Genomic DNA, 63,838 nt, shown 5'->3' on the forward strand with positions numbered 1-63,838 from the left:
ATGATTCAGCTGAAGCCCATCAGAACAGTTCCCTCCTTTCCCAGTCCCCAGTGTCCCATGAAGTCAAACCCATTTATCTCACACCAATCTTTGAGCCATGCGTTTACCAAAATCTTGTTGACACAGTGCCAATTAATTTGTGGCACAGTGTATAATTTGAAGATTATTACCTTTCTGGTTCTGCTTTCTAATTTAGCCCCTGGCTACTCATATTCCCTCAGCCAAACCTCTTTTCTCTTTCTACCTATATTGTTGGTACCTACGTGAACCATGACAACTGGATCTTTCCTCTCCCACTCCAAGATCCTCTGCATCCCAAGTGAGATATCCTGAACCTGGGCATCAGGCAGCCTTTGGAACTCTCGATCCTGGCCACAGAGAACAGTGTCTTTTCCACTGACTATTCTATCCTTAATTACAAATATATTTCTTTTTTGTCTCTGCTCTTGAATGGCTCCCTGCACCATGACAGTTCGCTCTCATCCACACAGGGCGCAAGAATTTCAAAGCTTTAGACAAGCTCAAGGACTGAGACTCCTTCAGCACTTCCTCCTGGATTCCACTATCTGCCTTGCACACCCTCCTATCCCTGACCACTGACTGAATTTGAGGTAGAAAGAGGTGTGACTGCCTCTTAAAACACAGCATCCAGGGAACTCTTGCCCTGTTTGATGTGAAACAATGTTTGAAGCTCAGACTCCAACTGATCAACCCTGAGCCAGAGTTCCTGAAGCAACCAATATTTGCTACATATGTTGTCACTGTGAACTACAATGGGGTCCATCAATACCATGTCATGCAGGTACAACACATCACCTAGCCCTGCATCTCCATTTTGTTTGCTTAGTCCTTAATTTGTTTTTTTTTTAAATTTCCTACTGTCCTTTTAGTTTTTAATCTTTAAAACATTTTTCCTGTTTACCGGTAATTTAAAAGTACCTTCTAATAGATAGTCAAATTAGCTGCTATTATCAACCAATGAACTTATGGTTTTCCTGTGATGTCACTCTTTGTTTTGCACTAGGCCTCTGATTCTGGGCTTCAATATATTCAGTTTATTGAAAACCTTACAAACTATAAACTAAAAAAAGCGAGCAATAAACACCATTTCTCCTCTGCACCAAATTCCTGTTCTTTTCCAAATATCCCAGAAATATACACTTACTTAAGCTGTGATTAACACAGGATGTGATCTCTCCTTCCTGTTCATGAAAAATTTATTCAGATGCCAGATGAAGATCTGTACCAGGAGTGTGCACGTGCCAAGTGTATCATTTGAACAGCCTGTAGCTAAATTATCACTAAGCTATACACTACCAACTCATTCCCATCTACACTTGACAGTATCAGCTTTTGATTGGGGTAATAAAATCACAGGTGAAGCTGTTGACATTGAAACATTTCCGTACCACAGCCTACAATGACATTCTGTGCACAAAAAAATATAAATTGATAAAAAAAAGAGTATAACTGGTTACCACTGTTGTGATTGCAGGAACATTTCATTCAATATCATGAAGCAAATCCACACAGACCAATTTGATTGCCTGGAGAATCTAAAGTCACTGTAAGTTCTCCCAGGACCTTTACAATGTGGATGTTTTGATATTCAGCTATATATTGTAATTAAAGTTTTTGAGAAGATTTGTGGCTCAGGTTGTGGATAAGGTTGTAGACATGCTTGCCGAGCCGGTGGGTTTGGATGCAAATGTTTCATCACCCTGCTAGATAACATGGTTAGTGTGCCTCTGGTCAAGCATCGTTGTTCTGCCCGTCTTGTTATTTATGTGCCGAGGCATATAAAGCGGGACACAACAACGACGCTTCACCGGAGGCGCACTGACAATGTTACCTAGCAGGATGACGAAACGTTTGCATCCAAACTCACTGGCTCAGCAAGTGTGTCTACAACTTCAAGTATTGCAATTTTTGATTTATTTTTTGTGCAATTTGTCCATAGCAGCTTTAGAATCCCAACAGTGTGGAAGTAAGCCTTTTGGCTCATCAAGTCCAAACCAACTCTCCAAAGAATATCCCACCCAGACTCACCCTCCTACCCTATTTCTGTAACCCTGTATTTCCCATGGCTAATCCACCTAACCTATCCCTGGACACAATGAGCAATTTAGTATGGCCAATCCACCTAACCTGCACATCTTTGGACTGTGTGAGGAAACCGGAGAACCCAGAGGAAGCATACACAGACACAGGGAGAATTTGCAAACTCCATACACGGTTGCCCGAGGCTGGAAATTGAACCTGTGTTCCTGGTGCTGTGAGGCAGCAGTACTGGCCACTGAGCTGCTGTGCCGGCCATATCTCCAGAAACTTCATGGAAATTGTGTAGCGAACTATTTACAGCCAGCATAATGGTGGGTAGCTGACAGAACGTCTGTATAATTTTAGGGCTGCAGTGCTCCATCAAAAACTCACGAGGCACTCTGTCCCACAGTGGCCATACATTCAGTCTAAAAGGCTACTTTGTATTTAATTTCTACTTCATGCAGAGCCACTTTGAAATTTTTGAACCTAGCGCCAGTTTGGGATCAATTTACAGATAAGTTTTCTGAAAAACCACAATATTGAGCGTTTTCATATCCCAATGCTGATAAGAAAAAACTTCAAATCCTATCAATACTAATTGAATAGATATGTCTTGTAAGGATATTGATATTTTCTATTGTTACAGCAGTATGGATGGAATGGATCTTCAGGCTCTACGTAACAGGATATTCCAGCCTCTTACGAATCTATCCCATATGTAAGTGTCATACATATAAATACCAGAGGGAACTTTTAAAATCATGTTCTGTTGCAGCCCATGATTTTGATAGAAGGATGCTAACAAATTGACTTTTCTTTCAGATATTTTAAGAAATTCCAATTCTGTGCTTATGCCCCACATGTTCGTAGCTGCAAACCTAACACTGATGGAATATCATCCTTTGAGAACCTGCTCGCTAATGTTGTCCTCCGAGTTTTCGTTTGGGTGGTTTCAGCTATTACGTGCTTTGGAAACATCTTCGTCGTTTGCATGAGATCTTACGTCAGATCGGAGAACAAGCTTCATGCCTTGTCTATCATGTCTCTTTGCTGTAAGTATACACTTAATGGAGCAAACTTTGATTTTCTCTAGGTATAGTATGTATTTTTAATTGCATCAATCATGGTGTATAGGCACATCCCAGTAATGACTCTGTCTTTGATGCCTTGACGGGAACAGAGTTCAGCACCATTCTACATGATATCATATGTGAAGTCAGCTGTTCAAATATGTAAGGAATCATATTGGCATAATGCACAATTTAACATCTCAACTATGATAGTGCAGCACTCCCTCAGTACCACATTGTAAAGTCAATCTAGACTTTTGTGCTGAATTTTGGAGTAGGATTATGAGCCGACAGAGACTCAGAGAAGTCTTGAGTCTTTCTGAAGAACGGTCCAGGCCTGAAACATCAGCCTTCCTGCTCCTCTGATGCTGCTTGGCCTGCTGTGTTCATCCAGCTCTACACCTTGTTATCTCAGATTCTCCAGCATCTGCAGTTCCTAGTATCTCTGAGACTCAGAGACAACTGCGTTATGGTTGTCTCTCTACTGACACTGCTTATATTGATGTGTTAATTTTTTTTGTAGACCCATCTAATAGGTGTTTGCTTTGTTCTTCCTAGGTGCAGACTGCCTGATGGGAATATACCTTTTACTAATTGGATCATATGACCTTAGATACCGTGGCGAATACAATAGACACGCTCAAATATGGATGAACAGTGTGCAGTGTCGGATAACTGGATCTTTAGCAATGCTTTCAACAGAGGTGTCTGTATTACTTTTGTCTTTCCTGACTTTGGAAAAGTACCTCTGCATTGTTTATCCATTCAGTAATCTGAAGCCAGGAAAATGCAGGACAGTTTCTATTTTGATTTTCATTTGGTTCGTGGGATTTGTCATTGCATTCACTCCTTTGATGAATAACGACTTCTTTAAGAATTACTATGGCAGAAATGGAGTGTGCTTCCCACTGCATTCAGAACACTTGGAGACTTATGGAGCACAGACATATTCAACTGTCATTTTCCTTGGTAAGCTTGATTATTTGTTGTACCTAAATCTATGATATTCAAATAAAGTTCATTTGCAACTTTTTTAATATATTAAACTGAAGCTATAGCTCCACTCATAGCCCAGCAGGTGAAGGCATACCAGCAGAAAGTACCAGCTATTTGTTGAGTTATCTAATCTCTGGAGGGGAGAAGAGAAAGGAAAGTTGGTAGGAATGATGCAGTTGATCTTTGTGATACTTGCCTGTGAAGAAAAAAAACAACTAAGACTTCCAATCTTGATTACTATTGGTTTCTCTGAACCGATGAACCAGGATGTGAGAAGATGATAAGCTTAATTATTATCCCCCACTCCTTAGTCAAGTATCATAATAATATTCAATGTCCAAGTTTACACTAATTAATTGGCCACTTTAGTGAGATATCAAGAGCTTCAAAAATCCACGTAACTGGACCCTAGCAGCAATCAATACTTTCAAGATAGGAGTAAAGAAAAATGGAAAATACAATGATGAAACTGCACCAAAATGTTGTAAATCCCCCAAATTCAAGATTTATTTTGATAACAGCAAAGGTGTTTTACTTACATAGCTTTATGCTTATTTTAATGTTTGCCCCTCCCCATTTTATTTGTTTCTATTCTTTCCATCTTCAGCCCATGTCTTCCTCCTGATCCAAACACCTGGCTAAGGGAACATCAAGTACCCTGTTCCCATTCCATTGCTAATCCTCAACCAGCCATTAGATGTACAAGAACAGAATGGATTGCTTCATCCTCCAGTTTTACCCCCATGATAATGAACTCTGCTTTACCAACAGCGCAGCTGAGAATTGAGATCCTACCATATGGGGAAATCAGATGGTTAAATCCTTATTGCAACCCATATGGTGCGTCATTATTTCTCTTGTATGTCACATAATTTAAGCCACCTGGAGTCCATTTCTCCACAAATGTGAAACTAAAATATAATTATCATGCATTGGTATGTTGACTTGACAAATTTCACAAAGAATTGTGTGATGTTCCGTATGATTCCTCCATTGACGTTTAACATCGGCAGCAGCAAAGAATCACCTCTGCAGGGTATATATGACAGATAACACAGATATGTTCTGAAAATACAAAGGCTATTTGATGATCGGAACATTCAGTTTATTTTTGATAATGACAGACCATTATAATAATTCACCAGATCATTGGCAGATGGAAGTAGCACAACATTTAGTGCAATGTTGTCTCTAGGTAGAAGTTACTGAATAACACATCTCATTTACTTCTTTGTGCTGCAGTTGAGACTTTTCAAGTATTTTTGTTATATAAATAACCCAACAGATTTTACCAATTAATATGAGAAACACAAGTTTTAATGTATTAATAAACACAGGAAAACTCACATTTTTATGTCAATTTATGGGAGCTGACTATCATTTTGGTCTTGTACAAGATTTCATCACACTGCTTGAAGGAAAACAGGCAAGTTCTCAATTTATCCTGGCCACTAGATATCACGCAAACAGGAAAAGATAGCTAGTAATTTATTTAAATAATGTTTAAGAAATGTGTGTACAAGTGGGATGCTGTGATTGCCTGCACATCAGCAATGAGTACACCTCAAAAGCAAAGCAGCGGCTGTAAAGCGTATCTGAAAGGCATTATATTAATGCACATTCTCAATCTTTTTCTAGACTTTTTGGAAAAAGTGATCAATACCATCTGGAATCAATTACCAATCCATTGTAAAATTCTGGGACATTTGTAAAGTTATCAGAGAAACTTCATCCTGCTCTCAGCAGGCATGAATTTCCCAAGGCCTTAGTCGGGATGAAATAGACAATATTCTCTGTCTTGTCCTTAAACTCCTGCAGATATGCTGTTTTCAAAGTGTGAATCTCTTGTTTAATTGGATGACACCCAAGTACTGAATCCGTGTTTAGAAAAGGCATTGCAGAGCTTTTGGAGGACATACAAGGTTCTGTGTGTGCCTTTAAGGTTCCAGTTTGACTTCTAGAGCTCATGTGTGTTCTTCTGTTGCAAAGAGCACTAGGGCTATTTGGTTTAGAAATTAGCACACATGTAGTTAACACACAGTGGAGGTATATGTTCCAGGATTTGTCTTGCTTCTAGCCAAGCTGTTTAGTGCAGGTGCTCCAACACTGACATCACCCTGACAATGCAGATAATTGACAGATGTGTTCTGTACACAAAAGCAGGATAAATCCAACACAGCCATTTACCACTCCATCAGTCCACTCTCAATCAACAATAAAGTGATGGTAGGGGTCACCTACTGGGAACAGCTACTTGAGGGTAAATCCACAGCAGAACAGTGGGTGGTGTTCAACAAAGTACTGGGACCCAATATGTTCCCTTTAGGTTGAAATGTAGAAGCGGCAAACCCGGAGAATCATGGATTCTAGGAATATTCAGGACTGGCTAAAAAGGAAAAAGACAAATATCAAGTACAACAGGAACAAAACAACAGAGGCCGTAAAGGAGTATAGAAAGTGCGGGGGAGGGGGGAGCTCGACAAAACAATTAAGAGAGCAAAGAGGGGGCATGAGAAAAATGCTGGCCAGCAAGATTAGGGAGAATTCCATTATATTCTATAAGTATGTCAAAGAGAAGGGAAAGAGTAGAGCCCATTTGAGCCCAAGAGGAAGTCTGTGCGTGAAGGCAGAGGACATTGGTGGAGTGTTAAATGAGTCTTTACTTGGGAGGAGAAGGATGCAAATACAGAATCAGGGAAGATGGAGTGTAAAATTTTTGAGCAGGTTGACACAAGAAGCGAGGAAATATGAAGGTTTCGGTGGATTTAAAAGTGGAAAAACTCATTTTGCTCACCCATAAAGAATACAGATAGTAGGACCAGTGGCAAGTTGAAACCCTTAGATTGTTGTTAATTGAGCACTTAAGGGACTTAATTGGTGATGGTTGGGAAGATCAACCATGGATCTTTCACCCAGAAATTAATTGCTGAGATGACGGGTGTCAGATTTCCTGATTCCAATCTATTCAGTTATTTGCCCTGCCCTCCATCTTCCCCATCACTGCTAAAGATGGAAAATTCCACCTAATCTGTGAGGTATAGGTTCTTTATTATGAACATGCTCATTAAAGTGTGAGAAAATTCTGCAGCTATAATTCCATTGCCAAGGCAGAGCAAGGACCACATTTGTACGTTTAGCTCCTTCCAGGCTTGTTCTGGTGAGTATCAGAATGTATAGTTAAAATTTGAAGCTTGAAAAGGCAATTATGAAACAACTTAAATGGCAGCAATTAACATATTATTAAATTATATACACGTTTATGTAATGTTTGTTTTCACAGGTGTAAACCTTGTCGCTTTTATAGTAATAGTATTTTCCTATGGAAGTATGTTCTACAATATTCATCAAACCAGTACAATGGCAACAAAAATCAGCAAACACATTAAAAAGGAAGTGACCATTGCCAAACGCTTCTTCTTCATCGTCCTCACAGATGCACTTTGCTGGATCCCTATTTTTATACTAAAAATTCTGTCTGTACATAAAGTAAAAATACCAGGTAGGTCATCTAATATTCCCTACTTAAACACCAAGTTTGTTTTTCAGTTGCCTGTAGGCTTTATAAGTGCCTGCAAAATGTTGTGTCTTGGGTCTTGTGTTAGCCAGTAAAAGGAAGAAGATAATTTACCGTAAAGTTTGGCACTAATGTTGATCAAATAGAATAAGCAACAAATTCACAGCATTGCCTTCTTTTTTCAAAAGTTATAAAATTCCATAATAACAAAAAAATCTTCCTTCCAGTCACGTACAATAAACGTCAAAATATCTCTTCATTTTCTCCTAAACATTTCTGCTTGAACAAAATACACCATTATTCAATTTTTTCTTAATATTTCTATTGCATTGAATTTCTAGTGCGTAATTTTAAAATTGTCTGAAACAAAACAGAGTTCTAAAACTTTCAATTTCTTGTCTAACTCCTACAGGAATGACTCTGAGGTTTTAAATTGTCTCTTAAATTCAAAGTGAAATGAGGTTATGAAGAAGCTCATGTGACTCGGTACTAATCTTACCCAATGACAAGCCTACATGACCCCCTTGGCCTAGCTCACCTGTAGATGGGAGTGGGGGAAGCAGGTTGAGTGCTGTTGAAATGCCATGTGCCAGGCTTAAGACCTGAACACACAGGGAGAGGTAGACGTTTCAGCTAGTGCAGATTTATTTTTTCAGAGTCTCTGGGGTCAGGTGATTAGTGTCCAACAGCTACAGCCTTTTTCTTTCAGTGAGTTTTTACTTGCATCAGCTAAGAATCTTCCTCTGATTCCCATTGACTTCTCTTTTAATAGAGTTTCTTAATTTCAAATTCAGTCAAATGCTACTTTGGTGTCAAGGGCAATTATTCTCACCTAATCTCCCAATTTCAGTTCCATTGTTCAGTGCTTGGACCAAGACTGTTAGCAAGTCAGGAGCTGAGTGGTTCAGGTGGATTTCCTTCCCTAGAGGATATTATTGAATCAGATGTTTCTGAAAACAATCCAATAGTTTTATGGTCAACTTTACTGGGACTACAGTAAGGATTCAGATTGTATCACAACTTAGCTTTAAAAATGTTATTGCATAGTCTGCCATTACACAATACGTATTGTTAGCCATTAACAGTCTCCATTAACAGCTAATCACTCTCCCAGCCAATCATTACCCATTCCTTTGTCTGTCTAGCAGGCCAGGCAGCATCACAGGAGCAGGAAAGTTGACGTTTTGAGTCGGGACCATTTAGAAATGGGGAGGGGGAAGGGAGCTCAGAAATAATTAGAGGAGGGTTGGTGCTGGGGAAAGTAGTGGGATGGTGATAGGTGAATGCAGGTAGGGAGTGGTGGGGATTGGTCAGTGAGGTGGGAGGGCGGATAGATGGGAGAGAAGATGGACAGATTGTGTCAGGTCAAGGAGACGGGAATGAGAGGGATGAGGCCGAGGGTGGGGAGATTTTGAAACTGGCAAAATCCACATATAGGCCATTGGGCTGTAGACTCCCAAGACGGAATATGAGTTGCTGCTCCTCCAGTTTGCGGGTGGCGTCATTGTGACACTGGAGGAGGCCCAGGATGGACATGTCATCCAGGGAGTGGGAGGGGGAGTTGAAATGGTTTGTGATGGGAAGGTGTTGACATTTGTCGCAAACAGAGCGCAGGTGTATTACCACACAGTCTCCAAGCCTCTGCTTGGTCTCCACGATGTAGAGGAGGCCACATCGGGAGAAGCAGATGCAGTAGACCACATTGACGGATGTGCAGGTGAACCCCTGTCTGATGTGGAAGGTTTGTTTTGTGCTTTGAGTGGAGGTGAGGGGAGAGGTGTAGGGGGAGGTGTAGCACTTCCTGCGGTTGCAGGGAAAGGTGCCGGGAGTTAGTGGGGTTAGTGGGGATTGTGGAGCGGTCAAGGGAGTCGTGGAGAGAGGGGCAGGAGCAGGCAGAGACAATGTCGGCTGGGACAGTCAGGTTTGTGGATTTTGGGAAGGAGATCGAAATGGGCGCTGCAGGGTTGGGGAACAATGAGGTTGGAGCCTGCAGGTGGGCGGTCACCTGAGGTAATGAGGTTGTGAATGGTTTGAGGGATGATGTTTTGGTGGTCGGGGTGGAGTCATGATCAAGGGGGCGGCAGGAGGAGGAGTCAGAGAATTGGCACATGGCCTTGGCGATGTAAAGGTCAGTGCACCATACCACGATTGCATCTCCCTTATCTGTGGGTTGGAGCGGAGGGCTACACGTTCCGTGGGGGAGAGGTTGGAATGAGTGAAATGGGTGGAAAGGTTGAGGCAATCGCTGTCACGAGGGCAGTTGGAGATGAAGAGGTCAGGGAGGGTAGGAGGACTTGGGGTGGTGTCCAGGAGGATGGGGTGTGTTGGAGGCAGGAGAAGGGGTCTGTAGAGGGTGGGTTAGATTCGTGATTAAAGAAATAGGCACAGACGCGGAGGCAGCGGAAGAAGTGCTCGACATTCAAATGTGGCAGAAAAAGTGTTCGTCATCCAAGCATGACCAACCTTCCCTCTTATCCCCGCCTCCTTGACCTGTCAAAACCTGTCCATCTTCTCTTCCACCTATCTGGCCGTCCCACTTCACTGACCAATCCCCACCACTCCCGACCTGCACTCATCTATCACCATCCCACCTACCTTCCCCAGCCCCACCTCTCCTCTCTGCATTTATTTCTGAGCTCCCTTCCCCTCCCCATTTCTGAAGAAGAGTGCCGACCGGAAATGTCAACTTTCCTACTCCTCTGATGCTGTCTTGCCTGCTGTGTTCCCCCAGCTCCACACTGTGTTATCTCTGACTCCAGCTTCTGCAGTTCTGACTATCTCTTTGTCTGTCCAACTGTCTTCTCTCTCTTTGGGCTGTATCCTCACCTATCATTTACTCCTTACACCCTTCCCCCACCCTATCTTCTGCATATAAACCAACATTTTCCTAGCTACTGTCAGTTCAGAGGAAAGGTCACAGGACCCGAAACATTGACTCTGATTTCTCTTCACAGATGCTGCCAGACCCTGCTGAGCTTTTCCAGCAACTTCTGTTTTTGTTTCTGATTTACAGCATCCGCAGTTCTTTCAGTTTTTAAAAATGTCATTTTTTGGCTGACTTTATTAGGCAGTCATTTTTATTGCATTATATTTATAGGATTAAAGTCAAATCAGTTTAGCAAGCAAACAAACATGCCAATTATATATCTATTAGCATTCAGGTGATGTGATATCTAATCAGCAATGCAAGTTTTGAGCATGGGTTTTCATGTGATTGAGCAGAACAATTCTTGACACAGAGATCTTTAAGGGCATGGGGCAGGAAGAAGTGGCATCCAGACTGCATGATTTATTTCCTTTCCATTGTTTCTCTCCACTGTCTGCCATATCATTAAGACATCAAGATGCAACTTGTTGAGAAAATTATCACTATTTTGAGTGCTGGTAACCAGCTCCTCCCAATGATTAATGTCAATGCTGCTATACTTCAAGGAGAACTAGGACATTTCATGATTTACAAAGGGCTTTGTTGTCAAATAGTTGCTGCCATAGTTTATAGAAGGCTGAGTTGGCACAGTTGATTCTATGGGATCTTCTCTTCAATGGTGGTTTGTTGAAAGAGGTGGCTGCCAAGGTATTGGAAGTGTTCAATGTATTCTAGAATCTCTCCTTCAATATAAGTGGGAGGTGAAATATCAGGGTAACCAAGTATGGGTTGATTTTTTTTTTATTTGATCACATTCAAGGACAAGCTAAGTTTCTTTTGTACAGAATTCAAGTCATCAAAAATGCTTACCCATCTGATGCAAAATGGGCAGCAACATTGCAGTCTTCTGCAGATTATAGAATATCACTGATCAGGTTACTGCTGTTTAAGTGCCAACTGATGACATAGAGAATGACTTCTTCCATCATTTTACTGATGATTGAGAGAAGACTAATGAAGCAGTAATTGGCCAAGTTTGATTTATACTGCTTTTGTAGACAGAACATATCTGGGAAATTTACACATTGCCAGGCAGATGCCTGTGTTGTAGCTGTATTGGAACAGCTTGGCTAGGGTGCTGCAATTCCTGGAGCACAAGTCTTCAATATTATTGCAGAATGTTGTCAGGGTGTATAACCTCTGCAGTAGCCAGTGCCTTCAACCTTGATATTACATGGGGTGAATTCAGTTGGATGAAAACTGGTATCTGTAATGTTGGGGGAACCTTAGGAAGAGGCTAAGATAAATCATCCACTCAGTTGAAGTTGGTTGTGCATACTTCAATCTTGGCTTCCCCAGCACCACAGGTGGGGATATTCGTGGGGCACCTCCTCCTGCGGTTAGTTGTTTGTTCACCACCATTAACAACTGAATGTGGCGGAACTGCAGAGTTTACATCCAATCTGTTGGTTAGAGGATCACTTGGGTCTGTCTATTGCATGCTACTTTTGCTATGTGATATCTCATAGAATCTCAACAGTGTGGAAACAGGCCCTTTGGCCCAACAAGTCCATGCTGACGCTGGGAGGAACATCCCACCCAGACCCATCCCCCTATAACCCACCTAATCTACACATCCCTGAACAGTATGAGCAACTTAGCATGCACATCTTTGGACTGCGAGAGGAAACCAGAGCACCCAGAGGAAACCCATGCAGACAATGTGCAAACTCCACACAGACAGTTGCCCAGGGGTGGAATCGAACCCAGGTCCCTGGCGCTGTGAGGCAGCACTGCTAACCACTGAGCCACCGTGTCATTTGTTGTAGCTTCACCGGGCTGACACATTATTTTTTAGGTATGTCTGGTGCCATTAGTGGCACGTTCTTCTTCATCATTGAGCTAGGTTTTTGCCCTGGCTCAATGGTAATGTTAGAGGTGGGGGAAATGTCAAACAATGAGGTTACAGTTTGTGGTTGAATATAATTCTACTGCTGCTGATGGTCTACAGCACTTCATGGCTTTGGAGCTTAGAATTTTTGCATCTTTTCAAATTCTGTCATATTTAGTATAGTGGCAGAGACACATAACACAATGGAGAGTAACCTCAATGTGCAGTTGGGACTTTGTCTCCACAAATACTGTGCAGTGGTCATTTCTACCAGTATGATCATGGGAAGTTGTATTTGCATGGTAGTTTGGTAGCAACATTGTCAAGTAGACTATTCCCTCGTATGGATCCCTCATCCCCATCACCTGCCAAAGACATTCTATGAGGATCCAGCCATCTTGATCAGTGGTCATGCCTCTGAGTCACTCTTGGTGATGCACATTGACGTCCACTGCCCAAGTGTATGCTTGACTTTGACACATTTAGTGCTTCTTCTAATTGTTATTAAACAAGGGGAATCAGTGATTAATCAACTTATGAAGCAGGAGGCCATGAGAATTCATGCTAATTGATAAAGGCAATGAGCTAGAGACAGAGCCAAGCCATTCCAAAAAGAAAGGCAACAGTTCTACAGAAAGTGGCATGTCCTGTTATGACAGGTAGTGGATAATTGAACACCTAGCAGAGGCTCCATAAAATCCTCAAAACTAAACAATGTCACAGTAAAGCAGTGAAAGCAAAAAACAAAGTTGAAGTATTCACAATCATCTTCAGCTAGACATGTCATGTGGATGATCCTTCTCTGTCACCTTCTGATTTTCAGACCATATAGATAGCAGTCTTTGTATAATTCAATTCACAGTATACCATTTCATGAAAGAGCAAGATGTAGCAAATACTTTGATCTTATCAACAACCTGGCTGTAAACAACTGTTGGAGGAGGTGGTTCCTTGAACATTCCCAACCTCAGTAATGGCACAGAGTCCAAAAAAGCTGAAGCATTTACAACTATCTTCTTTCAGAAATGCCAAGTGGATGATTTATATCCGTCTCCACCTGAGGTCCTCAGCAACACAGAAGCCAGTCTTCAGCTATTTCCATCACTCCAAATAACAATAATTCACTGGATACGGTAGCTATGCCCTGAACCAAGCTGTATAGTCTTTAAAGACTAGAAATATGCGTCAATCCAACTTTTCAATCAGCTGCTTCGTTTATGCAAAAGAAACCAAATAACTCTTCCCTTCCATGCTTCACTGCTTGATGATTCATGTGTACAGCACAGGACTGCAATAGTTCAAGGCAATAGCTCACCTCCTTAAGGTCAGTTAAAGTTAGGCAATAAATGCTGACCTAGTCCAGCTACAAACAAGAGCTTATTAAAACATTGCGCTGGTTTTAAAGGCCAAATGGCTTACTCTGCTTCTATTTTGTATGTTTGTATCCCAGGAATAAATTTTAAAAACTTTTGTTAATCTTAACCACCTTCAAGATTAGTGCACAAACACTGGCTTTAGAATTATACCATAGAGGAGGAATAAAGTTAATTTATTTTATATTGATTGATGGGATATGCATGTCCCTGGCTTATTGCCCATTCTAGAACTGAATTGCTTGTTAGGTCATTTCAAAGCACAGTTGAGAGTCAACCACATTCTGTTTGGACTGACATGTAGGCCACACCAGGTAAAGACAGCAGATGTTATTCCTTAAAAGGACACTAATAAACTAAATGAGGTTTTATCACAATCAACTGGTTACATGGTCACCAATAGGCTCACTTTTAATGAGATAGTAGGAACTACAGATGCTGGAGAATCTGAGATAACAAGGTGTAGAGCTGAATGAACACAGCAGGCCAAGCAACATCAGAGGAGCAGGAAAGCTGACGTTTTGGGCCTAGACCATTCTTCAGAAATTCTTCAGATTTCTGAAGAAGAGTCTAGGCCCGAAACATCAGCTTTCCTGCTCCTCTGATGCTGCTTGGCCTGCTGGGCTCACTTTGAATACCATTTTTGTTTGCTAAATTCAAATTTGACCATCTGCCATGGTGTGATTTGGACCCATGTTCCCAGAACATTAGAGCTTGGGGTTCTGGGTAACCAGTTCAGGCACATTACCATGATGTTACCACTTGGCTTCAGATGAGTTAGGTGTGACAGGGTTTAAATTCACATGCACATGAAGGTGAAGGAAAGGATTTATACTATCAGGCCTACAAAGATTGTATTCAGTGGATCTGGGATAATTGAACTGAATGTAATTTCATGATTTGTTTTTTAAAAATGGATTGTTCTTTTGTTTTCCAAACAGGTACCATAAGTTCCTGGGTGGTTATATTCATATTGCCCATTAATAGTGCATTGAATCCAATCCTCTACACTCTAACAACTCGAACTTTCAAGGAAATGATACTACAGTATTGGTACAACTATAAAAGAAGAGGATTTGTAAACAAACGAAGTCAGAAAATCTATGCACCATCATTCATCCTCCTAGAAATGTGGCCATTGCAGGACAGCATACCAACAGTAGGGAAAAATGAACTTTTACAAAATCCTTCGGAAATCTCTCTGACTCGTGAATCACCATGAAACTGAACTCTTACATAGAAGCTGCTGTTAGAAAATTTTGTATCAAAAATTTAGCACAAGGTGGGTGCTGTCATATCACAAAGTGATTGCATTTAGCTGAAGATCTGGGCTAAAAACATTGCCAAGATTTTAAGCAAAAATAAAATTTCATCTTATTTATTTATTTACAGGCAAGCTTAAATTTCGATTGTATTTTGCCTTTTAGTATTTTTGACAGACATCTTTATTTTGATGTATCTTCTTCATTAGATGTATAAATGAACACAGCTGTTTTGATGTGTTGTCATGCATCTTGTTTACTGAACTATTATCTCAGAATGATATATAAATGACTTGAACCATGTTTTAATGTATTGTTTTAGTGGCTTTATGCAATATGTTAATGCATGTATACAGATTATTTACTATTTAAGTAAATTCTCTATTTGTATAAAGTATATATTTAATGTGCCTTATTGTGAATCATGGCAGAAGAGGCCACAGTGACAGCACAGTAGCTTTATTATGGTCTTCATTGATCAGTTTGAATTATTACTGTACATACTCTATTTGTAGATACTAATCAGCTTACATAATCCATATTTCTTTGCATAAAGCTCATGTTTTGGAAGTCAGTTATCACTCATTACTGCAGCATGTGGACATTGTTGGGATAACCTCCACAATGATGTAGCAGCTTCCAAAAGTCAAGCTGTGGCAGTATTCGCTAGGAATAATTAACCTACTTGGTTTAAAAATAAATGTGATCTTAAAATTGTACCTCTATTCCTTAGCTTAATCAAATACAGTGTTCTGTAAATAATGTTGTAAATATCCAACAGAAGTAATGTTAATGATTTCTGTTGTTACACGATTATGAATGCTTCAATGTTGCATAAATTTAACAGTTTGAGGGTTAAATGGGGTAGAAATATTGACCTCATGAACCCATGTTCACAATTTTAAGTGGATTCTACTTAATAACTGAACTTTGTATTTAATTTAAGGCAATATTGCAGGACCTGCCATTTTTATGATCCAATACTACAGCCCTGGCATCAGGCTGCTGTTATTTTGACCATAAGTAGATTCAGTCAGTGTGCTTTAATCCTGGATCCTCACAAATTGCCACATCTGTGCCAACTATGCTTCTCATTGAGGCACTCCTCAACTCATCAGAGAATTAGACTGGCTAGTGAGAGAGGTTGTATGTACAGTGTAAATATTAACCTAAAATTTGCTGGGTTACCCAAAATTAAATTAGATTGAAATGAACAGAAAACATATGAAACCTGGTGATGGCCTAATGATTAGAAAGGTTTTTAAAGTGTTTGTGTTCTGCTGAAGGAATGTGTAGCTGTGAGTGTGTGTGTGTGTGTTTTTAGATTAAAGGGGTGTAACTCAGCAGTAATAGACTGAATTGGTGCAGTAACTCTGGAAAAGTTTTGTTTAAAACAAACAGTGAATCAGATGCGTTAATATTGTGACCATTTATAAGCTGAGTTTGTGATTGTCATGGAATTGTGCTGTGTAAATATCATACAGTTGATTGGATGACATTGAGATGGTGAACACTGAGCAGAAGCTAAGTTTTATGCTAAAGTTCATTAAGGGTAAGAGATAAGTGTCTTTCCAAGGAGACAGAAGCAAGTCTTAATGAGTTACTTGATCAAACCAACATGGAAAACATGAAACATTTGTGATGTTTAGTCAAAATGATCATTTGCTAGAGACTGGATAGTGTCAAGACTTGGATGCATAGTTTCTTTGTATGGGAACAGTATCAAACAGTTTGCTTCACAATAAAAATTTAGCCAACTTGGGAAAGTTAATTGATGAATGACTGGAAATTGGAACAGAGCAGTCTGACCTGATCTTCAGACAAGTCTACATAAATGGGTTCACTTGTGATTGTAAGCATTGTATGGGTAAAATTTTTGCAGCATTTTTTGTAATGTACTTTGGTCTTTGATATCCAAAGTAAACCTGACAGACCAGGGAAAGTGAGAATAAAAGCCTCCAACAGATTTCAGAAAGTATTGCAAAGACTGGAATTCAAAAGACTTGATGATGGCCAAGTGATGAAAAGTGTAATTGGAGGATGTTGTTTATGAGTAACTAATTGACAAAGCTGCCTATAGACAGTTCAGGTATAATGTTCTTTGGATATTCATCCTGGAGCTTTTGTTGTTCATATCTTCCACGATAAAAAACAGTCCTTTTCACTATCTGTGTGGTTGTCCAAGTGCAGAGGGAAGAAAAGGATATCTAATGATCTGTTGCTCTGTGTTATCTGATAGTATGCTGCAGCTAACTGACCACCTAAGCACATGCTCAAATGATGACAATGGTGCTCACTAAACCTTATGTTCTGGGATGTTTGCACTCACTAGATGACATAATGGTATCAACAGATTCATTTCTGTACTTGGCAGAAAATTTGCCAATTATGATAACAACATAATTATTTACCCGATTCCCTTAGTTCAAGGCGGTATGTGCTGTGTATATTTTTTGTTGTATCAATGACCTGGAGGAAAATTATGACCCTTCCAGCAAAGGTTTCATTACCTAACTGGAATAATCAATAAAGCCACAAACCATATGAAATGGCATTGACAGGCTGATGATTATTCACATACCCTTTAGTCTATATCCTATGCCACCATTAGTGCTTGTACACCAACATGACTGAACACCTCAGTGACAACAAAGATTTGAAAATTAAATCAACACCATGAAAAGACAAACTAGTAAGCCCTCAGATTTCAATGCTTGGATCAATCTTGACAGAAGATAATTGAGTGATATGGGATGGCAGCAAAACCTCATGGCACTTCCCTTCTGGTCATGTGTTTGCAACACCAGCTTCTGAATACCAATGCAATGATTCAACAAGACACATCTTGCTCTGGCCACTGTCACCTGTTTTATTATGTGCTTGTGCAACATCCAAAATGTTATGATGATGTGTAATGTGCAGTGCTAGTCTCTGGCCTGCCCTTATTGCAAGATTGGTCATTCGTTCTAGGTCACACCAATATCACCAATCACCTTTTTATCACACCACTCAATATCCAATACACTTGACAACTACCACATTCACTCGTATCGAGCTGAATAGTAAGCTTTATTAAGTCATGTATTCATATGATACAACCAAATAAATTGGTCATATATTTTGAAACCTATGATCAAATAGCTTAATTATGTTAAATACAAATCACCCTAGAAGCACTTAGCCTTGTTAAAAGTAAAAATCACGGTTTGATGACGACAATGAAGAAATAAGACTGTGTCTGACCTTCATATACACTGCTTGCCTCCCTTAGATTAACAATAAAGGCTGCTTTGGTGAAGACGACTGATCACCAGCAAATACAGCGTGAGCATAATCTAACCTTTGACCTCTAAAGGAAAAACAATAGAAGATAAAAGCTGCAGTAGTGTAGTCAAATGCTAAAAGGACATCAAATGTTTCTTCAATGAGCTGCATATTGTGATGATACTATAGCTTTTAGAGTGTATTTTGTACTGGATTTTTTTTTGAAGAGAGGTTTCAAGACAGAGGTACCAAGCTGTCCAATGAAATCTCGCAAAGTAAATAGCGTTTGAGGCCTTGGGTTTTGTTTAAAAGTAGGAACAACAGAAGCAACCTGAATGGCTCCCACAGAATCAGGACTTTTAATTTTCATTTTTCAGTAGCAGCTGCCAGGTCTTGAAGCTAGATGTGGAAGCTTCTTTTTTCCTCTTTCAGTTACAACTAAAAGCTGGGGGTTCACTTCCTGCTGCTAGAATTGCATGTGAGGCAATCTGTCCTACTGAATTTGCCCTTGTCAAGGGTGTGTTTAAGGGATGTTACTATATTGGAATAGTTATTGTTTAGTAGTTAAATAATCTATTATTCTGTTAAGATTTCCAATAGAAGGGGGCAATTCTAAAGGGGGCGCAGGAGTAAAATGACTTGAGTGTACATGTTCAAATCATTAGAAATGGCAGGTCAAGTGGAGAAAGCTGTTAATAAAGCTACATTATCCTAGGCATTATTAACAGGAGCAAAGCCTACAAGAACAAGGAGTGATGCTGATCATATATAAAAAAATTCTCAGCTGGAGTATTGTGCATAGTTCTGGGTGCTGCACTACAGGAATGATATGAATGCATTGGAGAGAGTGCAGAAGAGATTTACAAGAACGGTTCGAGGTCTGAGAAGTTTCAGTTGTGAGGATAGATCGGAGAGGTTAGAACTGTTCTCCAAGGAGAAAAGGCAAAGAGGAGATATTTTCAAAATTATGAGTGGGCTGGACAGAGTTGATAGGGAGAAAATGTTACCACTCTTAGAAGTATCAAGAATGAGAAAGTGCAGATTTAATGAAACAAAAGAAGCAAATGTGATGTGAGGAAAAAAACTTATTCATACAAGAATTTCAGATCTGGAATGCACTGCCTGAAAGTGAGATCAAGGCAGGTTCAACTGAAACATTTAAAAGTTCATTTAATTATCTAAATAGCAACAATGTATGTATGAGGAAAAGGCAGGAGAGTGGCACTACGTTATGATGTTTATTTGGAGAGCTTGTGCAGACATGATGAGTTGAACAGCCTCCTTCTGGACTCTAACACTTCTGTGATTTCAAGGGTACCCAACACTGTTGTTCTTAAGTGCTCCAATATGACTAGAATTGAAGCTATAATTATAAAGAGTTCAGTTGCATGAGTCTGGACAATTCATTCACATAATTGATTATAGATTTTCCAAAGCCATTCTTTTACAGGATTGTGGTCTGGATCTTACAGGAAATGGGTAGTCGAAACATAGACTCACAAAGAGTCAACCTCAAAACATTAACCCTAACACCTGAAATAACATTCACTAGCTATAATTGCAACCTGGTCACTGCAGATTTTGCTCTAAAATTTGCTGAGTTAGCCAAAACGAAATGGAAAGGGAAAAAAATGCCTGGTTATGACACAATTATTAGAAAGGTCATTGGCATTAATATGTTTCACATTAATGTGTTTTGCTGAAGGAATGTGTGTGCTTACATTAAGTGTTGTAAGTCATCAGCATTGGACTCACAATTACTCTGAAAGACTGGAGTCTTAATTAAAAACAGAGTGAATTAGATGTGAAATTATGGTTTCTATTTATCAGCTAAACTTGGTTGGCACAGACTTGTGCTATGTAAATATCATACGGTTGATTGGATGACAGAAGGGTGATAACACTATGAACAACTTAAGCCTAATGTCAAAGTTAAGACCGAGAGATAAAGCTGTTCCCAAGGAGAAATGAGCAAGTCTAACTGAATTACTAGCTGTGGTAGACAACAGATATAACACAGTGTGGAGCTGGATGAACACAGCAGGCCAGGTAACAGCAGAGGAGCATGAAAGTAGATGTTTCAGTTTGGGACCCTTCTTCAGAAATGGGGAGGGGGAAGGGAGCTCAGAAATAAATAGAGAGAGGAGGGGTGGACTGGGGAAGGTAGGTGGGATGGTAATAGGTGAGTGCACGTAGGGAGTGTTTGGGATTGTCATTGAGGTGGGAGGAGCAGATAGGTGGGAGAGATTGTGTCAGGTCAAGGAGGCGGGGATGAGAGGGAGGGTTGGTCATGGGATGATGCCGGGGGTGGGGAGATTTTGAAACTGGTAAAATCCACATATAGGCCATTAGGCTGTAGGCTCCCAAGGCGGAATATGAGGTGCTGCTCCTTCAGTTTCCGGGTGGAATCATTGTGACACTGGAGGAGGCCCAGGATGGACATGTCACCCAGCGAGTGGGAGGGGGAGTTGAAATGGTTTGCAACCAGAAGATGTTGCTGTTTGTTGTGAACAGAGTGCAGGTGCTCTACAAAGTCTCCAAGCCTCTACTTGGTGTCACCCATGCTCTCGACCGCATCTCTTGCATTTCCCATACCTGTGCCCTCACATCCCCTCCCCCAACAAAAACAAAGACAGAATCCCCCTTGTCCTCACATATCACCCCACTAGCTCAGAGTCAGCAACTTTGCTGTGGGTCTGGAGTCACATGTAGGCCAGACCAAGTAAGGATGGCAGTTTCCTTCCCTAAAGGAGGTTCATGAACCAGTTGAGTTTTTCCCCAACAATCGGCAATGGATTCACGGTCATCATTAGACTCTTAATTCCAGATAATTTTATTGAATTCAAATGCCACCATCTGTCGTGGCAGGATTTGAACCTGGGTCCCCAGAATATTACCTGGTTAACTGGATTAACAGTCCAGCGACAATACCACTAATACCACATCACCTCCCCAGCAGTTCTGGGTGCCTTGTGTAAAGAGTAATGTTAAACCCCTGAAAAGTACAAAGCAGATTTACAAGAATTATACCAGGAATGAGGGATTTTAGGAAAGATTGGTCTTATTCTCCTCGGAACAGAGAAGATTACGAGGTGTTGAGATGTTCAAAATTATGAACAATTTTGACAGGGTAAAGGATATTCTGTTTCAATTAGCTGGTATACCAGTGACTAGGGGTCAAAATTTCACAACTGTCAGAAAGAGAACTAGAAGTGAGATGAGGAGAAACTTCTTTACTTAGAGTTGTAAGGAATTGGAATGCACTGCCTGGGAATGCTGAAAGCAGATTCTATATGAGGTTTCAAGAGAGCTGGATACATACTTGTGATGCATTTAGAGGGCTATGGAGATAAGGCTAGAGAACAGGACTAGGTGGGTAGCTGTTTCGGGAGCCAGTAGACACTGGCCGAATGACCTCCTTTTGTATCATTAAATTAATTCTGAAATTATCAAGAAATCTTGGGAAACATACATCTAGATTCTCACAATATGTACCTCAATTTAGCCTGATTTTGTGTGAAAGAACAGTCTTTTGTTATTTAATGTTTGGCAAGGCAGACGGATGTCAGTGTCTGCTGAGTTAGCAATTCTCATATGCTGTGGCAAATGCAACATTTGGTGCCAGGGACCCAGTGGAAACTGTGATATGCTCCTGGGATCTCTGCCTTTGAGTTTAAAGAGTATTTTATTGTAAATGTCTTACTGAATTACATCAACATAAATAATGTGTTAGGAGGTCAACAAATACAAAGGAAAGAAACAAATTCCACAGGAACCCCTGCAGCTCCTCAAGGGAAATCAAATATAAAAATTTATGACATTAAAAATACCAAACTAGTTCTTGGTTATAGCCTAATTGTTAAAATTGCAGAGATCAAATTTAAATTTAGCAAATTGAAAGCATGCATCAAAATCTGCATTCTTAAAAACCCCATCCCCAAAAAATCTGAAAGTGTAAGAGCAATAATTCTTCACATCTCAATGCTGAACTAGATAAAGTTGAAAATGTTAATTTTATTCATTTACAACATAGTAATGCTGACAACACAAATATTTCAACTACTTTTTGAAAAAAAATTGTGAAATGCTGAACAGGCATACGGATCAAAACACAAGACAGCGTCTAAACATGAACAATGAATTTACAATTGGTGACTAAAGTACAGAATTAGAGGAACAGAATTGCACTACATTCTTAGACAGTAGAACCACATTCCCTAAACCTTATTACGCAACCAGCAATATCAATAAAATCCATTCCAAGTCACATTCACTATACATGAAGGAATTGAAATGGAAAATCTACAAAAATACCATTCATAATTACAAAAGGAACAAGTTAATGGTATAACAAACAATATTCTGCAATTTTACTGTAAATAATTTTAAATAAATCTTTTTTATACATGCATACTAGTAAACTGTTCAGTTTGCTCAGAAGATTTGAGTTTTATAGGCAACCTTTAAGCAAAACTTTGTGACATTTGGTCTGTCGAAATAACTCATGGTTTTCATACTAAAAAGCCCAAAGTATGATTCTCACTGGAATCATGTATTAGCAAGTACTTCTATCTTTACATATAGTGGATCACTATTTTAGAAAAGTCATATTTTTTTCCAAGATAACATCATTGTGTTTGAATATTTTAGTGTATTGTAAAAATACATGGTTTAGCAGAGACGGATTCATACAATTCAAGGTGCTGCAAGGCGACTCTTAGTCTGCACAAATTTACATGACCACCATGAACTGGAAATGGTAATGAAATAAAAATAAATCAAAATATATCAACAAATGTTTGTGATCATTGCGAACACCTACCAGAGGTGTGTGCATATAGATGATAAATGAGTACAAGGGTGAGTCTGGCCAATGCTTCAGTTTGAATGGTCCACTAAAATGCACCATCCATATTTCTGCATGAAGAAGAAAAGTCATTTGACTGGGATCTTAGTGTGATCTTTCACTTTCAAAATAAGAGAAAAATCAGAATAGTGTTGTCACCAGTGGTCACTGGACTCAAAAGATTAACTCTGCTTTCTCTCCACATATACTGCTAGACTTGCTGAGTTTCGCCAGCAATTTCTGTTTTTGTCTCAATTCCCCAACATGCTCAAATGGTTACAGAGAGTGAAGATATTTAAAAATTCTAGATGTTATTATTTTATTAAAATTTTATTCCATTAAACTTTAATTTTTCAGCAAGGCGTACAAATATACAAATCTTTAGCTTGCCCAAAATCATGGAACAAGCAATGATGATATCAATTTTGTCACTTTAACAGCAGCCTAACCACTGATCTATTAGCATTAATCCAACTCATTGTATTCTTCCTTTCCAAATTTATGCACACATAACGTTCACAACTTTTCCTCAGGGAAGCAAAAAGCTTGTGCATTATATTGTACAACGCGCATTCCAAATTCATACCTTTCAAGCATACTATAGTAGATTAGCATACCTTAATATTAAAAAATATCAGCAGCATTGATCACTTCAAGCCAACAGTCAATTTTCCAGTTTCTCAGAAAACTGCCTTTTTGTCTAAAACACCATTTATAGCACATTGCAAGTAAACGGTGAGTCAGATTTACTATGAAAAATTTAGAAGGTATACTGTGAAATTTATGAAAATGAATATTCCTCCTTTAGAAACGCACAACTCCTCATGTCCAAGCTCAACTTTCAAAATAGTGGCACAGCAATTATTATGATAGGCTTAAATAATCATTCCCACTCCCTCTATATTTTTAATTTCAATAACAAACATTTCTTACCATATGATTGAGCTAAAGCCATGAATTGCTGCTTTACCTGGGGAGAAAATATACTGAATTTTGCCACCCAGTTTCAAAAGTATAAAAATCTTAGATAAAAAAGGTATGTTACAACATCACTGCATCCAAGACTAGATCTTCAACACTCTCCACTCAACACATGACTCTAAATAGATATTTATGCATCTCTGATTTGGTTTCATCCTCTTGTGATTGTTTGCTTTGCTTCAAGCAGATTCTTCATGGTTTCCACATTAAACATTTTGTCTTTAAGTTCTTCTTCCATAAAACTCGGTATTAACATCTCTTTTGTGTATGCAGTTAGTTGTTTGGTTTCAGGGATTCATATCCCTCTTGGAGTAGATCCCTCCATACTTTCAAGAACTGAGCATTTTCTGAGCATTTTGCAGTTAAGTCATCCACTTGAGCTGAAAGAGCTGATGTGACTTCCCAGACTTTTGTTAAATATATGGCAGTCTGAAATGAAAAAAAAATCAGCAAAAATGAAAACCAAGAAGCAGAATAAAAGGGCATCAACCAAATCAAATGCTTCTTGTGATGCAGGATAAACTCAGACCACAACTTATTCTCCATGACCCAATTTTTTTTAAAATCAACTTTCACAAAATATTATTGTTTTATTCATTTAATAAAATGACCTTATAATGTTCATACAGGTATAGTGTCACAAATCTGACAGTCCAAAAATCAAATTTATTTGAAAACCAGACATTTTCAACAAAATAGGCAGATTACCTTAAAGGTTTTCATCTATGAATTGTGCATGCCAGTAACTGTCACAACAGCAAATTGAAAGAGAGTAATCAGTCCAAGACAAAACTATTGTGAAGGGAAACACTATGTTTTAATATCATAAACATTGTTTCTGCAAGAGGTTAACTGTGGACTAAATTTATAACTCAGGTGATGTTGTTCTAGAAAACAGTTCTCCCAATCAACTCCAAATACTAGGCACAGAGAGTAATTCGGAAATACTCCCTTGCGTTTGATGTAAAGGACCTCCTATGAAAACAGGTCAGTGCAGAGAAAGCAAATGTAAGTACTCCAACACATATGGCATTGGTAGAACTATGTGACCTAAATAGGAAGATCCAAAACGTGGTACAATCTTGGTCCCATGGGGGTGAAATTTTGGACATTGCACCTGTATAGAAAGCGATATAAACTTTGAAAACAAATCGCAACGTTTTGTTGGCCTAAGGTGCAAGATCAATTGAAGACAGTAAAATCTAATGTATCATTTTGAAATAACCACTGTCACATCTGGTGCCATCTCCAATTACCCTCAAGAAGGTGGTTCTGAGCCACCTGCTTGAACCACTGTAATCCATGTGGTGTAAATGCATTCCCAGTGCTGCTGAGAAGAGTTACTGATCAGTGACAGTCAAGAAACAATATAATTCTAATGTAGAAAGGTGTGTAGCTTGGAGGGGAACTTGCAAGTGGTAGTGAGGTTTGACTACGACTCCACACATGATGTTGAAACACAGCCTGCAGGAGTGCGAGGACGAAAGCAAATCAGAGGAGGAGGAAAAAAAGTAATGCAAACATGAATGCTAGCAAACTACATCTGTGGCTTTAGTTACTTTATGTAACAGCTTTACTCTGAAAGGTCATAATTCTGTTGCATTCTCCACAGATGTTGCCAGACTTGATGAGTTTTTCCAGAATCTTCAGTTTTCATTTCAGATTTTCTGCACCGTTTTACTTGTATTTCAGTAAGTTTTGGATTTCCTTTGTGAAGTGTGCTGCGAAGAGGGGCCGTGGGTGCAGGAACAGTTTGCTGTGGGATGGAGGGAGGGAGAATGGGCGATGGAAGGATCCTACACGAGTGGTGGGAAGACAGGGTCCCGCAACCGGGGTGCGAAACGCGAAGAGGAGATGCCGGACGTTGGTGGGGAAGACGGGGTCACGTACTAGGGGAAGAAGCCCCAAGGAGGTTATTTTTTAGAAAAGTCCGGCACGTTGGGCGGGAGGCAGCAGCCACCGGTTTTCTGTTACCTCTCCCTCACTGACCTGGTCGATCTGCAGCTCGAGCTCCTGCAGCTGGCGCTCGCTCTTGACTCTTTCCATCTTCACCTTGAAGTGAGCCTGAAGCGCGAGCTCAACCGTCAAACTGCGCGCCCAAACCAACTGTCAAACCGCGCAGTCTCTGCCCAAACATGTGCCTGTACTTAATATAACGGGCCTTTCATTCGTTTAGTAATCTATATCGCTATTGTCACAAATTATTTATGTTCAGTAAAAAAAATGTAAAGTCTACATCAAATTAATTACAACCATTCGCAAATTCCTCCGGTGCTTGGTTCAAATGTTATCGTTTACGAACAGCTTTTTATGTTTATAGCAAATTTAATTCTTACTGTATTTGTAAACCATTTGTTATTAACCATCGGGGAGGTGAACAAACATAAACGAGGATGAGGTCGGACTGGCCGTACAAGACACCACTCCAAATGCGGCATTCTGGGATTTGTAGTTCTTGAAACTTCTTCAAACTCTCTTCGTTCCGTCTCCCGATCTCCTCTCTCTACATCTGTTTCGTAGAATCCCTACAGCGTGGAAGCAGGCCATTCTGGCCATCGATTCCACACTGACCCTCCGAAGTGCATCCCACCCCCGACCCTATCCCTGCATTTCCCACCCTAGACACTACAGGCAATTTAGCATGGCCAACCCACCTAACTTGCACATCTTCGAACTGTGGAAGGAAACCGGAGCACCCGGAGGAAACCCACGTAGACTCGAGGAGAATGTTCAAACTCCACACACACAATCGCCCAAGGCTGGAATTGAACCCAGGGTGTAGGATTAGATTTGCATTTGGTTACGGACATTGAGTTCTTCTAAATGCGATTAGGAGAGTCTTGGAAACATCATTGCTTTAGAGGTAGTTAAGATAACCTGAATAAACATATTGAACAGCCAGCGATACAGGTGGCATTGGCCGATATTACTGAGTTAAGAATGGGTGAGACACTCAGATATTGGTCATTATAAAAGTGAAAATAAAATGCTATTAGAAAGTCGCAATCTCCAAATGAATCTGCATAAATTTGAAAGGAATGGTGAAGATTGTGTTTCTCTTCCTCTACTTTCCCCTTTGCTAAAGAGCAACCATAATAATGTTGATGTCATCACAAGCGAATTGTCAACGGGGATGACGCTATACACATGTAGCCTGATACCAGTGAGCATGCGCAGTGCTCTTAGCACAGGCAGGACAAGTTTCCCTACAGGGCTCAACAACGAACGGTCTGACGAAAAATTGGCTCTGTTTTTTCACTACACAGGCTGCCGGACCTGCTGTGGTTTTCCTGCACTCTTCTTTCAGATTTCCGGTTCTTTAATGCTTATTTCCCACAGGGCCGTATGCGTTCCAGCGCAGGCGCAAGAGGCGGGTATTGTGACTCTTCAATCAGTTAACGCAGATGGGGCGGAGCGAGGCTTCACTAAGGGCTTTGGTTTGACACGGGAACGGTGACCTGAGCTTGAAGGGTTTTACATTGCAGTTTCAAAGACCCCGTGTCATATTGTTTTGAGTGGGTGACGGGTTGTTGTGGAATGTGGTCGACGGCTAACCGGTTTACAGCACGAGGTAAGAGACCCTGCCTGGCAAACTAAAGATCGGCCTCTGACTGCTAAGGCCGATTGACATTTAAATCGTAGCAGTTAGGCACATTGTTTTAAAAAGTAATTTAAACACGTTGAGTTAAAAGTCAAAACGACACAGAAGGTTGCCAACCACTGATCGAAACCAGACTGGCTTTCTTTACAACAGTCCAATCAGTTCAATTGCCCCCACCGTGGACCTGGATGTTTCTTCCTTCAAGTGTGCATTCATTCACCTTTGAGATAATTGATCATCTCTGCATCATCTCATCACTTTTAACAGTCAGGTCTCATTCATTACCGTACACTGTGAAAAAATATTCTTCATCAAACTGTCTTCCATCTCCCTTACTTTATATCAGTTCCATGTACGTTCATTGGCAAACCCTCACAGGCGAGGATGACTCTTCCACTCTCAGGATGAAACTGTAGATGGCTATACAGACCAATGTGGCAGCTGTAGGGTCTGTTACATTTGGGGCAGGTGGTGGTCATGGGAAGGGGTGGGTGGGGCATTGGTGTGGCAGTGCACTCCTTTGGCTGTTTTCGTCTGGCTTACACTATTTCCTGGTGACAAGTTTTGAGGTGCTTGATACCTTCCTGGATGCTCCTCCTCTACTTTGGTCTTGGGGCCCAGCAATTCCCAGGTGTCTGTGAGAATGCTGCACTTTGCCATCGAGGCCTTGAGAGTATCCCTGAAGTGCTTCCTCTGTCCACCTGGGGTTTGCCTGCCATTTCAAAGTTTGGAGTAGAGCACCTGCCTCGAGAGTCTTGTGTCGGTCGTGCAGATGACATGCCCAGCCCATTGTAGCTGATCAAGGGTGATCAGTGCTTCGATGCTGGGGATGTTAGCCTGATTGATGATGCTGGGGTTGGTGTGTCTTTTTTTCCCAGCAGATTCACAGGATCTTGCGTAGGCAGTGTTGGTGGTACTGCTCCAGTGCCAAATGGACAGTGCTTTTCTCCATCTACTTTTACTAAACCTTTCATAAACCAGTACATCTATCAGATCTCCCCTCATTCTCCTTTGTTCTAAGGAGAACAGCTTCAGTTTCTCCAACCTAAACTTAGAGTTAAATTCCCTTCTTGGAACTATCCACTAAATCTCTTCTGCACCCGCTGAAAGCTTCACATCCTTCTTAAGTGTGGTGACCAGAACTAGGTGCAGTGTAATACTTAGGACCTAACTAATGCTTTATTCAGATTCAGCCTAACTTCCAAGTTTCTTTGTACTCAATATTTCTGTTTCTGAGATTATAGAAACATAGAAAATAGGTGCAGGAGTAGGCCATTTGGCCCTTCGTACCTGCATAACCTTCAATATGACCATGGTTAATCATGCAATTTTAGTGTTCCATTCCTGTCCATACCCCTTGATCCCTTTAGCTGCAAGGGCTGTGTCCAGCTCCCCCTCGAATATATCTAATGAAATGGCCCCAACAACTTCCTGTGAGAGAGATGCAACAGGTTCACGACTCTGAGTGAAGAAATTCTTCCTCATCTCAGTCCTAAATGACTTGGCCCTTATTCTTAGACAGTGACCCCTAGTCTGGACTTCCCCCAACATCAGCAACATTCCTCTCGCATCCAGCCTGTCCAGTCCCATCAGGATTTTGTATGTTTCTATGAGATCCCCCTCATTTTTCTAAATTCCAGTGAGTATAAGCCCAGTCTTTCCTCGTATGTCAGTCCTGCCATTCCAGGTATCAGTCTGCTGAACCGTCACTGGACTCGCTCAGTAGCAAGAATGTCCTTCCTAGGAGACCAAAACCACACATAATACTCAAGGTGTGGCCTCACCAAGGCCCTGTATTACTGCAGCAAAACATCCTTACTTTAATACTCAAATCCTTTTGCTATGAAGGCCAACATGCCATTAGCTTCCCATACTGCCTGCTTCAACTGCATGCCAGCTTTCAGTGACTGTTCTGCTGTGACACCCAGGTCTCGTCACATCTCACCTTTTCCTAAACTGCCACCATTCAGAGAATAGTCTGCCTTCCTGTTTTTGCAACCAAAGTGGTCCACATCATGTTGCATTTGCCAAGTGTTTGCCCACTCAGCCAATCTGTCCAAGTCACCCGATGCCTCTTAGCATCCTCCTCGCAGCAGATGCTGTCACCCAGCTTAGTGGCATCTGCAAATTTGGAGATATGGAATTCAATTCCTTTGTCCAAATCATTAATGTATTTTGTGAACAGGTGGGGTGCTAGCACGAACCCTGTGACATCCCACTTTTCACTGCCTGCCACTCTGAAAGGGACCCATTTATTCTAACTCTCTGCTTACTGTCTGCCAATCAGTACTGTGTTCATGTCAATACATTACCTCCGATACCATGAGCTTTAATTTTCCTTACTAATCTTTTGTGTGGAAAATTGTCAAAAGCCTTTTGAAAGTCCAGATACACAACATCTACTGATTCTTCCTTGTCCACTCTACTGGTCATATCCTCAAAAAATTCCAGATGATTTATCAAGCACGATTTCCTTTTAGTGAATCCATGCTGACTCGGACTGATTCTGTCACCGCTTTCCAAATGTTCAGTTATTACATCCTTAATAATTAATTCCAGCATTTTCCCCATCACTGATGTCAGGCTAACTGGCGTATAATTGCCCATTTTTTTTTTTCTTTTTTTTTTTTTTGTAAAGAATGAGGTGACATTAACTACCCTTCAGTCCACTGGAACTCTTCCAGAGTCTACAGACTGCTGGAAAATGATTACCAATGCGTCTGCTATTTCTAGGGCTACTTCCTTAAGTGCTGTGGGATGCAGAGCATCAGGTCAAGGGGACGTACATGGGTAAAACATGGGTTTTAATCCCATCAATTTCCCCAGTACGATTTATGACTGATAAGGATTTCCTTCAGTTCTTCCTTCATGCTTCATCTTCTGTCCCCTTGCGTTTCCTGAAGGTTATTTGTGTCCTCCTTAGTGAAGATAGATTCAAAATATTTCTTCAACTAATTTGCCATCTCTTTGTTGTAGAAGCGTTTGCAGTCAGTTTTTACATTTTCTGCAAGCTTGCTTTCATATTCTATTTTCCCCTTCTGAATTAAATCCTTTGTCTTTCTCTGCTGAATTTTAAATTTCTTCCAGTCCTTAGGTTTGCTGCTTTTTCTGGCCAACTTATATGCCTCCTCTTTGGCTTTAACACTATCACTGATTTCCCTTATTAGCCATGGTTGACTACCTTCCCTGTTTTACTCTTATGCCAGATAGGGACGTACAATTGTTGAAGTGCATCTATGTGTTCTTTAAATGTCTGCCATTGCGTATCCACCATAAACCCCCTTCAATATACTTGGCCAGCTTATTCTAGCCAATGCATGCCTCAATAACGTTAGATAAGATTCAATAACCCCATTATGCCCTTTAGTCCTAGACCCTTCCACAAGAGGGAAAAGAGCTCTCTGCATCTATGCTGACAAGTTTCCTACGAATCTTCTGTGTTTCAATGAGGTTGACTCTTATTCTTTGAAATTCCATTACGTACAGACCCAACCTAGTAACCCTCTTCCCCATAACAGTCCCTCTGTACAGCCTAATGAATCTTCTCTGGACTGCCTCCAACACTGTTCACAGTATTTCAGCTGTGGTCTGACTAGTGCCCTGTATAATTTTTAGCAAAACATCTGTATTTTCCTTCCCTTTGAAATAAAGGAAGTTATTCCATTTGCTTTCTCTACTACCCGCTGAACTTGGATGCTAGTTTCTTTTGGGATTTATGCATGAGTACTCCCAAATCCCTCTTTCTGTAGGTTTTTGCAGTTTTTCTTTTCAATTTTAAACAATATTCAGCTCCTATTCTTCCTGCCAAAATGATTAACCTCACATTTCCCAAACTCCACCTGCCAAGTTTTTGCCCACTGCATAAGAATGTACAAGGCATGATTAGTAAATTTGCAGATGACATTAAAGCAGGCTGATCGTGGACAGTGAGAAAGGTTACTAGAAATTGCAGCAGAATCTTGATCAGCTGGGGAAGTGTGCCAAGAAATGGCAAATAGAATTTAATATAAATAAGTGTGAGGTGTTGCATTTTGGAAAGTCAAATCAAGGTAGGAATTTCATGGTTAATGGTAGGACCTTAAGTAGTGTAGTGGAAGAGAGGGACCTTAGAGTTCAGGTGCACGGTTCTCTGAAAGTGGAGTCACAGGGAGGCAGGGCAGTGAAGAAGGCTTTTAGCACACTGGCCTTTATCAGTCAGGGCATTGAGTATAGAAGTTGGGAAGTTATGTTGCAATTGTACAGGACGTTGGTGAAGCTGCACTTGGAGTATTGTGTTTAGCTTTGGTCACCTTGCTTATGAGAAGGATGTTATTGAACTGGAAAGAGCTCAGAAGAAATTTACAAGGATGTTGCCAGGACTCGAGGAACTGAGTTATAGGGAGAGGTTGGACAATCTAGGACTTTTTCCTCAGAGCAACAGGAGACTGAGGGGGCACCTGATAGAAGTGTATAAGATCATGAGAGGCATGGATAGGGTGAATGCACTGAGTCTTTTTCCCGGGGTTGGGGAATCAAGGTCTAGAGACCATCAGTTTAAGGTAAGAGGGAAAAGAATGCATGGGAACCTGAGGGGCAACTTTTTTTTTTACACAGGGTGGTACGCATATGGAATGAGCTGCTAGTGGAAGTGGTTGAGGCAGGTACCTTAACAACATTTAAAAGGGATTTGGACGAATACAAAGATATGAAGGGTTTAGAAGGATATGGGCCAAGTGCAGGGAAACGGGGTTAGCATGGGTGGCTATATTGGTTGGCATGGAGCAGTTCGGGGATGAAGGCCTGTCTCAGTGCTGTAGGACTCTATGACTCTCCCTTAACCTTTCTGTATCTCTCTGCAGGCTCTTTGTGTCATCCTAACCACTGCCTATTTTTGTGTCCTCTGCAAACTTGGCTACAGTACATACACTTTCCTCATCAAGTCAATATGCATTATAAATAATGTTGCCCCAGCACTGATCCTTGTGGCATTCTACTTGTTATAGGTTGCCATCCTGAAAATCCCCCCCTTAACCCAATTTTCTATTAGCCAGCTAATTCTGTACCCATGCTAATATACTACATCCAGTGCTATGGGTAACTTTCTTAGAACTCCATCTGAGAGACGACAATGGAAGGTTATGGAAGCCAGACCTAATCTTCGAGAAAGACGCTGCGGTAGTGGTTGTAGATGTTACAGTGTGATTTGAGAATGAGGATGGAGTGTTGGAAAAAGTCTGGGAAGAAAAGGTGGAAAAGTATAAGCATTTGAGCACACAGATAATGAGATTGAATCAAAGAGAAGTACCAACATTTTACAGTTTTATAACGGATGCGAGAGGAAAATGGGTGGAGCAGAATAATAAACATATTCAACTTATTTAGGGTTTCAGAATTTTAAATCTCTTGCCCAATAAATATTCCATTTGACAAGCTGATTGACTCAAATTGTTGCAGAGATTTAGTGAGTGTTAAGATTATGGAATACTCAGAGGACAATTTTAATTGTTTGTTGAATTTTAGAATTTTACAATTTTTTTAGGTTTGTTTTAGTTCATTTTAGTATGTTTTGATATATCTTATAGATATTAGTATGATTTTAGATTTTAATTGTTAAGTTTAGATTTATTTTAGAATTTTATTTACTAAAATTGAATGGTTTTTAAGACAGGTATTGGGTGTTAAAATAATATTCACTAAACATATCATATGATGTTTAAGTGGATCTTTTAACTAAGCAATGGTCAACTCATGTTCAAATCCATCACTTGGTGAGATGCTAAGTCTGTTTAAATTTTCTGTCTGTGTAATATCTGGCTGCAGTCAGCTGTATAGAGGTATTCATAGTGTGTCGATGAGCAATAATAAAACTTAGCATAGACACTCCGAGATCGCAAGAACTGCAGATGCTGGAGTCAGCATTTTCTGAAGAAGGGTCCCAACCCGAAACGTCAACTTTCCCGCTCCTCTGATGCTGCCTGGCCTGCTGTGTTCCTCCAGCTCCACACTTTATCAGCATAGGCACTGCTTTGTAGTGCCTTCAAATAGCCTATCAGTCCTTAACCCCATTAGTTTCCCTAAACTTATTCTCTACGGATAGTTATTATTCTTACACCCTGTCCTCCTTTTGCCCCTTGATTAGTAAGTAATTTTGGAGTGCTCTGAATATCTTCTACTGTGAAGACTGGTCGAAAGTACCTATTCAACTTCTCTGACACTTCCTGATTTCCCATTTTATTTCCCCAGCCTTGTTCTCTCAGGGGCCAATGTTCATTTTGGCTTCTCTCTTCCTTTTTAGAAATTTCTAATACTTGCAATATTACTCTCAAAGTTTATCTTCTCGCTCTTTTTTGTTTTTGTCGTCATCTCTTGGTTTTTAAAACTTCCCCAAGCCTCTGGTTTACCACTAATCATTGTCACATCGTATGTTCTTTATTTCAATTTGATACTTTCATAACATCCCTGGTTTACATGGTTGGCTTATCCCCCTCCTAGCTGCCTATCTTTTGTTGTGAACCATAAACTATCACTTTAATTTTTTGTACTGCTGGATTAACAGTCAGATTATCAATAACATTGAGAGTGTTATTGACAGTGAAATACATTCCTGTTTCACAAACGCATCGAAAGACACCACCCCAAGGCCTCCTACCCTCCCTTGACCTCTTCATTTCTAACTGCCGTCGCGACATCGATCGCCTCAACCTGTTCACCCCGCTCCCTCACTCCGACCGCTCCCTCACTCCGACCGCTCCCTCACTCCGACCGCTCCCTCACTCCGACCCTAACCTCCCCATCAAACCTGCAGACAAGAGAGGTGCAGTTGTGGTAAGGCACACTGACCTTTTACATCGCCGAGGCCAGGCACCAACTTGCAGACACCTCATCCTACCGCCCCCTCGATCATGACACCACACTGACCACCAAAAGATCATCTTCCAGACCATCCATAATCTCATCACCTCAGGTGACCTCCCGCCCACAGCCTCCAACCTCATAGTTCCCCAACCCCGCACCACCCATTTCTATCTCCTTCCCAAAATCCACAAACCTGACTGCCCTGGCCGACCCATTTTCTCTGCCTGCTCCTGTCCCACCGAACTTATCTCCACTTACCTTGACTCTATTTTCTCCCCCCAGTCCAGGAAGTCCCCACCTATGTCCAGGACACCACCCATGCCCTCCACTCCTCCAAGACTTCCAATTCCCTGGCACCCAACTCCTCATCTTCACAATGGAAATCCAGTCCCTATACACTTGCATTCCCCATGCAGATGGCCTAAAAGCCCTCCCCTCCTTCTTCTCCCACAGGCTCAACCAGTCCCCCTCCACCGACACCCTCATCTGCTCACTCGTCCTTACCCTTAACAACTTCTCCTTCAACTCCTCCCACTTCCTACAGACTAAGGGGGTGGCCATGGGAACCCGCAAGGGCCCAACCTATGCCTCCCTCTTCGTAGGATATGTGGAACAGTCTCTCTCCTACAGCTACGCTGGCCCCATCCCCACCTCTTCCTCCCCTACATCGATGACTGTATCGGCGCCGCCTCATGCTCCCATGAGGAGCTTGAACAGTTCATCAACTTTACTAACACCTTTCACCCCAACCTCAAGTTCACCTGGACCATCTCTGATACCTCTCTCTCCTTCCTGGACCTCTCTGTCTCCATCTCTGGTGACCACCTTGAAACTGATATCTATTTCAGGCCCACCGATTCCCACAGCTACCTAGACTACACATCCTGTCACCCACCTTCCTACAAGAATACGATCTCCTACTCCCTATTCCTCCACCTCCACCGCGTCTGCTCCCAAGATGGGGCGTTCCACTCCCACAGATCCCAGATGTCCTCTTATTTCAAGGACAGCAACATTCCCCCCCCCCCCCCCGCTCAGTGATTGAAAATGCTTTTGACCGCATCTCTTGCATTTCCCGCACCTCTGCCCTCACATCCCCTCCCCGCAACAAAAACAAAGACAGAATTCCCCTTGTCCTCACGTATCACCCCACTAACCTCCAGATTCAATGTATCATTCTCCGCCACTTCTGCCACCTGCAATCTGACCCCACAACAAAGGATATATTTCCCTCCCCACCCCTATCTGCTGTCTGTAGGGACCGCTGTCTCCGCGATTTCCTCATCCGCTCCACTGTCCCCACTAGCCCCACCACCACCACCACCTCTCCCTCCCCCGGCACCTTTCCTTGCAACCGCAGGAAGTGCTACACCTGCCCCTACACCTCTGCCCTCACCTCCATCCAAGGACCCAAAAAACCTTCCACATCAGACAGATGTTCACCTGCACATCCGCTAATGTGGTCTACTGCATCCGCTGCTCCCAATGTGGCCTCCTCTACATTGGTGAGACCAAGCAGAGGCTTGGAGACTGCTTTGTAGAGCACCTGCGCTCTGTTCATGACAAACGATAACACCTTCTAGTCGAGAACCACTTCAACTCCCCCTCCCACTCCGTGGACGACAAGTCCATCCTGGGCCGCCTCCAGTGTCGTCACAACGACGCCACCCGGAAACTGGAGGAGCAGCACCTCATATTCCGCCTTGGGAGCCTACAACCCAATGGTCTCAATGTGGACTTTACTAGTTTCAAAATCTCCCCGTCCCCGGCCTCATCCCATGACCAACCCTCCCTCTCATCCCCGCCTCCTTGACCTGATACAAGCTGTCTGTCTTCTCCCACCTATCCGTTCCTCCCATCTCACTGACCAATCCCCACCACTCCCTACCTGCATTCACCTATTACCATCCCGCCTACTTTCCCCACCCCCCCCCCTACACGCTCTCTTTATTTCAGAGCTCCCTTACCCCTCCCCCATTTCTGAAGAAGGGTCCCGACCCGAAACGTCAACTTTCCTACTCTTCTGATGCTGCCTTGCCTGCTGTGTTCCCCCAGCTCCACGCTGCGTTATCTCTGACTCCAGCATTGGCAGTTCTTACTATCCCTGATTGCAATTATATCCCAGCCTTTAGATGCAGCCAACTTTGAAGAAGTCCACTCTACATGTTCAATCAGCTCTTTCACTAAGACTGAATTTTTTAAAATGTTTGAAATTTTTACAGTGAGGAAAGAAAAAGTCTAGGTTCCTCTGTTGATTTAATTTAAAGCTTCTACGACACACATTTGTTCAGCTAAGGAAGATCCACATTTCCAGCTTTTGCAAGATTGTGTTACTTCTGCAACACAGAAAAGAGACACTGTGTTATATGTCAGTAACCCAGCTGAGCTGGTTTATTTAAGTTTGACCATAAGTACACGTGTGCAGAAATGACCACATGGGTGCTATTACATATAAGCTTTGAATCTGTGCACCTGAAGCCTCAGGCCCGTTTGTCCCTACACCCTATTTAGAACTGTGCCTTTGAGCCTATGTTGCATCTCCCTATGCCACCTGCTGAAATGTATACCCCTGCTTTTCAGGAATGTAGGATTTAAAAGCTTTCTCTTAGGAGATGTCTTTACACTTCTTTAAATAATGGTGTCACATTTACCAGTCTCCCAATTCTGGCATCTCCCCCATTTTAATTGACGGTTATGGCAATTCCTTTTGCTTCTCGACCCAATTTCCTTCAGAAACCTGGGATGCAAGTCATGTGGACTGGCCAACTTTTCCACTCTCAGCATAGCCCAACCTTTCAGTGCGTCCTGCCTATCAATTTTCACCTCATCCATTACTCTAATATCTCTGCTTCTAATAAAGTTTTTTTCTTCAGCATTCTCTTTCTTGGCAAACGTAGGTACAGAATCTTCTAGCCTGTCCCTACACTTCAAACCGTATATCACCTTTGTTCCGAATAGGATCCACGTGACCTCTTTCTACCCACTTAGTTTACGTGCCACTGGGAATTTTTCCAGTTCCTTTTTATGCTTGCTGCCATTCTATTCTTATATTTTCTCTTTGGATTGTTATATTCCGTTTCACTTCCCCCTTTAAACCTGTTTCATTTGGCCTTATTCAATTCACCCCATGTATTGCTGTTTTTGTTTATCTGCTTTGTCATCTAAGGAGCTTTGGCTCCATTCTTTCTTCCTGTTAAAATGTACCCTGGCCTATACCTAATTCATCTCCTTAAGTCACTCATTGTTATAGTTTCTTGTCAGTCCTTGTTTCTGTTTTACCTGGCCAGATACCCTTGTGTCATTGTAGTTGCCCTCTTCCAGTTTTGGTGTTTTATGTTTAAATGTTCCTTGTTCTTTTCCATTACTAATCTGAATCTTGATCATAATGATCAGTCTTATCCAAATATTCTCTCAAAAACAATTGGTCCACTTGTTCCAGCGCATTCTCCAGCACTTGAACTAGCAATGCCTCCTTTCTGGTTGGACTGAGAATGTACTGTTTTGGGAAGTTCCCTTGAGCACAATGTAGATGTTCCTCAATTCCTTTCCTCTTTAACATTATCACAATCATTTCTTTTTGGTAATCAAAGTCCCCTAAAATCATATCATAACATTACATTTCTTACATACCTTTTGAGGTTTTCCTGCTAAATTAGTGCTACATCTCTCACACAATACTTGGAACTCTATAACATAGCTACAGTTGTGTGCTCGTATCTTTCTTGTTTCTCAGCGACAACGTTGCTCCCTCTAGAACATCTTTGCATTCCAACGTATCTTCCCTGATTGACTGCCTTATCTCCCCTTTTTTTCTTTCCTTTCTCTGGACATTTTGTTTCCCTGAGTATTAAGTGCCCAGTCCTTGCCATTTTAAGCTGCATTTCTAATGTTGGTATTAGACCAAATTCCCACATGACTATTTGTGCATGTCTAATTGCCTCGCATTTGTATGGCACAAATGTTACCACTTTTCAGGCCAAGCCTGGATATTGTACAAGTCTTGGTGCGTTTGGATATGGACTGCTTTGGTATCTGAGGAGTTGTGAATAGTGCTGAACATTATGCAGTTATCAGTGAATATGCCCATGTCTGATGTTATGATAGAGAGAAGCATGATAAAGGCAATCCATTAATACAGGCTATTATAATTTGACAATAGGATCAAATTCAATCTGTACTCTTTTTCTAGCTGGATCATCTCGTGTTTACTAGTTTGATGTCTTGCTACAAAAGTACAGATTTTGACAAAACTTTACATGTTGTACTGTTTCTGGGCATTGCACAGTAATGTAAATTCAAGGAGAAAGCCAACATTAATACTGTATGAGAGGACTGTGCTGATTTCAGAGGCGTTCCCATAGAGAATGCACGCATTAATGCTATTTGACAGTTAACTGCTGGACTTTGATTAAATTTTAAACCTGCCAGGTTGACTCTGGTCAGGGCATTGTCCTAAGAAATAAACCAGTAAATGGTTGTCACTAATTGACTTGAAACGGCCACAGTTCAAATAACAGAACCCTATTTATTAATACTATTTATGTAACTTCCAATACTCTGAAAGTGAGGCTGATGATCTTAAATTGGTTGTCGATGTATTCCTTTCATATTCAGGATAATGCAGGATCAACATCTAATGTTAAACACAGTACTTCTAGGTTTGCTAACACAAACTTGTTGGGTATGGCTAGTACCTCACCTGTTTCAGACAGTGAAAGGGACATGCTATTTGATACAAACCTTTAGTTTTTCGAATATATGGCAACATAACTAGCATCAGATTGGTACTGAAATTCATATATCACGTTACTGAATTGTGTGAAAAGCAGAACATCCTTTTGGCTTGAAGACAGTATCCTGTTAGTGGTGAACACGACTCATATTGCTACTGCATAATAGCAAAGTGAAATGTTGCTGAAACTTTTGGGATAAGTTATCATTGCAGGGTAATTTGAGGCGGACTGGGCACTTAGTGGTAGATAAATTTCTTTGCATACAGAAAATGAATAACACTATGCCTGTTTAAACTGAACAAAATAAGTGATAACTTTTGGTTGGTTTATTTCTCAGAGCAACACCCTGAACAACCAATGTCAATCTACCTTGTTTAAACTTTCATTATCAATCAGAATAAATGCATGGATTCACCATCACCAACACCTGTATCAATCAGAGTACACTTGACAACCAGTCAGCATTTGTCTCTCATGCAGCATAACTGTGAATTTCTCCCTGATGAGTGCAAGACAAAAACCTTCCACAAAATGTATTTTCTCAGCAATCCTCAAGATTTGTTCAACGGAATAACTGTTAATTCAAAGTCCTTGTGAACCCCATTTACACTTTCTGGGAGAATCTTACTCCTAGCCCAGCTTAGATGGAGCCCCTCTCTATAATGAAGCTCTTTGCTGCCACAGTACTGATGTCAGTGCCTCATCAAGTGAAAATGCACCATTGCTTCAACTTGATTTGATGATCTATATGACCATTTGCGCATGGCTTGGATATTCAACAGTTACAAACATTGAGGTCCTATGGCTAAATTTGGTGCATAGTTCTAGGCACTCTCCAAAAAGGATTTCTTACTCTTTCTTATGTTGTTCTTAGCAACTGGAATATCATGCTTCTACCTTTTTTAAATACACTTCCAAGTGGTTCAAAATAACCTCATCTTGACACCATTCAGGCAACAAACTATCCAGGTCTCTTGATCATGTTTACCAAGGATACCTCTGATCTAAAATAAAAACAAAGTACTGGAGAAATTCAGCAGGTCTGGGAGAATCTGTGGAGAGAAAACGAGTTAATCTTTTATTTCTGTTTTTTTTTCTCTGTACAGTTGCTGCCACCTTGTTTTTGGTTTCAGATTTCCAGAATCCACAGCTCTTTGTTTTAATGATGCTCCTGATCTAGGCTAACTGACATCTCTACTTTGAGGTCTGCCACCCTTTTAAGTAAATCTTCTTTATAAATTTTTACCCCATCCAATATCATTACTACCTCCTTCCTTGACTGCCACATTGGCAACATCTTCCTCAGTCAAGATAATGCACAGTAATCATTCTGTACCTCAGCAATGCTGTCTGCTTCCAACTGAAGATTTTTCTGGTCCCTAAATATCATCATTCCTTTGACTACTCTTAAATTTTTATTACATTGACATTGGGGTCTCTTTCCATGTAAGCCACTAATTCTCGTACTGTCTCTATAATTTTAGAGCTTTCTTATAGTTTATCTTAATTTTAGCTTGCTACAATGTTATCAATTTTACATTGTCAAAAACCTGTTTTGCTTGTTTGATCTCTAAATCAGGTAGAGTTAGTAATCTAAAGATTTTGAGCTTTTGATGACCGACCTTGTTCTCTAATGAAAGCCTGTCCACTTTACACCCAAGTTGCCCCCTGTTCCAAGCCTTCCCATTATTCATTACTATATTGTCAAATTTTACCCAGAGCCAGGTTTTTGTTTAAAGTAGTGAAGGTAGCCATCATTTAGTTAAATATTTTTATGCTTCCTTTGCTCCTTGCCCTTTTCTATAACTGTTCCAAATGCACCCCCCCCCTCGACTGAAATATGCTTTATGTGCCTTGCATACTGATGACAAAGTCTTATTTCAGGAATTCCTCACCCTTTCTTTCCCCTTACACTTTCATATCCCTCTCCCTGTTAGAATAATTGAAGTCCCCCCTGTTACCACTATGCTATTGATGTTGCCAATTAATTAGAATTTGTTTTACATCCAGCATAATTTATGAATTTGTTCTCCTCTCTTCCACTCTTAACTTCTTAATTCTGATCAAATAAATCCTCTTTGAATCCTCAACTACATCATCCCCTTCCAGTGATGTAATCAAAAATAGGAAGTTTTCAGAGGTTGTTTTCAGTGCCTCTCTTGATGCCTGAACAAATGTAGGATAAAGGTTGAGGACATCAGATATAGTCACCAAATTAGCAAAACCAATATTGGGCAATGTCTATTAATCATGATGCATGCTGTGCTGTAAAAATACATGCCTTGTGGTTTGGACATTATAATCAAATATTGTCATTTGAATCATTAGACAGGTTTTAAATGTACATAACCTAACGTGTTTGAACTTTGGAGTCCAAAAAGACTGTCGTCACATTACTTTGGAAGTAAGTCAAAGGTTAATGCTACTGCCTGATTTTAAGTTGGCTGGGTTGCAGTTCAGTTTGATGTGGAGTATGTTTCAGTCCAAGAGTAAGTTCAAGAACTTTGTTTTTTAAATATTACATTCATGTGAAATGTAAATCATAAACTTTTTCTCATCGTTTCATATGATTCTATTATTGAACTGGCAATTCTGCATTTAATTTGTACAAGAAAGGAGAATTGCTGAATTACTCAGAATGCTGATAACTTAGTTGAATTACAAGAACTACCAACCTTTTTGAGGTACAATGAAAGACAAATCAAAATGATGTGTTGCTGCAGCAAAAATGAAGTCTGTTTATAATGGCCACTCAGAGTTTGGTATACCTGCTTGTGACTTTCACCACGGCCACTTTTCCTCCCAAGAAAAATTGCATCTGTCAGAAATGTACCTGTCATTTTTGCTGGTCTGCAGAATCTCTATTCCATGCAAGAATACAGGCTAAAGTCTTAAAGAAAATACTTTTGAATGAAGAATGGCTGGAGATATTACACCCATGATGAGGAAATTTTCATTTTGTATTTGAGTAATTTTCTCAACTCTTGAGTTTTGACTAATTTAATGAGATCAGAATTTGAACTGAGAGCAAGTAACTGCATTCTTGTTACATCAGTATTTTGACTTCTGGTATGCAGACATATTTGATTTGTAACTTAAATTGATACCACACCCTGATTCATTGCTCAACTTTGTCAGCTGGTAGATGTGTCAAGGAGTACAATATTTTGGATAAAATTATAAACTTAAACTCTATGGAATATATTGATTAAAAATCTGCATTTTAAATGGTCTTCCTGTACAGTGCACAGATGTTTATATTACTTGAAAACGATACAGAATGAATCTCTTCAGTCCTCTGTTTGTACGAAAAGATGTGTTGCCTCCTCTTCATCTTCTCACATCACTACTCACTATACAATCCATCCTCGAGATAAAGATTCACGATGGGAAGGTAACTGTCATAAATACTGAATTTTTTCATTGGTCCTCAAGCTATTTTTAAAATAATATCTGAAAGTGATCTGTGTCTCTAATCTCGGGTGCTTCTTTCTCTGCCTCGTGTATACAATTGATAGAGATTATTAACGGCAAACTCTGACTTTCTATATTGGTTATAGAAGGAAATCACTGTCTGATTTATCTCCTTACAAACAGCAGGTCAAGTAAACATCCCAACAAAATATAATATGCAGCTCAATACAATGAGAATATACGTGTGTATATATAGAAAGGACTTGACTTATTATTTGTCTAAACATTGTCTAACAGAAAACTAGGGTTGGTGATCACATGGTGATTTTGTCACCAGACAATTAACCCAGAGATTCAGGTAAGTTTCTAGGGGTTTGGGTTTGAATCCCATGACAGCAGATGGTAAAATTTGAATGTTAAATGAATCTGGAACCAGAAATCTGATTAAACCATTGTTGATTGGATTTTTACAACATAACCAAATACATGTGACAATAAATAAACCAAATCAAATGAATAATTTTGTCCATTAATGTCATTTAGGGAAAGAGGATTTCTGTCCTCACCTGGTCTAGCCTACGCTTGACTCCAGACCCACAGCAATGTGATAGGCCATTTCGGAGGCAGTTAAGAGTCAAACCATTAAAAAGTTTTAAAAAGGGAGTTAAACCAGATAGACTGCTTGCCATCAAACTTAAGCAAAGGAACTGACAACTAGTAAGGAGAGCTAATGCCAAAGTTGGGAGAGTTGACTTACAAACTAGTCAAGCAACATAACTTACACGTTAGATAAAAACTGAAAGAACTGTGGATGCTGTAAATCGGGAACAAAAGCAGAATTTGCTGGAAGCTCAGCAGGCCTGGCAGCATCTGTGAAGAAAAAATCCGAGTTAACATTTTGGGATGTGGTCAAAGGTGATTCCTTGGAGGTGGAATAAGGCACTTCTACTGAATATTTTAGTGTCGAGTAAGAATATCATCTCTAGTTTAAAATACAACGCCAGGAAATGAATACACAGTCCTTCTTCGGATATTTGCCAGGGACAGCAATGAAATTGTCGGTGAGGGAGCTAAGTTTTTTGATTAAAGATAATGGCTTCTGTCTTCCCAGTATTTTGTTGGAGGAAATTTCTGCTCAGGGACAAGGATGATCAAGAGATGTGGAATTGGATTGTATTGGTGTACATATGCAATACTTATGGCAGCATCTTATATGAAAAGAAGACCTAAGATAAATATTAGTGGACACCAGAGGAGACAGCAAGAAGAGGAAGCTGCTGCAAGTAAATCCCCAATGGCAACAGGATAGAAATGAATGATATCAGGCAGGTGTAAGTCCACCCAGTTAGATGGTGGTTGAAAGGTTTGGAAGAGAATTTCGGGTTAAATCATGTTACCGGCTGCAAAACAGATGGGAAGGAATTGTTTACTTTTGTCAATCAACTAGTGTCATTGTGAACTAGTGGCAGATGGTTTAAGGTGTTTGTATAACAGTATAAAACCGGGAAGTAGTGCTTTTGGGATTAAGCATCACTTGAAGAGGAATCTAATTTGACAAAACTTGGGGTATTTATGACGGGAACGAGGAGTGGAATTTAGCATTTACCTCACTGAAATACATGCGCACACTCTGAATGAATTGTGCAGACAGGGTGGTGAAGATAATGTTTGGCATGCTTGCCTTCATTGTCTAGAGCAATGAGTATAAGAGTTATTGTACATGACATTGGTGAGGCTGCCTTTAGAATACTGCATACAATTCTGGTTGCCTTACTATTGGAAGGATGTTGTTAAACTAGAAAGGGGTACAGAAAAGATTTACAACGATGTTGCTGGGCCTGGGGAATTTGAGTTATAAGGAGAAGCTGGATAGGTTGGGACTTCTTTCCCTAGAGTGTCAGAGACTGAGGGGTGACTTTTATAAAAGTCTGTAAGAACAGGAGCAAAATAGATAAGGTGAATAGCCAAGGTCTTTTTCCAAAGGTAGTGGAGTCCAAAACTACAGGGCATAAGTTTCAGGTGAGAGGGGAAATATTTAAAAGGGACCTGAGGGGCAGCCTTTTCTTGCTGAGGGTGGTTCGTGTATAGAACATGCTGCCAGAGGAATGGTAGAGGCGGGTTCAATTACAACATTTAAATTCTTGATGTGTGGAACATGTCCCAACAAATTGACTCAAAATATATACAGTACTGAAGGAGTGCTGTACTGTCCGATGTGCTGGGGAAAGACTTAATAAAGCTGGTTAGTTGGTGCTTTAATGAAATGCGTTCATTAATGTTGATTAACACTTACCAGCCAGGCTTTGCTTAAATTTTAAATCCGGTAGGTTTGTCCATTGCTGACTGATTTGGGATTGTCATTCCGGGTCTCAGTGTGGAACACTTGCACGTACTGAAAGCTGCATATTTTAATACATAGAACCCTGTTGTTGGCAGACAAAACGTGTGTATGCACTTATTTCAACTCAACAAAGTAGGTGACAGGCATTTGCTGATTCTCTTCTCAGGGCAATACTCTGACCAATTATAGTCAATCTGCCTGGTCAACAAAATGTGACATTTTTAAGCAACACTCAAGTCCTGTACTGCTAACTGATTTTATCAGAGTCTTTGAAAAGGTTTCAAAATTCATTTGATTAATTTTGGGAGGGAAATATAAAATTATAAGATGCTCGTGGTCAGTGACTTGCAAATTGGTGAATAAGTTTAAATAGAAACAAGCACATTTTAAGTTGCATGTTCGGTTTCATCATTCAACTTGTAGCAGTCAAATTGAAATACTAATAATCACAACTTCACCTTTGAGCTGATTAAATGTTGCTTTTAATTTTAAGCATAAAAGGCACAACAGACATATCAAATATGAAACTATATTGGTTATGAGCCCCCGTGTCTTTGGCCTTGACTTTCGCTGTGCGGTCAGTTACGCAGAGAATGCTGAATTCCAGGCTCCACGAATCCAACCTTTCATAATGGTTGGTCCAACTCATCCTTTTCAGTTTGGGAGGATGAACTGGATTGAAATTGGGTCTAGGCAACCTGGAAAAACCTGGTGAATCAGCAGACAAAAAACCTGCTTTAAGGACTCTAAAGTCCATGCTCAAAATCCAAAGGAAAAGAATGAAAATAAAACATTCCTCCATTCCTCAACTCCCTCATTTTTTCCCCCCCCTCCTCTTCCCCATGCTACCTAATGCCTGGTTCCCCAACTTCCCATTGCCCTTCATATCCCCATTACCTCTGTCCATCCCTTGTGCCAACCCTTTGTTTCAAGTACCGTTATTTCTCCACTTCACCAACCATGACACAATAGCTGGTATCTACCAGTACTCGTACACACTGGAGGCAAAGTTCTATTACTTAAGCAAAAACAAAAATTGTTGGAAAAACTCAGCAGGTCCGGCAGCATCTCTGGAGAGAAATCAGAGTTAGTATTTTGGGTTGAGTGACCCTTCCTCGGAACCATTCTGAGCTTTTCCAGCAATTTCTATTTTTGGTTATGATTTACACCAGCTGCAGTTCTTTCGGGTTTTTGTTACTTAAAATTGAATATTGCAGTCTGCACTCGATTGAGAAGAGCACTCTCATTCAGAAAGATGTATTTTGATGCTTCTTTGATAGATTTCTCTGTTCCAAGAGGTTTGTGCACTTTTTAGGAACAAGCTTTTCTTTATCAACAATCCTGAGGGTACCTTCCCTCTCCAGCGAATCCTGAATACTGTGCTTAGAGGCAGAACTTGTGATCTCTGACTGCTTCTGCTGTTTCCATACAACTGAAACGCTGTCCATTTTTTGGAAAAAATTTGGACTTTCGTTTAGTTTGTTTAGCTCTTATGAGCTTTTAGAAAAAAGACAGGTGAAAATAGTTTTGAAAAATCATGTTTAAAAGTTTTTATCTCCACATCAGATGTGCTGATCTTGCACCACATCTGCCAGCTAAGGCAGGTTTTTCCCTTGGCTAATGTCATTGGCGTGTACCTATCTGTCAGTGCCAGTGTACATGTCATGACCCACCAACAATTGCTAGCTGTTCGTTCAGCTGTTCATGACAGTTTTTGACTAGCAGTGTGACAACTGCTTCATCTCCCCCTCTCACATTTGGATCTGCCATGTCCACTACTGTTGCACTTAGTTTACTGCCTCCCAATTGCTCCCTCTGCTACATTTCATACCTCACAATGCTTCAGTTTCCAGCTGTAGTCCGTTGAGCTCCACCCTGCTCCCTCTGAAACTTAGCATCTCACTCTCCAATCCAGCAGATACACTTCCTTCTCCTTTTTTGTTTCTCCTCAGTCTACACCATGTTTGTTGTAAGCAGCTGCCCAGGGCACGAATTGGCATCATGATATTTTAACTATATTTCAGCAAGACCTTTGACAAGGTCCCACAAGGGAAATTGGTTTATAAAAAAGATTAAAGCTCATGGGATTCAGGGTAACTTGGTAAATTGGCTCAGTGAGATGAGACGGAGGGTGGTGGTAGAAGACTGCTTATATGACTGGATCCTAATGTGCAGTGGCATACTGTAGCCATTGGTGCTGGCTACCTTATTGTTTGCGATATTCATAAATGATGTAAATGAAAATGCATGTGTGTATGCAAATATTTTGGGATGAGAATGTGGGTTGATGATGACAAGTAAGTCTGTGTGACATAACAATTGGCAGACTTGTTGACAGTGAGAAGGAATGTGTTAGATCACAGGATATAAACAAGTTGGGCAGATCAGTGGCAGATGGTATTTAACCCTGACAATTGTGAGATGATGCACTTTGAAAGAAGACAAGGGAGTACTCAATGTATGGCAAGAGATTAGGAAGCTCAGAAGAACAGAGGGATCTTGGGATGCTTCTCCACAGATCCCTGAAGTTGTAGGACAGGTTAATAGGGTAGTTAAGAAGGCAGTCTGGACACTTGCCTTTATCAGCTGTTGCATAGATTATAAGAACAGGGAGGTCATGCTGAAGCTGTACAGAACTTTGGTTAGGCCACAGCTGAAGTACCCCAAACAGATTAACTACCAGGAAGATTTGCAATATGTGTACACACAGCAATGGAAGTCCTTCAAGATGCCTCCTCTTGAAGGCATTGTACCCGTACGATCTACTGTTCCTTCCCAAAGAAAGTTTAACTATTTACAATTAGCCTATGAGAACTTGTGATTGTGATTTTGCCTGAAATTGCTGTTGATTTGCCTACAGGCATCAGTGATATTATCTATCATTCCTGTTGGTATTGTCAAGTTTTTCTTTCATGCCCTGTAATTCCAATTCTGCCTTAAGCGCTTCTAACTCATTTTTACATTATGGATTCCTCTAATTCTATCAATATAATTTCTCTTTCATAATCTGTTCTGTTAATTGCCTGGCGTCCTTCAGCTTTTCTTCTTTTTGACTTTTTTATGAGCCTGAACCTTTCTATTGATGCTTCATTTTTTACAGGTCTGTCATTTCTCCTGAGCTCAAGCCAATGTTTTTGCAGCTGTTCCTGCTGAGGGTGATCTGTATGTACCTGCTTCATGCTGCAGATCTTTCTGTGTACCGGCAATATTTACCTTAGATTGATGATACAGAGCTTGTAATTCACCCTTGCTGTTTTCCATCTCTTTCAATTCTTTATTCGTCTTTGTGAAACAAGCTGAATATCTCCTAAAGATGTCATTTCGGAGATGGACTCTCGAGTTTGGACTTACCCTGAGCTCGTTTCAGCTTTTCTGTCTTGACTGTTTGTTTAACTCTCCACAGTGGAGAGCTGAGAATTTAGCTCCATTAATTCAGAAGAAAGTGAAGTGTTTTAGTACTCTTTCATCTTCAGTTCTGCAAATGTTTCTTGAATAATTTGCTGCAGTTTCTGTTGTCTCTGATGTTAGACTGACTACATGGATTGTGACTAACGCAAGTTTATGGTATGTGGGTATATCTGCAATTGATGCCACATCTGGGCAGATTATTATTTCTCCAAGTAGACTTCAGCACTATTGATCCTTTATATGGAATTGGTGAACTGTTGAATGAAGTAAGGTTTACATTTGTAGGTTTGTCATTGCTTCCCACGTCAGTAGATAATGCTTTTATAGAATTTTCAAAGAGTATATTGGCACTTGCCACTGTATCAATCTTAGCCAACAATAAACAGTCAATACACAGACACGATGGATAGTGTGACGGCTTTGATGTTTTCAACAAGATTTACAGTTTGGCACACATTGTCCTGACATGTACGTTGTCAAATTCTGTCAATCACTTCATGTATATGCCTTTGGGATATTATATATCTTTATCACAAATTGGAAATGCACCATATGAGTGGTCTGTTTGAATCAGTGCGGTGTTCTTTTTAGCAGCATCAGGACAATTTATAATAGGAAATAGAATATTGGCAGAGAAGCTTAAAAAAGTACTTTGTGTCTGTCTTCAGAGAAAGAAATGAGAAGTCTCCTGAAATAATTGAGATCCAAGGATCTAGAGAGAATAAGGAAATAAAAGAAATTAATATTGGAGAAATTAATGGGATTGAAAGTTGACAAGTCATAAGACTGGATAACCTTTGTTGAAAGAGATGGCTACATAGATAGTCGATTCTTTAATCATCTTCAAAAGTTCTTTAATTCTGAAATGGTACCTGCAGTTTGAAAGGTTGGGAATGTAACCCCATCTTTTTAAGAAAGGAGGAAGAGAGAAAACAGGAAACCACAAACCCATTAGCCTAATGTCAGTAGTAGGGAAAACACTAGAATCTATTGTAAAGAATGTAATTACTGGACATTTCAAAAATAATTGTTTGATTTGGTAGAGTCAACATGGATTTATGAAGGGTTAATCAAGGAGAATTGATGTAGGGGATTCAGTGGATATGAATTTGAATTTTCAATGCCAGGTTACCATTTATTGCTCATCCCTAATTGCCCAGAGTGCAGGTAAAAGTCAATTACATTGATGTAGTTCTGGAGTCACATGTAGGCCAGACCAGATAAGGATGGCAATTTCCTTCCCTAAAGTACATTAGTGAATCAAATCAGTGTTTTTCTGACAACCGACAATGGTTTCATGGTCATCATCAGACTCTTATTTCATGGTTTCCTTTTAAAATGAATTCAAATTCCACCATCTGCCAATGGGGGGTGAGGGAGGGGGTGTGCATTCGAACCCAGGTCCACAGAACATTCCCTGGGTCTTTGGATTTACAATCCAGTGATTAATACCACTAGACCGCCCTATGTTAAATGTCAGCACACAGGTGCAACTAGCAAATCAGAATAGAAACAGATAATCTTTTATCACAAGAGGATTTGCATGCAGGAGCAAAGAAGTTTTGCTTCAGTTGTATTGAACTCTAGTTAGACTGCACCTGGTGAACTATGCATTTCTAGTCTCCTTACCTGAGGAAGCGTATCACTTGCTATACAGGAATTGCGGCATAGGCTCACCAGAATGATTGATGAGACGATGGGATTATGAGAGATTGAGAAGACTGGGCCTGTATTCCCTAAAGTTTAGAAGGATGCAAGGTGAGACTTAGAAAATTCCTAAAGGGTTAGATAGAGCGGATGAAGAAAGGATGTTTTCCCTGAATGTGGGGTCTGAACTGGGGGACTCAATCTCTGAATAAAAGACAAGCCATTTAGGACTGAAATCATTCAGAGTGGGTGATGATTCTTTTTGAACTTTTCTACCCTAGTGGAAGCTCAGTCATGAAGTAAATTCAAGGCAAAGATTGGTAACTCAAAATCTATCAATGACATCAAACGATATGGCAATAATGTAAGGATATGGTATGAGATAGATGATTAGTAATGATATAGAACAGCAGATCAGGCTTGATCGGCTGAGTGGCTTACTCCTGTTCCTATGTTACTATATTTCTTTTAAGAGCATTGCTAGCCTAGCTGGTACAAAGTTATTGCAGCAGACTTCACCCCGGAAATATGGAAGTGTTCTTGTGAAATTTTAAGATGGAAACAGTTCACATTTAGATGAGATATTCAAAGAATTTTGGAAGTGTGGGTTCTGCGTGTAGCGTGATGTTGATGGACGAGGTTTGTATCATTCTCAGTTCATCACTATGATCACAATTCATTATTTAGAATTAGCTGAACAAAGTAAGTGTATGAGATGCACATCCTCAAACTCATTAACATATTTTTTAATCAAGCTGCTGAGCAATGTATTACACATCCCTGAAGCAGGTGGGACTTGAACCTGGGCACCCTGATCCAGGGCAGAGACATTACCACTGTGCACACAAGAGCCAAGTTGAAATTTTATTGAAGGTGTCTATTCAAGTACATTCAGATGAATTGGGTTATTCAAATAATGTACCACATATTTTGTATTGTTTTGATTTCTCTCAATTTGTAGCATTCTGCATTTAATGAGGTTTCATATTGCTATAATTGTATTGAAAAAATACACATAGTGGTGAATTTTTATATTAAAAAAGTTTGCAATTTTAGTCTTGTTTGTATTTTGCCAACAGCCCAGTGTAACTTTTTCATATCTGATTGGTGTATGATTTTGGAAAATTCTTACATTCAACATGAGGAATCAGACAAGTTTTCAAATCTGCCTGAACCTTTAAAATTGACATGGTAGGTTCAAAGTTCTTATTCCATTATTGCTTCCTATTTCAAGGGGTCAACATGGAGCGGTTTGCAGATGAAGCTGATGTAGTGATAGTAGGTGGAGGACCTGCTGGTCTGTGTGCAGCAATCCGCCTTAAACAGTTGGCCGAAAGACATGACCAGGAAGTACGAGTATGTTTGGTGGAGAAAGCTGCACAGATAGGTGGACATATCCTGTCAGGGGCTTGCCTGGATCCAAAAGCTCTCATTGAGTTGTTTCCAGATTGGAAAGACAGAGGGGTAAGTAAATAGTTTTAAGTTGAATGTAAGCTTTTTTTTCTACAACAATTTAAGTGGCAAAAATAATACAATGTGGAATCCAAATAACCATATAATTTGCTTTATTAAAAATATTAAAGGTATTTTTGCAACATACCATGGGTACTGATGGGAGTGAAACAGTTCTGCTTTGGCTGTAGTAACAGTATTCTTTACTGATAAAATATAAGTCTGACGAGAGAAAGTAGTAGATTTGTGACTGTGGTATTTTAGGCTGGATACCCATGATGACAGCCCATTCTTCAAACTTTGTTAGCAATCCTATTGTAGAAACAGTCAGCACAAAATCCTGGCTGAATACTCTATTTCAGTACTGAATCTATGCTCTCTGGTGGTATAAAAGTTAGCATTATTTTCAAGATCAGGCGATTTATCCCAGTTGTCATAGTCTATATTTATTTTTCAGTATTTTAAGAAAGGTTGAACAAGTATCCCTACTATAAGTATTGATATGCAACAGTTTTTTTAAATTTACTAGCTATTCGTGTATAGTATAACATAAAAATACAATTTAACCACAGTGAACTATATATAATCTTTAATAAATATATTTAGATAATGCCTTTGTTGTACAAGGCTGGAGATTGCTGGAATACTTATCTAAAACAATTTGTAGCAGTGGAATTCCATTGCAGAATCCATGGGTATATGCAATCCAAATAGCAAGTGGCGTTTTAACATTGTGCGTTTGTAAATTAAAATCAACTTTCTGTAGCATGCTGTAGTTTCACATCATAGTTGATCAGCTGGCTCTAGGAATTAATATAGAAACAGAAATGAATTTTGTACATTTTTCTACATTAAAGTTGAGTTTAAATTTCTAGTCAACAGTCCAGCATGTTATTAAGTCAATGTAAACATATATTTTGACATTCAAGTTCAAAACATTTCAAAATCTGAATTTAATCAATTTATAAGGATATTATTTTTAGAATTGAATAAAAACTTGTTTTTATGTGATGTTTCATAATTTTGTAAATATGTACACTACAGGCTCCACTACATACACCAGTAAAGGAAGATGCATTTAGTATTTTAACAGAGAAATACAGAATTCCAGTTCCACTGTTACCAGGTATAGTGAATATGTTTTATTTGTAGGTATTTTGCTTGTCAATTCGAAGTAGGGAATTTTTAATTTGTGTAGCTTGTGCAGTGAATTGCAACAATGATTACCCCTCAGTGAAATATTCTGCAACACCTTGAAAAGATTATGTTCTGTTGACAGGGCTAATACAGTTAAAACATTGTTTCACATATTGTTTTCAATGCATTCAATTATCCAACTTTTCTCATGTAAAATTCTACTTTGTCTCCTGCTTCTGGTTTCTGTGCAGGTCTTCCCATGAGGAACCATGGAAATTACATTATTCGTTTAGGACACTTGGTTAGATGGTTAAGTGAACAGGCAGAAGAACTTGGTGTGGAATTGTACCCAGGGTACGCAGCCTCTGAGGTGAATAGTGTTTTGTTTTAAACTATATAGTTGTTATACAGAGATAACAAGGTGTAGAGCTGGATGAACACAGCAGGCCAAGTAGATGTTTTGGGCCTAGACCCTTCTTCAGAATTTATCTCAGGTTTTCCAGCATCTGCAGTTCCTACTATCTCTGATATAGTTGTTATACAGCTGTTTATAGATTTGATTTTGCTGGTCGGAATATATTAATATCCTAATATCATAAATGTGCATTCATCCCATGAAATGTTGGGGAGTTCTGTGTTGTAACTTTTCATAAAGATTGGTTTAATGGAAAGTCTTCCCAATTGACCATTCCATCTTCCCAAACGTGCTGTGAAAGTAAATAACACAGCCTACATCCACTTCCTTGATTTGTCATTTTTACATTGCTCTTCTATCATTGTCTTACCTAGTTAATATACAGAAAATCTTCATTTAACATTATCTTGCTTAACATTATTTGTTCTTTTTGAGGTCTTTTTGTTTTGCATGCCACTTTCATTTGAGCATCATTTACGATTGTTGGTATCAGTCGCAATCACAAGTCAACTTCCATTAAGGTACTACATCGCCTGTATCCCAGATACACACTCTCTCTTTTCTTCTAACCCTGGGTAAGGGTCCTTGCCTCATTCTTGACCTGGTTGCTTCCTGGCCTTCTCCCCCTACTTATTCCACCAGGCCTTGTCTGATCTTGCCTGGCCTTATGTCATTAGCTTGTTCAACCGTATTGTTGTTTTGCCCCAGTCCTGAACCTTGGTTTCCAGCTGTTGGTGTGCCCCAGTGTTGCATCCCAATCCCTGTGATTACCTTTAGGCTCCTGTCTGGTTTTCCCATTGCTTCTGGCTCCACTCTCGGATCTTCACTTCCCTCCTGAATTCCACCTGATGTTGTGGGCTCCTTCAGCATCCAGTTGCACTGACTAACATCGGACCCTAGGTGGAGCCTTGTAAAGCTAACTACTGTATAGTATTAATTATTTTTAATTTTTGAATTTATTATATTTTGTTTAACAATGTAGGCATTTAGCCATTCAAAGTGCCATTGGTACTATGTTTCAGTATAAGGTACAGGTATAATGTTTTTCGTTTATTTTGTCTGCTAAGGAAGGCAGTATGGAACTTAACTCCAGTTTTAACATGTGATTCACTCATTCTAATTTGAATCATTAGTCTTTTCTCTTAAAGTTGCAATCTTCACGAATGCAACCCAGACTTCAGGTCTCTCTCTGTAATATAATTTATTTCAAAAGTTGAAACCTTTTTTATTGGTTCTTTGTAATAGTATTGTTCAAGATTTTGTTTACCAGTATTGATTCTGGTTGGACTTGCTTTTGCTGTCGGGTGGGCTAGATTATTCAATCCATAACTGGGTATGCACAAAACACCTATAAGAGTGCACTGATAAATGAGAATAAATCAAAGCGTACAATTTGCACAAAGTCTTTTATTATTGCTGCAGGATAACCTTATAACAAATTGTATTATGAGTCATTAGGGTGGGGGAAGTCCAAAACCAGAGGGCATAGGTTTAAGGTGAGAGGGGAAAACTTCTCTTTAAAAAAAAAGACTTGAGGGGAATTGTTATCGCATAGAAAGTGGTGCATGTGTGGTACGAGCTGCCAGATGAAGTGGTGAAGACAGGTACAATTATATTAAAAAGACATCTGGACGGGTCTATGAATTTGAACGGTTTAGAGGGATATGGGCCACATACTGGCAAATGGGACTGGGTCAGATTGGGATGAGTGATTAGCGCTGATGAGTCTATTTCTATGCTGTATGACTCTGACTATTTACTGATCTGTGTAGAGTCTACATTCTATTGCGCTTGCCACACAGTGTGTTTAACCCATATATCCCACAAAGGACTGTGAGTCGACTCTTATTAACAGCATGAAATGATCTTTATTGATTATAACACAATTAATATTATAATAATGATTATGCTACAAACTAACAATTAATACAATAAAAACTGAAAGAACTGTGGATGCTGTAAATCAGGAACAAAAACAGAAGTCGCTGTAAGATCAGCAGGTCTGGCAGCATCTGTGAAGAAAAAATCAGTGTTAACGTTTTGGGTCCGGTGACTCTTCCTCGGAACCTGATAATACAATAAATCTGACAATTAACATTGTAAATCTAAGTTAGTATCTTGTGCTTTAAGTTAACTTGGAATGATCAAACGTCACTACACTAGACCTTGGCCTTCGTCCACGTGGTGATGGTCGTCTGGTCTTCCTCTCCCGGCAGTCCCAGGGGGACCTCATCCGTTGTTCTCAAGTTACCGCTCCCAAGGGTGTTGTTGCGGTGATTCTTATCCTTGGAAGCTTCCGCACCCCGTTGTAAGGATCGTTGATTCCCACCAATGGATCGATCAGGAATTGATTACCCTGATTGGGTCTGATCAATCAGGCAGTGTCATGCGGATGGAGGGGTGGTCTTTGGTCCTCCATTTCTGAAAGTGTCAGGGGCATGTAAGTCAGGTAGGCTTCCCAGATAAGAGTGTGAGGTGTCCCTTTGTTCCAGAAATAGATCAATGTTTCCTAATATCCTGGTAAATAGGCTTAGTCAATTGTATATTGTGCTGTCTGCAGCTGCAGCCTACCTGTCTGGGTCTGCAGCTTGTTTATTTCAGTATCTTTGCATAGATACTTTGGCCAATGCTTGGCTTGATTTCCCAGCATGCCTGGTGTACTATCCAATTCTGCCATGTTGAGTGGCCTGTCCGGCTACAATACTACTTGCCAAAGAAATTTAAATGCCAATGAGAGTAATTTCTAAATACTTGCCAATCTTCACACATTTGAGGTATCTCTGCTATTTTATGTTTTGCTGATTTAAAACATTTTACTAAGAAAATGCAATATTTTGTGAACAATCCAGATTTTGTTCCATGAAGATGGAAGTATTAAAGGGATTTCTACCAATGATGTTGGTATTCATAAAGATGGATCTCCAAAGGTATGGTTTTTGAATTAAATACTTTTAACGCTACTTGTCAAAAGGTGAATACAAATATATCCTTTGTTCAAAGGTTTCTATTTTACATTAGATGCAACTAATTCTTTTTAATTTGTTCTTGCAACATGCACATGTTGTAAAAGCTCTATTTTTCTTCTTGCCTGTCACTAGTTTCCCTGAGACACTTGTCATTGTGACCTGAAAAAGACACATGTTATCTAAGCATTTTATCTTGCACTCAACAGGCCAATTCGCAAGAATACGATTTTGAGGGGAAAACGTCCAGAAATTATGCTGACAGCCAATTTGGATTGTTATTTAGGTTCATAATGTGGTGCTCCTGTGCTTATTAGAGGCTATGTATATCAATACACACAAACTGTTCTATGTTTACAGACAGAACATGGTCATGCACTGCCTCTCTATCAACTCAAAAGAATAGGTGGCAGCTGTTCCATATTTTGTATCTCAATGTCTCGACCAATCCGAGTCAAGATGACTGGTTTTAAAATGTTAGCAAAGCCTGGATGTTAACTGTTGATCTATGTTTATGGGTACATTCTCAATGGCAATGTCTCTACCAATCATAGACAACTTGCCAACCAATCTGTGCTCTCTTATGCAGCCTAAATATTGGGTTTCCCTTTAATTGGTATTCTGAGTAAATTTTACTGATGAGTGCAAATTGAAAAGCTTTGATAAAATGTTTTTCTTTCAGCAATATATTATGATTTGTAACTTGCAAGTGATATTCAGTTATGAATAATGTATAGCTTGGATGTAATGGTATTTATACGAGCTCATTGTTCTTTGTCTTCTTGACGGTAAAGGTTCGTGTGGTTGAGAACAACTGTTGAAGTTAGCATGATAAATTGCGGTAGCAGATAGAACATTCAGCGATAGTGGTGAAGAGGATGAATACTGAGTTCAACTACAGAAGTGTCTATTTAGTCCTAGACTGCATTGGTTCAAGTGTGTCACTGCCACCACCTTTTCGAGGCAACTACTAACAGCAATAAGGAAGATGGTGTTTTAATACCATCTGCCATATTCCAAAAACAAATTTTAAAAAAGTTGAATTTTGCACAAAAAAAGTTGGTTTTTAAATTCATTCAATAAAGGTAGTGAGCCAAGCAGTGAATTCAGCTTCTGAGTACTAGTGCAGCAGCACGTGTCCAGACAAGTACTGAATATTCTAACCCACTCCCGATTTGAGGCTTGTAGAATATTGAGAGACTTTGAGGTGTCAGGAAGAGAACTACTCATTAGAGTGAGAAGCCAGGCTTTTGCAGCTACATTTTATTTATTATGTCTAGTCCAGATAAGGTTTCACGTAAATTATGTGACACTCAGGATATGAACAGTATGGAACTTGCTGATCATAGAACCCCTACAGTGTGGAAACAGGCCCTTCGGCCCAACAAGCCCACACTGACCCTCATAACATCCCACCCAGAGCCATCCACCTAATCTACACATCCCTGAACACTATGGGCAATTTAACATGGCCAATCCACCTAGCCTGCACATCTTTGGACTGTGGGATGAAACTGGAGCACCCGAAGGAAACCCATGCAGACACTGGGAGAATGTGCAAACTCCACACAGACTTCCACTCTTGGGTGACTTCTAACCTGGGTTCCTGGCGCTGTGAGGTAGCAGTGCTAACAAGTGTGCCACCATTTTTGTTCTTTTGAATAAAATCCACACTCAACCATGGAACATGGTATCAGGAGGCAACGATTCATTTGATCGTGGTTGATTGATACCCCATATCTTAACTGAATAAAATTCAATCTCAATTTTGAAATTTTCAGTTGATTCACCACTAAAAATTGTAGGTGCTGTATGAGTTCCAGATTTCCCCTCCCTCACATATGTGAAAATGCTTTGAGTTCACCCCTAAAGCACGTTGATTGCTCTTTTTTTTTTAAATTGTGACACCAAAGAGTTTCCTTATTTCTACAAAATCGGATGGATGAATCATTTATACTAATTGCATGAAAACACAATCCTCGTTCTAAGTACAAGTTATGTTTATGCTACATCTTAATTTTAAACCTTTGATTATTAGTATCTTTTCCATAAATCAGCACAGAGTCCCTTTTGCAAGACCATTACATCAATTCTATAGTGCAGCATCCAAAACTGAATGCAATTCCTCAATGTCTGACAAAGGCCCTGTAAAACTGAAGCATCACATCCTCATATGAAAGGGAAACAATTATACTCCTCCTCCAATAAAGGTAAACAATTCAATTAGCACTTTGATTTAGTTCGCTAGGACATTCACTGCTCATAAGATGTCTTCTAAGCTGGGGAGACCAAACACACTTTAGGTGATCACTTTGCTGAACATCTCTGTTTAGATATTAATCTAAGTTCGCTGGGTTAGCTAAAATGAAGGTAATGAAATTAGATGAAATGAGGAAAAGAAACATATGAAGTCTGAACTTACGCTGAACAAAGAAGGTTGCCAGAGGCAGTTAACAAATATATGCTGAGAACACCAATGCCAGAAAAATGATTTAAAAGTTCAAATAGCTGTCTGACAGTTTCAACTCTCTATAGACCTAATAACCAAAATTTCAAAATGGTTTACCTTTAAAAATTTGGTGTGGGGAGAGGGCGAGTGGGGATAAGATGGTCGGAGGATAGTGGTTAGGTCTTAACGTGTTGGCGATTATTGTTACTGGCACTAAGTCTAAATGTTATCCAGGTCACACCATATAAAGCTGACATGATTGCAGAACTTAACTGAAACTGAACACTGTGGAATTGTCAGTGAGCAGCCATTCCCTTAATATTATGATGGAATGGAAGTTATTGGTGAGGCTGTTGAAAATCGTTGGGCTGATTAGGTGTGAGGAGGTACAATCATAATAGTTATAGCAACATCCTGATCTTTATCCAGAAGGATTGAAAGCAAAATATAGGCGATGCTGGTCATTTTAAAAAAAAAAAAAACTACTTAGTCTAGCCCACCTTCCAACACCTGGTCTGTAGCTTTGCAGAGTTTTTTTTTAAAAGTACACATTTTAAAGAAGTACTGATATACAATGCCATAAAGATTTCTTTTAAAAATCTAGTTGAAACAGACACTTCTGTAGCATAAATTTTTAAGCACAATCGTGCACTACCGTTAGTGAGTGGGTATGGGGCCGTAGGCCGTTGTGAGGGAAACAGTCTCCAAGAACAGAAGATAGCGCCAGCAGGGCTTAGTAGAGGAAGGTCGCTTCGATTGGTGTTGGTAGGGGCCCGGCGCTGGATCATGATGTCGGCAGCGAGTTGGTCGTTTCGACAGTGGTGGTTTTGGAGGGCCAGGCACAGGGTGCATTGTGGTGGCGGTGAGACAGTCGTTAGCCCCAGCCCATGGTAAGTTGGAGGAGCCCACAGAGTGCCAGCGGAGGCGGTGGAGGCAATATTGTTGTGAGCCATAACAAGAAGGAAATGTGAAGATGAACTCTTTTGCTTTACATTTTGGCTTTATATTCTATGTCGTGCTTTATTTTCTGTGTTTCGAGATGGTACTGGACAGTGGCAACACTAAACACCACTTTTCACTGTGTTTGTAGTACACGTGACAATAGGTAAATCTAATCCAATAAATCTAATTCTCCCTCATTACTTTACAGCACAATTTATAAAAAAGGTTCTGCTGTTTAAGTGAACTAAAGAAACATCTGCAATTTGAGATCTCGTGATCACCCTGACCATGTTACCTGTAATTTAGAATGTTTTAAAACAATAATTTAAAATGTTCTTCACATTTTCACAAAGGACACATTTGAAAGAGGAATGGAACTTCATGCCAAAGTCACGATATTTGCTGAGGGCTGCCATGGACACCTTGCCAAGCAATTGTACAAACAATTCAAGCTAAGGGAGAACTGTGAACCACAGACGTATGGTATAGGATTAAAAGAGGTAAAAAAAAAAAAGTTTTGAATTTCCCCATGGAAGTATTTTCAGCCTCCTTTTAATATTTTTAAGTTTTAAATCACGGTTCATTGAGAATTGAGTGAACTGCTAAATAAAAAGTTAAAGTTGCCATGGTCTTACCAGATCATAGGCCTTGCTGCCGTGTTAGGTCATGACTTGGGCAAAGGGAGAGGTTAGGAACTGCACCTCCCAGTCGTGAACCATTTCAACTCCCCCTCCCATTCCTCCGACGACATGTCCAACCTGGGCCTCCTGCAGTGCCACAACGATGCCACCCAAAGGTTGCAGGAACAGCAACTCATATTCCGCTTGGGAACCCTGCAGCCCAATGGCATCAATGTGGATTTCACAAGCTTCAAACTCTCCCCTCCCCCTACCGCATCCCAAAACCAGCCCAGCTCATCCCTGCCTCCCTAACCTGTTCTTCCTCCCACCTATCCCCTCCTCCCACCTCAAGCCGCACCCCCATTTCCTACCTACTAACCTCATCCCGCCCCCTTGACCTGTCCGTCCTCCCTGGACTGACCTATCTCCTCCCTACCTCCCCACCTACACTCACCTTTACTGGCTCCATCCCCGCCTCTTTGACCTGTCTGTTTCCTCTCCACCTATCTTCTCCTCTATCCATCTTCTATCCCTATTTATTTCAGAACCCCCTTCCCCTCCCCCAATTCTGATGAAGGGTCTAGGCCCGAAACGTCAGCCTTCCTGCTCCTATGATGCTGCTTGGCCTGCTGTGTTCATCCAGCTCTACACCTTGTTGTCTCGGATTCTCCAGCATCTGCAGTTCCTACTATCTCAAGTTAAGAACTAGAATAGTTTGTGATAACCTCAGCTGATGCAGGAATTGAACCCATGCTGTTGGCAACATTCTGCATGGCAATCCAGCCATCGAGCCAATGATTTAATGGAGTAACTTGTTAAACAGAATAATGAGAATTGGGTAACAAAGTAAGGCAGAGAAGCTAGATAGTATAAACCAAGGGAAAACAGAAAATAGGCAAATAAAATAATCAAAGTAATTAAATCGAAGGAAGTGATTTGAAAATTAAGTACAACAGCAACTTGCTTTTTTATAGTGCACTTGATGTCATTCGTCTGGGTAGTGCTAGTTCAAAGTACCACTGGCCACACAGACAGCCTGTTGCCGCTCTGGCTTCCTGTAAAGCATCAAAATTGTGCAACCTATGGAATGTCGTCTAGAAGTGCCATGTTGCCAATTTTCTCAAGGTTTCAGGAGTTGTACACCATAATAAACAGCAGGCTGTCAGAAGTAGCCACACTGCCACATGCCAGTAATTATAGCCAAAAAAGTACAGGTAGATGCTGACAAGAAATATAATGCCAGAAGGAGGGGCTCAGATTTCAGTTGTTTGGGAGTGGTTCTGAGGTATTCAGTTCCGGTACAAGATGGACAAGTTCCCCATTCTCCCAAGTTCTATGACCGTTGCCTTTGAAAGGAAATTAATTAGTGTTGGGGGTGGGATGGGTGAGTTAAACTAATTTAGCAAAACAGAAGCACTTGAATGAAGCATCAGAAAAGAGGTACGATGTGCATAAAAGACTGAGAAAAAGAGAAGTTAAAAGTGGTTCAGAAATAGGAATTTAGATAAATGTGAGGTGCTGCATTTTGGAAAGGCCAATCAGGACAGGACTTGTAGACTTAAAGGTAAGGTCCTGGGGAGAGGTGCTGAACAAAGATACCGTGGAGTGCAGGTTCATAGTTCCTTGAAAATGGAGTCGCAGGTAGATAAGATAGTAAAGAAGGGATTTGATATGCTTGCCTTTATTGAGTACAGGAGTTGGAGATCATGTTGCAGCATACAGGACATTGGTTAGGCCACTTTTGGAATACTGCATTCAATTCTGGTCTCCATAGTATAAGAAGGATGTTGCGAAACTTGAAAGAGTTCAGAAAAGATTTATAAGGATGTCGCCAGAGTTGAAGGGTTGAAGCTATAGGGAGAGGCTGAATGGACTGTTTTCCTTGGAGTGTTGGAGGCTGAGGGGTGACCTTCTATAAAATCATGAGGGGCCTGGATAGGGTGAATAGGTCTTTTCCACCAGGGTCCAAAACTAGAGGGCATAGATTCAAGGTGAGAGGTGAAAGATTTAAAAGGGATCTAAGGGGCAACTTTTTCATACAGTGGGAGCTGTGTGTGTAGAACAGGCTACCAGAGGAAGTAGTGGAGGCTGGTACAGTTACCCATCCAGATGCCTTTTAAATGTTGTATGTGAATAGGATGCGTTTAGAGGGATATGGGCCAAATGCTGGCAAATGGGACTCGATTAATTTAGGATATCTGGTCGGCAGGGATAAGTTGGACCAAAGGGTCTTTTCCATGATTTCCCTATATGACTCTATCTGACAATGCAGAAGTGCATGGAGAGTGGTAAACGCAATTGCTGACTACAGGTGCATATTACACATGGGATTTTTTTTTTAAAACAGGAACCTGGCTTAAAACTGGATTGGAAAAGATGCTTAATTAGTTATAAGGTATTCCAGGAAAAATTGGGAAAGAAAAATGAAGGTCGCAGAAAGTGGCCATTTAAGCCATTGATGCCTGATATTCCAAAAAAGAAATAGTTGACCATTCTAGTCCCATTTTCCAACACCTGGCCTGTAGCCTTGCAAGTCACAGGTGCAGACCCATGCATCTTTTAAAAGAGCTGAGAGTTTCTGGCTCTATCAACAAACTGGTCAGCGAATTCAAGATGCCCATCACATTCTGAGAAAAATTTCCATCATGTCCCCCTTTTAAATTTTCACCGTCTTATAATTTGTCTCTTTGCTTGGGAAAATGAGTCTTTTTCATCAATTTCATATATGTCCCTCATAAGTTGCCCCTCCGTTTCCTCTCGTCTAAGGAAACCTACCCTGGCCTGTCCAATTCTTCTGCATAGCTGCAGTTTTCAGGCCCCAGAAACATTCTTGCAAGTCTCAACTGTACATTATCCATGGCAGTCCTATCCTTCCTGTAGTGTAGTGACTGGAACTGTTCCCAAATTCCAGCTGTGGCCTAACTAGTATTTTATACAATTCCAGCATTACATCCCTGGTTTTTTTTTCCTATTCTGTACCTCATCCAGTAAAGGAAAGCATTCCACTTGCTTTCTTTGCCACCTTATCTATCTGTCCTGCCACCCTCAAGGACCTATCACTCCAAGGTGTCTCATTTCCTCTATCACTCTCTACTCTCCTGTTTATTGTGTATTTTGTTTTGCCTGGCCCAATTACATTTCAATCCAGAGAAGCATGAGGTATGCTATTTGCCATTTCTCCACCTATTCGGTCAGACTGTGGATAACATTCTGCAACTTACAACTATTAACTACATGGCAGATTTTTGTCACCTGCAAATTTCTCAACAGTACCTCCCACATTTAAGTCTTGGTCATTAATGTATACAACAAACAACAATGGATAACACCACTAACACCAATAACACATTTTCTATTAGGGAAACATGCATGGAAATAACTCTTTGGTTGCTGAGGCAACAGAAGATTCAACTTTCTTGTTTCTCATTGACTTTCACTTTCTGAACAGAACATGGGGACCTTCTTAGATGCCTTATCAAGGTTTGTGTAAACAACATCCATTGCAGTACCCTCATCAATTCCCCTTGTAACTTCAAAAATTCAGCTGGTAAGACACAACCTTCTCTTAACGAAAACATGATGACTATCCCTGATTAATCCATACCTCTTTAAGTGACAGCTTATCCTGTCTCTCTGAATTGATTCTAATCATTTACTCACCTTGACTGCTCTGGTGTATCTAGTGAGGAATTGGAAAATGATGCTCTGAGCATCCATTATTACCTCTGGCTTCCTGGAACACAGTCCATCCTGTCTTAGGGATTTTTCAACCTTCA

At 40.2% G+C, this 63,838-nt stretch overlaps 2 protein-coding genes across 2 annotated transcripts in view; both read left to right on the forward strand.

Moving 5' to 3' along the window:
* rxfp1 (relaxin family peptide receptor 1) overlaps nucleotides 1-15,285 on the forward strand; it is a 121,092-nt gene extending 105,807 nt beyond the window's left edge. Inside the window, exons 13-18 of the mRNA XM_048599362.1 lie at nucleotides 1,496-1,567; nucleotides 2,690-2,761; nucleotides 2,866-3,095; nucleotides 3,672-4,082; nucleotides 7,390-7,608; nucleotides 14,695-15,285. Coding sequence (XP_048455319.1) covers nucleotides 1,496-1,567; nucleotides 2,690-2,761; nucleotides 2,866-3,095; nucleotides 3,672-4,082; nucleotides 7,390-7,608; nucleotides 14,695-14,975 — 1,285 coding nt within the window. The 3' untranslated portion in view covers nucleotides 14,976-15,285. The remainder of the gene's footprint in view (nucleotides 1-1,495; nucleotides 1,568-2,689; nucleotides 2,762-2,865; nucleotides 3,096-3,671; nucleotides 4,083-7,389; nucleotides 7,609-14,694) is intronic.
* A 12,026-nt stretch (nucleotides 15,286-27,311) lies between these two features.
* On the forward strand, nucleotides 27,312-59,977 carry LOC109917840 (electron transfer flavoprotein-ubiquinone oxidoreductase, mitochondrial). Its single transcript, XM_048599937.1, has 7 exons — nucleotides 27,312-27,677; nucleotides 42,519-42,668; nucleotides 51,319-51,548; nucleotides 52,581-52,662; nucleotides 52,925-53,043; nucleotides 55,938-56,015; nucleotides 59,796-59,977. The coding sequence occupies exons 1-7, from the start codon at nucleotides 27,644-27,646 to the stop codon at nucleotides 59,961-59,963; spliced, it is 861 nt and encodes a 286-aa protein (XP_048455894.1). The 5' UTR covers nucleotides 27,312-27,643; the 3' UTR covers nucleotides 59,964-59,977.
* The last annotated feature ends 3,861 nt before the right edge of the window (nucleotides 59,978-63,838 follow it).

Source organism: Rhincodon typus, chromosome 1 (assembly GCF_021869965.1).
Source record: "Rhincodon typus isolate 14 chromosome 1, sRhiTyp1.1, whole genome shotgun sequence".
Taxonomy (NCBI): Eukaryota; Metazoa; Chordata; class Chondrichthyes; order Orectolobiformes; family Rhincodontidae; genus Rhincodon; species Rhincodon typus.

Coding starts and splice junctions, on each gene's coding strand:
- LOC109917840 (XM_048599937.1), top strand. CDS start 27,644: ATGTGGTCGACGGCTAACCGGTTTACAGCACGAG. Junction 27,678..42,518: donor TAACCGGTTTACAGCACGAG/GTAAGAGACCCT, acceptor CTTCCTGTACAG/TGCACAGATGTTTATATTAC. Junction 42,669..51,318: donor TAAAGATTCACGATGGGAAG/GTAACTGTCATA, acceptor TCCTATTTCAAG/GGGTCAACATGGAGCGGTTT.